This window comes from Alosa alosa, chromosome 8 (genome assembly GCF_017589495.1).
Source record: "Alosa alosa isolate M-15738 ecotype Scorff River chromosome 8, AALO_Geno_1.1, whole genome shotgun sequence".
Classification (NCBI taxonomy): Eukaryota; Metazoa; Chordata; class Actinopteri; order Clupeiformes; family Clupeidae; genus Alosa; species Alosa alosa.
Window position 1 is genome coordinate 6,528,492 of NC_063196.1, and position 62,231 is coordinate 6,590,722.

Sequence of the window (62,231 nt, forward strand, 5' to 3'; positions counted from 1 at the left end):
GCTGGGAGTTGAGTATCATCCGCAACAGTAACAGGCAAATCCATGAGAGTGTATGATCTCACCCAAGAAAGTGGTGTACATAGAGAAAAGAAGGGTTTTTTTGACACAGGAACGATCATATAAATGGCTTTATCTGTAAGAACGATGAGCAGGAGACATGCTTCTGCTGGGACTACAGAATTTGTTTCATCTGCATACTGTGGCATTGAGAGAAGTACACAAACCTGTAGAGAGTTGGGTATCACTCACAGATTGGGGCACAGTTCATCATTCAAACCAAATCTGTGTGTTCATCCAAGAGAAACTCTATTGTTTGTACATTGCCATGGCTCTGTAAATCGGGAAAAAAACAGCATTTTATAAAGGAGACGCAGCTCGTGCCAAATTGTGGTTTGACACCTTCATGCTGGCAGGCGACGCGTGCTACCGAGGTGCGCAAACATGCGCCAGAAGCGGGAGCGTGTTGAGGCGACAACTGCGCAAATGGTCGTAAACATTGCTTGCAACAAGAAGGGAAGCATTCTAAAGAATGAGTTCTTCTAGGCTACCTTACTTGGCAAGCGCTGCTTGCTTTGTAGAAATGTTGATAATAATTTTGCACCACAACCAGTAATAATCACCAACCAAATCATATCATGCGATCCACCGCTGCACCAGGAACTATAATAACAGTTTTAAAGCATCTGCAGGAACTATAATAACAGTTTTAAAGCATCTGGGTGCTTCAGAACTTTTCCATGTGGTGTAAAAAAACTTGAACTGTACCTTTAATCGTTTTAAAATAAGCTCTGAAACTGATAATGCCAGTCTGACAGAGCAACTAATTCTGAATAAGTCCTCAGATGTTACTGTTTTTGTACAGTAGAGTTCACTGCACTAGTGATTCTTTAATGCTGTTGTTTTACTGCTTATGTTTATAAATATGCATGCATGTTCATAAACTCACCACAGACATAATCCTTTTGCTGGATCATGTAAGCTATATTACATAGGCTGTTTAAGGACAGATAGAACTCTACAGAGAGGTCAGAGTTCAAGACACCGGTCACTAGTGTGTGAACATGAGAACCAGCAGCCACACACCTCAGCCTGGCCAGCCGCACCTTTGATTGTGTCAAAATCCCCACTATCTATTAACACGTCTCATTTTCTCTCTCTCTCTCTCTCTCTCTCTCTCACACACTTGCATGGGCAGCCGTGGCCTACTGTTGATGCAGGCAGCTCACTGCGCCGGGATTAGTGTGTGCTTCAACTCACTGTGTGTTCACTGTGTGCTGTGTGTGTTTCACCAATTCACGGATTGGGATAAATGCAGAGACCAAATTTCCCTCACGGGATCAAAAGATTATATATACTTATACTTATACATGCGCTCGCCCGCACACACACACACACTTCATGTAGACAGATGTTTTTATATTAACTAAACCTTACACAAAAAACATGCAAACCATTACTGTAAGATAATTCATTAATTCATTACATGTAAGCTGAACAGATGAGTCTTTAACCCCCTCTTGAAAGTCCCAAAACTATCACAAGAACACTAGGAAACTTATTCTACCAATGAGGAACCACAGAGTACAAGAGTCTTAAGTCTTGTGACCTGGTCAACACAGCAGACTCTAATCAGAGGACCACAGTGGGCGATTGGGGACGTAGAGCTGGATCATGGAATTCAAGTAGCAGGGAACAGATCCAGCTGCTAAAGGAAGCCAATTGAGAGTAACTTAGAGAGGAGTTACATGTGATTAAAGACCTGACATGCTGCAGCATTCTGAACATCTAGCCTGTACAAGAAATTGTGTGGCATATTGTGTCAGATACTGTAAGGTCTGATTTTCCCAATGTTGTAAGGATACTGACATGATTTTGCAGTTGAGGCTACATGCTCAGAGAAATGTAGTCAACCGTCAATGGTGATGCCCAGGTTATGTGCCAATTTTAGTTGGGGTCAGAGAAGATGAGGAAGGCTGGATGCCAATCTGTTGGTGAGTAGCTGTATTAGCTGGGAACACCAAAATATTACTTTTGGATAGATTAAACTGGAGGTACCAATTTTTCATCCAGACTGAAATATCCCTGAGGCATGTATAAAACCAATCAATAACAGTAGAATCATCAGGTGGGAAAGACATGTTAAGTTGAGTACCATCTGCTTGGCATGCTGAAATACAATCTGAAACACAATCTGAAATAATAGTCATCAGCTGGGAATTGAGTATCATCTACAAGAGTAACAGGCGAATCCATGAGAGTGTATGATCTCACCTAAGGAAGTGGTGTACATAGAGAAAAGAAGGGGCCATAATACTGATTCCTCGGGTACACCTGTGGTGAGGTCATGAGACTTACAGTAAATACACATTCAGTATTTACAGTATTTACATTCACACCTGTTCCAAATACTTACCCATAGGCTTGGGAAAACACACACAAACACAGACAAGGGTCTGACAACTACAGTAAGAAGAAGATTCCGCCAAGACTTTTCAGAACCAAAGGAGAAAACGAGGAGTAAACATTCCATTACTGTTTGGTGAGACGTTATATTGCAAATGAGGCAGAGTAACTAGTAACACACCTGAGAGTAGAAATGTGTCTTTACCATTTATCATCTCCCTACTCCAATAACATTTCCAGTGGGGACGAAAACTTAAGCTTCAAGCACATACAAGGCATGTATGAAGTGTGAGGCTGTTCAACATATTCATTCATGCCGTAAGTCAGGGTTAAGTGCCTTGCTCAGAAGTACAACGCTGGCAGGCAGGAATTGAATTCAAGCCTTTCCACTTCAAAGCCCAGTTCCCGAACCACAATAAAATCATTGCCCCATATCTTATCAACACATAACCACCCCATATCATATCAACATATCAAAACAAAAACACATAGGGATCTCAAGATTGTAAGTCTGCACTCTCAGAAAGGTTAGAGTTCAGGACAAGGGTCACAAGCGTGTGAACATGAGAACCAAGAGCCACACACACCTCTGTGTCTCACTGCTCACTTCTTTTAGTGTGTCAAAATCATCACTCTCTATTAGCATGTCACACACACACACACACACACAGTGTGTGAATCTAGGTTAGGGGCAACCAAGGGTGAATTATCCCATGCCAAATAATGGCTGAAATTCTCACAGATACTGTATATCAAAGTTCCCCTAATTTGATAAGCCAACTTTAAACTTAAATGCTAATTGATCATTGATTAATGTACATAGTTTGTACAGGTGTCATTATTAACAACAACTATCTCCCTAATAGTTCATGTTTCTTGATGTTAGTGTTGTAGTACTCGAGTCCGGTCTTGGTCTTGAGTCCGGTCTCGAGACCATTTTTTGCTTACTCGGTATCGTCTCGGAATTGAAAGCAAAAATACTCTGCCTTGACTCGGTCTCGACCTACATTGGAAGGAGGTGGACTCGTAATTATAGAGCGAGACCACGAGTCCCCCCCCCATTTTTTTGTAACTGTATATTACTGCTTTTGCTAATTCTTGCAGATTTTAATAATAATAATAATAATAATAATGATAATAGTATAATTATTTATTTATAAGTGCCTTTCAAGTCACCCAAGGACACTGTACAATTAAAAAGTTCATGGACATTATACATTACAGACAGAAATTCCAAACACATTTTGATAGCCAGTATTCAGCTCAAGCATCTCCTTAGCTAAAATGAGTTTCACACAACATTGTCTTATATGTGTGGTGAAGAGATGTGAGTCAGTAATGCTATATGTGTGTGTGTGTGAGAGAGAGAGAGAGAGAGGAAGACATGCTTATAGAGTGAGGATTTTGACACTGAAAGAGGTGAGCAGCGAGAAACACAGAGGTGTGTGTGGCTCTTGGTTCTCATGTTCACAAATTTGCCCTGACCTCAATGTGAAAATCTTATTTTCCATGCAATTGTTGTAATGGTTCATGTCACCAGTAACTCTTGTAAACTAAGTGTTGTTTCTGAATAAAGAAAACAAACCAAACAAATACAACTAGTTTAACTTTTGTATTTAGTCCAAAGGCACATAGCCTTTTATCAGAAAAGACATGATTGTACAGGCTATATGGATGTCATTTTGGATGATGGTTTTAGATCCCTTGTTTTGTGTAGGACGCTCATTTACAAGGCTTGGGATCAATGCACAATGCAAATGTAGTCTGATATTATCGGTGGTGTCGTAACAACACATAGAGCATAACGTGGCTCAGAGTTAACTTTTATTAAAACGGACTCAAACTATATAGCAGTAGCCAATAGCCACAACACGACTACCGCTAGACTAGGCCGATGCTACTCCTTTCCTGAGTGTATAAAATGGAATGCGACCATTTGCACAACATACGCAGCTGACACCTCAACACACCCGCTTGATGTCGCACCTTCGGAGCACGCGTCGCCTGCCAGTATGAAGGTGTCAAGCCACAATTTGGCACGAGTTGTTTTACATGTATAAAATGGCGAGCTGTTCCGGGGCTTGACACACTCCACCGCAGACTCTGAGGACTTCAGCACGCACATAGCCTACAGCTCGTAGAAACGATGGATCATTTTACCTGCCACTTCGGATCAACGGAGATAAGCAACTTCCACTCAGGACGTACTGGATATACTAATGAAAACACAGGACAAGAACGCACCTCTCTAAGCAACTTCCATTCAGCACGCATTGGATATACCCATGAAAACATAGGACAAGAGCGCGCCCCTCTGTGGAGACCATGGGCACAAGAGCAGTGTGGGCGAAGGACGTGCTCAATTTCGGTAATTAAAGTTCAAAATGTGAAAAGAAAAGAAAAAATAAGTTGCCGTGTACATTTGTATTTGCTTTACTGTCTGTCCGTCGAAACCTTATGTTTATTTCTATTTCAGGCACGTACCAACGCCTCTATTGCATTACCAGAAGCCAAGAAGAAACCCACCGGCGTCGTCCATCCTGTGAAGTAAGTGTTCTTGCAAATTAAGTCTTATAGTGTAAAGCCATCTCCCATGTCTGCGCTAGGCCTACCCATTTAATAAGGCCAGTAAGCATCATGGTTCATGCCGATGTGATGTCTAACTCGAGTTTCTTTTTCGGTAGGTTGTTCTGGCCGAAATCGCGATGCTTTGATTATTTGTACAATGATGCAGAGGTGCTGCTCCAAAACTATCCCGTCCAGGCGACCATCTGCCCTTATGCCGAATCCAGCGATGAAGAAGATGAGGACAGTGACGAGGAGGACGAGAAAGAAATGAACTGAAGTGTACCTATGATCTAAGAGGTTGTAAAACGAGTCTAGCCTAATATATTCTCTAATTTATATCTACAACTTGTAAATATCAATGTAAACTTATTTATTTTCATTAGACTTTTTTATTTTTGTATAATGTTCTGATGGAAGGTTATTATTTATTTGTAATTTTATCGTCAATAAATTATTTTTCATGTCACTTATTTTTGTATTTGCTCTTCTTTCTGAGATCTAAAATCTCGGCTATCATTTACCAATTTTTTCAGACACTTTCAGGAAACGCACCCCTGAAGTACGTTCCTGATGACAAAGGTCGTCTAGGAAATTATATTTGACAGAATTAATTAACTCAGGAACCAGTGCAAAGATGACGGGGGACTTTACACTCCTCAAGAGGATTAGGCCTATTGGACTTTCAAACACACACACACACACACTAACACATACACACACACATATATATACTGTATACAATTTAGGCTAGCCCAGTGTTTAATATATATATATGACCTAACTCTATGGCAAGTTTGAATATTGTATGATAACTTGACTGCATTAAATATCATACTGTAGTAGCAGTAGGCCTACAAAGACGATAGGTGCAGCTTCTCCATCCCCATCACTTCTCCAGATGGATATTCTGCAACATCCACAGAAATGTTTCTCTAGCCAATGATCGAAGCCAAGACCACTGGCACCACATCCTTTTTAAGTTCCTATGACATTTTAATTGGAGAGTCACTTTAAGTGCTTAACTGTTGCTCTAGAGTCTAATCTTTCAGATTTGGGTGTCTCCTTACGATAATAATGTGTGTAGTTTGTAAAATATGACATTCCAATTAGTGCACAGTTCACATATTGGTATGTCCAGATGGATGTACAATGTTGGCAGTATCAGTGTGCTGGGAAGGTTTGTTCCTACATCATGGTATACCCTGCAGTCATCGGTCGTACACAATTTCAAACCCATAACGTTTGTTGTCACATTCAGCAATCATTTCCTCACGACCCGCTAGCTGCCAATTCCATAAAAAAAAGCCCGCTCTGCAGGCAGCCCAGGTTCCGAAAACTGGAAACAAAGAAAGTGGGTGCAGCCTGTCCCCGAAACAAAACCAAAACCCTGGAGTTCCTCTGAGAATGCTGAAGGGAAGGGTGAGCTTGCCTCCCTGGTGTTTTGTTTGGTCCTTGGTTGTATGTTGTTTTTTGGGGGGCATTGGTTATTAAATTTACATAAACATAAATAAACACGACTTCTTGCGCAATCGATGACTGCACCACCAGAGTTGGAAGAAAGGTTACAACACACAGTACAATGTAAAAAAGGATATAAATTGTATATGTTTTTATAATGACAACATGGCGTGTATGTGTGTGTATCTCTGTCTGTGTGTTGTCAGTGTGTTTCTCTACTTAATTGTCTAATTGGATGTGTGTGTGAGTAATCCATCACAGAGGAAGGTGATAAAAGACAGTGTTACTGTCTCTGAACCCACATTCACACACTCTATTGACCTCCTCTCCTAAACTGACTTTGAACACACTTAGCTGTGCCAACACAGGTGGTATTGTGTGCATGTGTGTGTGTGTGTGTGTGTTTGTGTGTAAAAAAGGTGATAAAACAAAGAGCGTCTCAACGGAAAGCAGACTCACACATTCACACTCTTGCGCGACCTCCTCACCTAAATACACACTATGATTAGCTGTGTGATAGATACCACAGACATTTGTATAAATCAGACTTGTTTGCCTGATTTCACAGGCAACAAATACATTGTTATATACTCATACTGTACACTGTTACTGTAATATATAGCCTACTATAGCTTACTGCAAGTGCACACGTTAGGGAATGGCTGTGTGAATGAAGAAATGTGTGTCTATCTGCTAAATCATCATTTTTGTTTGGAATTAAATATCTTGTATATGCATAAATCTAAGTTAATCCTCCTTGTCACACATACTGTTGTTTACCTTACATGTTGTGTGTGTGTGTGTGTTTGTGTGTGTGTGTGCGTGTGTCTGTTTCTCTCTCTCTCTCTCTCTCTCTCTATGTGTGTGTGTGTGTGAGTGAGACGTGTGATGTGTTAATAGACAGTGAGGATTTTGACACACTGAGAGGTGCTTGGCTGGCCAGGCTGAGACATGCTGGTTCTCATGTTCACACACTAGTGACCTGTATCTTGAACTCAGACCTCTTTGTAGACTGTGAGTCCTTGTATAGCCTATGCAATAGAACGCTGACCTATGTAATCCAGTGAAAGGAATGGTGTTTCTGGTGAGTTTATGACAATAAACAGTAAAACAACAGCATTTAATCTAAGGCTGCAAGAATGAATCCATTAGTTGTAAACTATGAAATGAATTGGCAACTAGTTTGATAATTCAACTTAATGTAATGTTTCAGGAAAATTAAATTAAAAATCTCTGATTGCAACTCAAATTGAATATTTCTTGTTTTACTAAATCATTACTAAACACTGATAGAAAGATTTTCTCCATTTCCTGTCATTATATTGATTAAACAACTAATCAAGTGATCAAAATGATCAGTGGAGTATGACATAATCAATGGACTATGAAAATACATGTTGGTGCATTACACATTGTAGTGCTGAAGTGTTTAAACAGTGTTATACAATGTAGGCCTGAAACCCTTCATTTTGGAAAGATTGACCTTTTTAATTTTGGCAATTGTCCAGTGGATTGCAAGGGATTATTTAGCCATGGCTCTAACCCTGGCTTATTGCACCAAACCTCACTTGCAATACACTGACTATAACTGACCATGGTGCAAGAATTAGCTACAATAGAATTTATACAAAGCATGCCCAGACCCTGGTAAATGCAAGTTGATATCGTCTATAGATTTACCGATGCCAAAGTGGGGTCCGCGACCCATAGCCAAGGGGTCCACAAAAGTATTTGCTTTAAATTATAAAGTTGTGGTTTATCATTTTAGAAATTCATATCTACAGATGATGACCCTTTTCACATTCAGAATGTCACTGTGTGTGTCAAAAATATTACTCTTGCTTACGCTAGTTGTCTTACACTTGTTTTCTAAACTTTGGACAGTTTCTGGTTTTCTTACAGTGTCTGAAGATGCTAGATTTATGGTTTTTGGATATATGGACTGTCTAAGTTTTGTTAGGCCTCTGAATTCTTCTTCATGTTCTGAGTGGCTTTTTGCACTGTACCAACTCTTGACTACTGTTTTTGCAGTAAGTCTTTCAGATTTGATTAATAATAATGATAATAATAAAACAAATTATAGTCATCCAAGGACACTGTACAATTGAAAAGTTTGTGGATGTTATACATTACATACAGACAGAAATTACAAACACAGAGGACATCTTGATAGCCAGTATTCAGCTCCAGCATATCTGCTTGGCTTAGATGTGTTTTACACAACCAAGATGTGTTTCACACAACATCATCTTATATGTGTGGTGAAGAGATGTGGATCAGTAATGCTGTGTGTATGTATGTGTGTGTGTGTGTAGAGCTCCACTCTAAAATCTTTGGTTTGTACTCTGTGAGCGTCTGCATACAGTGCGCAAAACATAAACAAGAGATGTGCATTTTTGTCATTATGTTATTTGAGTGCTGAACAGACTGGTTGAACGTGACATCCCAACCAGAACTGGAGACTGGGAGACAACCAGCAGAAGTTCTGCTCCAAACACATGTGCCCCAACCCCACTGCCATCGAGGTGGCAAGTGTGGATGTCATCAGCCTGGCGGATACAGGCAATGTTTTACGCAACTATCATGTTTTAAAAATGAATTAATCAGGATACTTCACTCCAAATGTTATAGAATATTTGGGAGACAATATCAAGTGTGATGCATAGATGGACATTGGACTGAAATTGAAATTAAATTAGCCCATTGGGATACATCCAGTGGCGCAAAAAGTGGGCATGCGCTATATGCGGCGCATAGGGGCGCATCACCGTGGGGCGCCAAAGCAATGGTAAAAAAAAAAAAAAAAGGCTAATAATAATAATATATTTGGTATATCCTATATGTAGCTACTGTTGTAGGTTTCTAAATCATTTCTGAATTTTCTCAATGTTAAATAACATTTTAGAGGACTAACAGGCAAGAGTTGGCGCCCTATCTCATAAGATTCCGTCATAGAATTTTGACATAGAAAAGGGAGTGGGGGCGCTGTGAGCGCTGAGTGAGCAGGTAGCCTACGAGTATTGAGTTTTCGTCTATTGAAAAAGATGGATAACGCATAAAAGCTGTCGGGGGCTAAAAATAGAAAAATAAAGGGAAAATGAGATGGAATGTCAGGATGGGATGCGACAGCAGTTAAATAATTGGATGGTGAAAAGCAACAGGTAGGATTTAAAGTGTGACGTCTGTGCTTGGAGGCACATGTTTCATGTTCATGTTATTCATGTTACCAGACTAACTAGCGTTTGCTAAGCATATGCCGATTGAAATATAACCTATTCCATTAAGATAGCTAGGTGGCTACCATGCTCATACTGAACATTTAATGGCAAACTGCAAACAGAAATGTCACGCTAGCAACAACTCATTTCATGTTTCCATTTCCTAACAATCCTAATATTAATAGCTTAATATTGTGCTGTCAATGTGGCAAACAAAGGCTAGAGTTGGATCAGCCTTATCCTTTGTGAGCAACAGCTGGGAAAAGGACGTTATGAGAACCGTTTAGACTCGCTTAAAGTGACAACCGAAGTATTGTTAAATGGTGCATTACCCTGTTGGCATTTCAACATTGATACCAAGGGTGAATCAACGTTGAATTGTTGGATTTGCAAATCGAATCAACGTTGATATCACAACATTGTTTCAACATCTGCAGTTTCAACATAGTTGAACACATGTTGAAAGCCTCAACAGTGAATCACTGTTGAATATGATATATTGCAACATTGAAACAATGCAGTAAAATCCAACATGGTTAAAGCCTCAACTACAAATTACCGTTGAATAAACGTTGATATTGCAACATTGCTTCAACATTTTACCTTTATTAGCCTATGCAACTTGCAGTAGGCCTATCACACACAAAAATGATAAACACCTCCATCAAGAACCAGTCAACTTATATATTTTTTTACATTATTTTATTTTGTTTTATGTTTTACAACATAAATGATCTATCCAAACTCAGGTGTATGTGGTGCGAGAGGCTGTGCATATGTATACCGATGGCATCATTCAGCAACAGCAGGGAGTGTCTTCCGACGGCCACCGCCACCCACCCTCTCCGGTGCATACTTCATATATCTTCCCATGGTGTCCATTATTCGGGTCAGGGTGTTTCGCTAAAGACAGCATCTAAAGAGGAAACAACAAACCATTATTGTCAAAAACTAGTGAAAAAGCCTTTGGACATTCTCTGGGATTTGAATCAGGGATATTCCGATCACTGAACTTTCAAATAACGTCCATCAGTCACACTGTGTGAAGTAAGCGGCGCCAGAGAATGTCTAATAAGGGCTCTGGCGGCGCCCTAATTAGCAAGTTCATAGCTAGCTAATGTTACACGGTTTCTAAACTAAAACATTTTTTGTCACATACAGCAAACATCACCTCATCATCCGCTAGTTGCCTGTCCCCTGAATACCATGTAAAAAAAATGTGGTCTCTGTGGACAGCCCAGGCTCCAAAAACGGCCTGGTCTAGTCTGGACCATGAAACATAACAAACTGTTCCAGCCAGGGGAGGGAGGGGCGAGCTAGCTCTCGGTTTTGTTTGAACATCAACAGAAGTGACGTTACCCAACATCTCTTGGAGCACCTGCAAACTACAACTAGCACCTGTAATGCAAGCTTGTGTGACAAATAAAAGCAAACCTACACTAGCAGCCTCGAAGTCAGGTGCAATAGTTAGAAGTAAAGCAGTATGTATACACCACCATTATAAAGCTTGGGGTACACTTAGAAATGTCCGGTGCATTTCTTTTGATAAAGAGGACCTTTTTTAAAGGCCGTGTTGCAGGGTTCATTTTGGGCACAATTTGCTTGTTGGTAATAAACATTTAAACTGTTATCCACTCTATTTGATGTTGTTGAGTATCACAAAATGGAATATAATACGAAAAAGCAGGTACTATTTCACAGCGGTTTGAAGTGATTCTCCTTTCCCCCACAATGCATTGCATTACGTCACCTGAGACCCTTGAAAGTAATGAGAGGAGAAAAGAGAGACGAGTAAGAGAGTGTTCAGCAGTAGATAGCGCAGATTATAGATAAATAGATATAGATAGCCTAGATAGATATATAGACAGGTAGATAGATAGCTAGATAGATCATGTCATCTGCTGGTCGCGGGGTGAGCTCGACCAGCAGCCAAAATGCACTCGCTTCCCTAGTTACAGCAGCTCTAAATTGATATCAGTCAACGTTATTACCATTGGTAGATCATAGGGTAGCTGTGATATAAATGCTGTGATGAAATTCGAAGTGTAAATATACAAACTTTATGTTGAAAGTGTAACGCAATGTCCATTGGAATGCATTGAAATGACTGAAGCGCAGATCATGTAGCCCCCAACGTGATGTCATCACCGAATTGCTTAAAAAAAAACCCGCTAATGCTAAAAACAACAAAAACTGGCATTTAAAACCATTTGGAGACATTTTTAAAAATGATATACATATATTGAGTGCTTTATGTACCCATTAATCAACAGTGGTGGTTAACCTGCAACACAGGCTTTAAAGTGACCCAACACGTCTAAGCAGCAGTATGTGTGATGTGATATACCTAATTGCAACATTGCCTGCAGCAGCTCTTGCCTTCTTGCTTACACCACCTTTCCTCCCCCATCTGACTTGCAATAGCAGCTTCTGGCTCCAGGCTGGGACTGCTGGATAGCACCTAAAAAAATAAAACAGCAATTGCCATACATTTTGTTATTGTTGATAAAGGTCAAAATCATAGCATCAAAAAAATAAGGTAAGTCAATCAGGTGTACAAACAAAAATGATAATTACCTTCTGAAGGCACCCTTGCCACCATCACCATCTATGTTAAGTCTTGATATCAGTTTACTTGTGAGGGCTCTGCCAGTAAAAGATGAGTAAAAGATAAGATAAGATTAAACAAAACGATGCATCCTGTACAATAAATTGAATTGCAGTACAATTACAGAAATAATGATTATGATCAGTTTGGCAGATATTCACAACACTACTAACATTACCACCAACACAATGGTAAAGTGGCTAAATTGCAAAATTCAAGACTATTTTAAGTACACATGTGTGTATGTAGCACATATGTCAAGCAAATTAGAGCATGCCTAATAACATAACCCATAGCCCTCACCATGGAACAAAAAAAATACATTCAAAACACAAACACTTACACCACGTTGAAGGCAGCAGCCATGGCTATCAGACATCATCAAGTAGCAGGTAGTGCCATCCAGACGGACTGACATTGCCCTGGATAGTTGATGGAGCCCACTACACAGTCATAACAACAAACAGACACATGAAAAGAGGGGATAAACTAAACACAGTTACAGACACAAATACAATAATGCTATATGCGATTCTACGCGTGTGTGTGTGTTTGTGTGTGTGTCTACCTGGTGAGTGAACTCTCTTGCGGGCTTGGAACTTCTTCAGTATGGAAGTGGCACACATTTGGAATATTCCAGAATACACTCAGCGTTCTCAGGGCAGCAGTCCTCACAACACACCGACTGCAAACAGAGGGAACGCATGGAGACTAAGATGAATAAATTCCAAAACACACAGAACATGAAAAGACCATCACTGAAGCACTACTTCACTCTTTTTTTTTGGGGGGGGGCAATTTGTTGTTGCATACCCCTCAAAAAATGGGTAGCTGCGCCCCTGGATACATCTATGACATTAGCTAATGAAGTTATTCCCGTCAGTGAGAGAGTGCTGCTGTTAACCTATGAGGTTCCAGTCAGTGCCAATCAGTCAACCTGTGAACATCTGCACTGTAAACACTGGACTAAAACATGAACGTGAACTTATTTGCCCTCTGCCAGCTTCCAAAAGTGCCATTTGTTTGGGGATTAACCTACACAGTAAAGTTCAGATTGACAGAAACCAAAAAAAAAATCTTCAGGAACCAAGTATTTGTGTTCCATGAATAACAAACATTAACTCATGTTCAACCGTTACAGTAAAGGCGCGTCCGCACCCGCGGATCTGACATGGGTCCACTCAGCATCCGCTGTTTGACAGTAGAATTTACGGAACCGCCTGGAGGCGGAGCTGATCCTCTGTGCGGCACCAAAACGAATGCGACAGTCACACGGGTTTGGCGACTTGAAGGCGGATCCGCCTAGGAGTCTACTGCTCTTCATGTGAGTAGAAGCACAACACCAGTTGTCCTGACATAAAGGTTATCACCACGCAGTTTACATCACATTCCGTTATTACAAAAATATGTTAAGCCAGTTAAGCAAGTTGCGTATTGATCAGTTAGAGATTAAGCGCCCAAACATGTGACGTCACATGCAGCTGTAGTTCCTTATCACCGTGTTACGACAAAAACTCAAAACAATTCAACTGATCCTAAAAATAAGGTATGACCACTTGAAGCAATAGAGGTGACCCCAGTGCCTAACATATGGAAGGCATTAAATTAAGATCCCAATGCATAGGTGCCAACTCTCACGCATTGGCCGTGAGACACACGCATTTGATTGGTTTCACACACTCACACGCCACACCCCCGATTTCTCACGCTGAAGTGTCAACCCAGTCGGTCAGATGCCTGAAAAATGAGTTTAGCCTATCTATAGATCTACCTGTTGAGCCACGGTTATGCTTTCAGAGACGGTGAGAGGGTTCAAGAGCACCCCCTGTCTGTGGAATTTTATAAATTTTCTCATTTTGCGATGCTACTTCAGAAGCCGTCCCAGGCATTTCCCCACATTTCCCGGCTTCAGGTAGGCTATGCTTTGAGTATTATTGAGTATTCTTCACGCTGAAGTGTCAACCTGGTAGGTCAAATACCTGGCAGATGAGGTTCAACTAAACTAAACCTATACATATGATATCACACATCAGGTGAGCGTCATGGAATCTAAGCTATTATTAGCGCCAAGTTGCTGTGATATATGGTTCGCGAGAAAATTAACATTGAACCGATGTGCAATTTAGGCTAATCATATTTGCATTTTGCACACAGTGCACACCCATTACTCTCGGTTTAATATTTCACTAACCCTTCACACACCACGTGGCAAACCCAATATCACAATAAACAGCAAACCTTACCGAATACGAGGATATAAAGCATGCCTTTGTGCAATAAGTGGTTCCTGAGTAATCCGGTTTTGAAACACATTTCTACATAGCCTCATTGGGGCGAAATTATAGGCCTAATGTGTTCTAATGTAAACTATTTGTCAGTAGGCCTACATACATTTTTGTAAATTGCTCAGCCATAGATTATCCCACTATCATGGTTCTTATATTGTCAGGTTCCAGCCAATCCCATTACAGATAAATGAATATATTTATATTGCCATGCTTCCTAGTGACATTAATATGAAGATATTGAAGAAAATCAAATAACGAGACACAAATATTGATATAAAGCCTGACATAAGCCATATGCAAACATTCACATCATGCAGATATGGGTACATCCTGAAAAAGGAATAGCATGTAGGCTATAGGCTATGGCCATTACAATGACCAATATATTATCTTAAATAAACTAGCTGAATAACACAGGTGACCACTTCTGCATAATTTCATGGAGTGCTGAAATGTCAACACATTTTTTAACATTTCTGAACTGTGAAATGTAGCATATGTTTTTGTGGTTGTGAACTCATTGCAATATCACCATAACTATTCCACCTGTGTGTGCATGGTTATAATTCTGAAGTGCAAAATAGCTTAGGCTACAGCACAAATATTTCCATAAAAATAAGCAAGTCTGACCTCTGAATTTAATTTGAAAGTGCACCTGATTGATGCATTTAAAAGTTAAAATATACAAACATTTCTTAAATTCTTACAAAACACCCACCCACTTTTTAAAGTTGTTAGTTTGGACCCCCTCACTTTTGCCGTGCGAAATACCAGTGCTGTTTTCAGCATCTGTTTAGTGATTCATTGTCATTTTCATTGGATTCACGGTTTAGTTTGATATTTAATTTACTTTTGGACTGTTTGATTATATTGTTAAATGTTGGGACTGATGGGCACTGAAATCTGGGGAGGTATTTGATGATCACTATTACGTTCCATGTAGTTGAAAGAGTGTCAGGATTTCAAACAAACCATCCGCTTTCATCGTTCATTGAGCGTCTCGGTGCTGTAATGGAAACCTTATTGCGTAGCCAAGTAGCCTATTGAGTTATTTTTTAAATTATGCATGATTTACTTTTTTATTAATTTTCGTAGGCTGGCTTTATTTTGTTATATAGAAGTATCTAAATAACCTGTTAAAATGTACCAGAATTCAGGAAATTGCATCTAGTCCAAAAAACATTTTCTGGGGGAGGACCCCCATACCCCCCCTCTGAAATGTCCCACCCACTTTCACAATGCCTCCGACGCCCATGGTCCTAGTAGTAGGCTAGATCCCTTTGATCCCAATGTTCATTTAACTCTGGGACCCTGGCCCTGCACGGGCCTTCCGGGCCCAGACCCAGGGGCCCAAGGTGTCAGGGGGCCCTGAAGCCCAAACCCTTTGCATGGAATCATTGCCTCAATATCAACACATCAGGAAGAAGGCTATGAATCTGATTGAATTTAGTATTGGCCATCCCCAAAATGCTAGCCTGACGAGCCAGACCCACATTAAAATGTAGGGTCTGGGCAAACACCGTTCGCAGTGCTCAGTACGGGATAATCGGTTGTCTTTCAAATTCCCTCTGCACGCAATAGGACAGCACTGAGTCCCATGCGTTTTCCCACCAGTGGAGCTAGTTGGCTAGTTCAAACTTTTGCCATCTCAAAACAAGCTTAACTCGTGTCACACTGTTGGCCAACAGCAATGTCCATCTTCTTTGTTTTCAAGTAGCAGGGAATTCAAGCCAAACCGTTGCAACTCTGCCATCAATCATTATGTTATGCCCCCCTAACGACTCTTTACTGTACGGTATAATGCTGAATGAGCCAAACAAACATTTCCGCAGCAAAATTTTGGTTGGCCCCACCAAATCTCACTCCAAGGTTTTTTGAAAAGTTGGCAGCCCTGCCCAATGTGCACCGAGATATATGTTTTCTAAAAAAAAAAAACATCCACTCCGCTAAACTCTAGGAAGGCAACCACTAGATGGCGATGAGATTACTTTCCCTCCCTATGCTTGTACAATCTAGTGTGGCTGTGAATGAGCTAACGTCACTAGCGCGACTGATGGGTTTGTAGTCGTTGGAATTACGATCTTTCACAATGTTGTAATTCAATAGTTACGAAACAAACTGCAAATGTCTTTACATGAAAAATTGTCTTTTTTGACAAACATCATATGGGTATGCTAATTCAAGGCACAAGTCAACCGGGACCAGAAAAAATATTTCTTTTTCGCCATAGACTGGCGTTCAAAATTTTTTGAAAGATAGGTCCCATGGAGGCAAATGGAAGTGGCGTCACTGGGACACTCTATTGACCATATAGCCTAAGTTCGTTGATGGGGATGGAGTTAGCTAAATATTTTAGAAAGCATACGCGTAGGCACGGATGGGCCTGGACGGGCCTAGGCCCGTCTATTGTCAGTCTTCAACACTGTGTGAGAGCAGGTGGCTGTTTACTCGGCCGCTTCTCCGGTCGAATTCGCGTCAGGTCAATTTAGCTCCCTGTTCCCAAAGAACTAAGAGCAATAGCAATATATTTCACTCAGAACATTTATTTTAAAAGACTGCAACACTGATAGTGCAACAACAAACAAGCTTGGCAACGTTAACTAAAGGGATCAGTCGGGATTAATTGCCAAAAGAACGAAAATGACAAATCACGCAGTCGGCTAAACATTTTAAACTTGCGCCAAACGGATGAACCCAGTATCGGTGCATCGCTTCATAAATTGAAGCAACAACTTGATCATTGGACAACCCTACCACTAAACCTTTCCATAGGCCTGCAACGTTTATGACATAAAAAGTTTAAAATGAACGCATTTCATCACACCTGACAATTAAACGGAGCTGTGGCTGTTCGCGATTTGACTGATTCTTGAGAACGAGGAGCGAGATATTTGCACCGCTCACTAGCTCTGATTCGGAGGCAAATAACATATGTAAAGATTATAAAATCTGATTATTTTTCGATTCATGACACGTTTCTTCTTATTTTTTAATGCGTTCTGCGAAGAAGGGAGATTGGCGTTGGACACGGTTTGGAATGAAAGGGAGAAAACAGGACAAAGTAACACGTTTGTTTTTTTTTTGACGACGTAGTTAAGGCGGCAGGCTTGTTTTGCCAAGGCGGCCGCCTTGACTGCAAAGTGCTGCGGGAAACCTTGAATAACTTGCCACTTTAGATCCAACTGGCTTCAGCCCTTGTTATCTCATATGAGGAGTCCTTCTGGCTCTGTAGGACCAACGTCTCTGGCATGATTAGAATTTATGTTATCTTTAATTTGGACAAACCTGTAACCTTATATATATATATGAAGGGTTCAGATGCAAAAGCCTCTAAATGCCACCTATGTCAAAAATGAGATAAAGATGGTGAGGGGATGCTCTCCACACATAGTATACGCTAATCAAATAATTTAACTTCTAAACCCACTAAATACCACTCTCTTCCTGGTCTGAAATATCGATTTATAGGCAAAAACCTATAGGAGCCTGAATTTAAATGCTCATTTCAAAGAAAAGTGGTCAGACGGATTTAGAGGGTTTTGCATCTGAACTCTTCATATATAGACCGTAAACGTATGCATTTTCTGGTCTCTACAGTCCATCTGTCTTGCAAATAAAGTTACAAGCATAGACTATATAAAATAACGTTATGTTTGCTCACACCACGTTTTGCTCGAAAGGTGCAAAGAAAGGTGCAAAGATCCGCCCACTCCATTTCAAATTCAAACAGCCATGTTATTGGTCAACTGGACTGCCTATACATTTAACTGCGTTGCCTATAAATTTAACAAAATGCCACATTCATCCTCTCACAACCTCTACTACATCACAAACGTATAGGCTAATACCTTACTAAGACACAAAATCAACAAAAGAAAAAATATTATTTGATGACCAAAACTGATAGATCAGTGTGTCTAGGCTAGGTTATTGCACATTGCCATCCATGCGGCTGACATATCAGGCCTAAAGGCTACACACATTAGTATTTTATTAAAGGTGAGATGACTATGAAACTATACAAACAATGTATTAGGCCTACAAAAAAATACTTTCCATAAGTACACTATATAACTCTAAGTATTAGCAATTTAATACACTTAAACTAAATAAACTTCTTTACCATTTAAAATACACCAACAACAAAGTACACTTTTAAAAAGTACATTACAAAAACACTTTGAATATTGCACAATAAGTATATTTAATTTTAGTACACTGAAGTTGAACTTAATAACATCTACTTTGAAGTATACTTTCTAAAAGTACACATTAAACATACTTTACATTAAGTACAAAAGGTGTAAGCATACTTGCTTTATACTTCATATACTTTAATCATATTTCTAACACACTAAAGTATACTACTTTTTTACCTGCGAGGTCATGAACCAGCAAGCCCTGGATTCAAGTTGTTTGACTCCTGTAGGTTCAAGTAGGTTGTTCTCCTGTAAAACCTGTAGCTGTAGAGAGGCGAATTGGACACGGAAAACGTAAATTGCAAGACATTCACTCAGTTGCAAAAGCTAAAGTTGCGCTTGTGTTGGATGTACCCATCTCAAGTTTATCTGAATCAGAAACCAAGGAGTGTGATAGATGTAAAGAATGGGAGACACTCAAATTGCTGATTAAAGAAAAATGTGCGACTGCTACCCGACGAGAAAGAACAAAACTTGTTACATTAGCTCCTGAAAGTTGGAGTGTTTCCGGCGGGCTGCAGGGGAATTTGGTGTCACCAGGTTGCACAAGCTAAAAAAAATGAGGGAGGAAAAAGGAATCCTATCGGAAGCCCAAGTGAGAAAGGGCCATGAGCTTTCAAAAGAACTGGTTAACCATGTTCTTAACTTTTATCAATCTGATGACTATTCAAGTATGTGCCCTGGGAAAAAGGATTTTGTATCCATAAAGGTGAATGGAGAAAAAGTTCAAATGCAAAAGAAGCTTCTCCTCGTCAACCTTAGAGAACTCTACTTAGCTTTTAAGAAACATGCAAAGTTCTCTGAACTTCGGCCAAAATGGTGTCTGCCAGTGAGCAGTTCAGGGATCAAAGTCAAAGTCAAAGTCAGCTTTATTGTCAATTTCTTCACATGTTCCAGACACACAAAGAGATCGAAATTACGTTTCTCACTATCCCACGGTGAAGACAAGACATATTTTACCAATTTAGGTCCACAGACAAACATAACATTCAAGTAAACAAAAAAGTAAGTAAATAAGTAAATAAGAGGGCACATATAATAATGAAAAAATAAGAGCAGCAAAATTTGGTTGAAATTGTGCATAGACAGTCAATAAAATACTAGTGCAAAGTCAGGCCAATAAAAGGCTTGGGTAGTTCTGTTTGACCTAAGTAAGAAAGAAAGTGGCATAGTGGTGCAAGTTATGTAAGAGCAGCAGAAGTGTTGTGTTTTCAGGACAACAACACCAAGTTGTAAAATGTACAAGTGTGCAAGTGGAGTAGTGCAGGCGGCCATTGTGGGTCCAATGTCCAGGATGTTATGTAGCTGAGGGTGGAGGGGGGAGAGGAGGGAGAGAGTTCAGCATCCTTACAGCTTGGTGTATGAAGCTGTTGGTGAGTCTGGTAGTGTGGGGCTTGAGGCTTCTGTACCTCTTCCCAGAGGGCAGTAGATCAAACAGATTGTGAGCGGGGTGACTTGCATCACTCACAATTTTGGTCGCCTTGGCGGGTGAGGTGGGTGGTGTAAATGTCCTTCAGGGGGGGAGTGAAGCACCAATAATCCTTCCAGCTGTGTTCACTATGCTGCAGGGCTTTCCTGTTGTATTCAGTGCAGCTTCCGCCCCCACACAGCGATACAGCTGGAGAGGATGCTCTCAATGGTGCCTCGGTAGAATGTGGTCATGATGGCTGGTGGAGCACTTGCTCGCCGAGTTTCACTTAGGAAGTACAGGCGGCGCTGAGCTCTCTTCGCCAGTGATGCAGTGTTGGTGGTCCAGGAGAGGTCTTCACTGATGTGCACCCCCAGGAATTTGGTGCTGCTCACTCTCTACACCACAGCACCGTCGATGGTCAGTGGCAGGTGTTGGGTGTGACCTCTCCGGAAGTCAACAACAATCTCTTTAGTCTTGCTGACGTTCAGCAGGAGGTTGTTGTCCCTGCACCACGTGGTCAGATGGTCGACCTCCAACCTGTATTGAGTCTCGTCGCCTTTGGTGATGAGACCCACCAGAGTTGTGTCGTCAGCAAATTTCACTATGTGATTGTTGCTGTAGGTAGCAGTGCAGTCATGCGTCAGCAGGGTGAAGAGCAGCGGACTGAGCACGCAGCCTTGGGGGGCCCCTGTGCTCAGTGTGATGCTGCTTGAGGTATTGTTGCCAACACATACTACTTGGGGCCTCTGACAGAGGAAGTCCAGTAGCCAGTTGCAGAGGTAGGTACTGAGTCCCAGTTTGTCAAGTTTGCAGATGAGTTGTTGTGGTATTATGGTGTTGAATGCAGAACTGAAGTCTATAAACAGCAATCTCACATATGAGTCTCTTTTTTCCAGGTGGGTGAGGGCTGGGTGGAGGGCAGAGCAGATTGCATCCTCTGTAGACCGCTTGGCTCGGTATGCAAACTGGAAGGGGTCCAGGGTGGGGGGGAGAATGGCTTTGATATGTGACATGACAAGCCGCTCAAAGCACTTCATGATGATGGGTGTCAGTGCCACAGGGCGTAGTCATTGAAGCAGGATGGAGCAGTTTTCTTGGCACAGGTATGATGGTGGCAGCTTTGAAACATGATGGGACGATGGCTTGCTTCAGGGAAGTGTTAAAGATGTCTGTGAAGACATCCTTAAGCTCCCCCGCGCAGTCCTTCAGCGCACAACCTGGGATGTTGTCTGGACCTGTTGCCTTTACGGGTGTTGATAGCAGCAAGTGTCCCTTTCACGCTGTCGGCAGAGAGGCACAGGGGCTGCTCATGTAGAGGGGGATGGGTCTTCTGTGGGCAGGTGCTGTTTTGTGCTTCAAAGCGAGCAAAGAAGCGGTTCAGGTTGTTGAGCAGAGGGATGTTGCTCTCACAGCTCTGTGGCGCGGGCTTGTAGTCCGTGAGGGCCTGGATGCCCTGCCATAGGCTTTGTGCGTTCCTGCTGTCTTTGAAGTGGGTGGTTATCTTGTGAGTGTATTCCTTTTTTGCTTCCTTGATGCCACGGGACAGGTTGGCTCTCGCTGTTTTCATGCCAGCTTCATCCCCAGCTCTGTAGGCTTTGTCTCTGGCCCTCAGCAGCCTGAGGACATCCCCTGTCAGCCATGGCTTCCAGTTAGCCCAGTAATGATGTCTTTTTGTGTGGGTCACATCATCGATGCACTTGGTGATGTAAGAGGTTACAGTGTCTGTATACTCCTCTATGTCTGTCCGGTTGTTGTAAGTGGCTGCCTGCTTAAACATTTCCCAGTCTGTTGTGTCAAAGCAGTCTTGAAGAGCATCGGAGGCTCCCTCAGGCCACACTTTTACCTGCTTACGAACCGGTTTGTTCGCTTTTACCCTTTGTCTGTATTCGGGCGTTAGCATAACAGTGATATGGTCTGAAAGTCCAATGTGGGGGAGGGGGGTGGCTTTGTATGCTCCTTTGTGTGTAGTGTAGACCAGGTCCAGGATGTTATCTCCTCTTGTTGGAAAATCAACATGCTGGTGTAGCTTTGGAAGTACAGGGATGCATTCTGTTTGTGTATGCGAGTTGCATCAAAACGTTAAATTACTCGTCAATGCAATTCCAATTCAAGGAGATTATAAGGATTTATTACAGCAATTGGTCTGCCGTACAGATGACGGGGACTGCATGATCCATCTTTGTGATTCATGTCCAGGAAAGGAAGGGTTAGAAGCTTACTTGAATGACCTATTTCAGCAAAATGACTTCGATGTTGATGATGTTGTCTCCTACAAACAGTGGGTGGTGCACACTGATAGGACAACTTTAGTGTCTGTACAAAATTCAATCCAGGAATTTATAGAAGTAGTGTGTTCAGCATTTGATCATTTGCGACACCATCATTTTATTATGAAAGCACAAGCTTCTTTTCTGAGATCGTTGAAGGATGACCTTGCATCAGATACAGCAATTATTCTCTTGGATTTTGCAGAAAATTACAATTTTATTTACCAAGATGCGGTGCAAGGTCATCACTGGGATAACAGCCAGGCAACCCTTCATCCGTTCGCTGTCTACTATAAAGATGCAAAGGGATTGCAGTGTCTCAGCCTGTCTGTAATTTCGGACTGCCTCAAGCATGACACAACTGCTGTTCATTCTTTTCTCTCACGTTTGCTGCCTCATCTTAGACAGGTGATCCTGAATTTGCAAAAAGTGATTTATTTTAGCGATGGAGCAGCATCTCAATATAAAAATTTTAAGAACTTCTCCAACCTTTGCCATCACATGCAGGATTTTATAGGGCTGTAACGATACACCAACCTCATGATTCGGTTTGTATCACGATTTTTGAGCCACGGTTTGATACGAATCTCGATTTTTCTTTTTTTTGGGGGGGTAGACATTTTATTAAATAACATTTTAATAGCCTCCCTTAGATCACCAGAAGATTGCAATATAATATATCTTTTATTTTATATCCTTTATATTTTTCTGAATGACTGATATTTATGACAGCACACTTTATGCAGATTAGCCTATAGCCTAGGCCTACTATTTTTTATTACAATTGTACCTCTAATTCAGCTGTCTGGTTGAAGCCTGGAAATGTTGTAAACAAAGTAGCATAGTTGGCTAGCTTAGCCCATCATAGTCTACTGATTGGACAGTTTCCCCATGTGTGTTTAAGTTTCAAGATAATACTTGTTCTCCTTGGGATAGGCCCTTTTGGGAAACGTTGGTATTGAGATGATCAGTCAACTTCAATGCAAGAGTTTTAAACAAATATGTGCAGCAATGATAGCTAATGATGCTAAGCGGATTTAATAGTAATTTAGCTAGTCGTCTTCTATGCGTCCTTGCTTTCACGATTGTGAATGTTTTATTTAAGTCGCGCGTGTTCATTGAGCAGGAGAGGGAGGGAGTGCGAGAGAGAGTGCGGGGCAAGGAGAGGGGGTTTACTTCTATATTGTTTGGTAAAGTTGCACACATAGTCTACAATGAAAGCAAGGAGAGGTATGAAATTATTATTTATTTATTTGTTTTTGGACAACGTAGGCTACCGATAAGTAAAGCGGGAGATGTGGGTTGCTTTTGCGGCCGCGTAAGCTGCAAAGCAGTGCGTGAAACACTAGAAAGGGTGTGTCGCGATTCTGCCTTTTCACACCGCGACACAGTATCGTGGATATGAATGTTGCGATTTCGGGTTCGAATCGTATATCGTTACAGCCCTAGGATTTTAACATCCCTGTGGAATGTTATTTTTTTGCAACTTCACATTGGGAAAAGCCCATGTGATGGAATTGGCGGAACTGTCAAGCGACTTGCAGCACGAGCAAGTCTGCAGGCCACTGATGCAAACCATATTCTGACACCAATTGAGATGTTTCAATGGGCAAAAGAAAACATTAAGAACATTACATTCTTCTTTATTAGTGCAGAAGATACTACAAAACACGAGGAAACGTACGAATTGGAGAGACGTTACGCCTCGGCCAAAACGATCAGTGGAACACAATCGCATCATTGCTTTATACCAATTTCCAAGAATAAGATACGGATGAAAAGAATATCACAGGATAAAATATTCACAGATGTCGATGGACAACAATCGGATTCAGAACACTTCGATACAGAACACCCAGAGGCAGAACACTCGCAGTCAGATCAGCCACAAAACTCAATTTTCCAGCCAGGGAAATACATTGCCTGTATCTATGATGATTACTGGTTCATTGGAAACATTGTTGAACGTTCAGATGAACATGGTGATGTTTTTGTGAAATTCATGAAGCGTGTCAACAACAGCCTCACATGGCCATCGGACCAAAGACAGATCCCCTGTTGGGTGCCATTCCAACATATAATTTGTTGTGTCAGTGTGCCAGACATCTATGGACACAGTGCTCGCCAATACAAACTTCACCTAAAGGACTGTGACAAAATTATGTCACTGCTTCCACAATATCTTGGATACAAACTCCCTTCTATTTGTAGTGTAACATTCTTGTTATTTAGCTCTTTAAAAGTTTGATGGCGGGTGTCTTTCATGGGGGATAAGGGGTTAATCTTTAAGTCTTAGTCTTAAAGGCACAATGTGTCTTTATTGTGAACTTTTGAAGTGTAATGCATTCAAAAATCAACTATACATATCAATAGAATGGGAAGAAATAACACTACTGACATTTTCTAATCGAAGAATATGCATAGCATTGCAGAGATCTCCTCCAGAATTAGCGTGCTAGCCGACTAGCCCCGGGTCGTCCAGTCTTGCAATACCAGTTTATGTCTGAGGTGGCGACAGGGAGTAACATACCGGCCAAACCGTCTTCAGTGCAGCCCAGAGCAGTCGAGAAAGAGACAACGGAATTACGCACGCTCTGCTCCCACCCAAGGGGGCAGGCGAATTCCCGGAAGTAGAAGCATCGATGTAGCGGTGGTTATCAACTCTCTGCTAACCCCATAGAACTCCCATTCATTTAGGATTTTTTTGAACTCCCATAACTTCATATAACATATATCATGTGCCGATATTTTAGCTTCTGTGTTATCTACATAAACAATAAAAGGCAAAACAAGACTACCTCGTACGTAACGTTAGGTTCCCGTAAGAAGAATGTTTAGCATGTCCGGTTGAAGGGAAGCTAACGCACTGAAGGGAGATAACCGTATTGTTTGGATAAGAAGCGTAGTCCAGCCAGCACGGAAACTCGTGAACAAAGCTATGTGGCCTACAATAGCATTGTATGTTAAGGTAAAGCATAGAGGCAAGTAAACCTAATGAAAAACAGTTTTACCGTTAGGTAGTCTTACGATAATTATTTCAGAGGTTTTCGATGGATTGACCGTAGGTCAGAAAAGTGGAAAGAAGATTAGCTTCAAGGCTATAACTTTTTTGTTTTGTTTTACCATGACTGTTTTTGAAGATGATCATGTGTGGTAGTTTCAACATTAACACGACTTGATATCACTTGTGAGGATTATATTAATAATAATACATAAATAAATGTTTAACTTTGATGACTTTGAAGGCGAAGGAAGTGTGAGAAGAATTTCTGTGTATCTATCATATGAGTTACAAGATTCAGTTCGATGGCTGACGTCACAAAGTTAAGTGCGAGTCTGCGCAGTACTGGGGGGACCAACTGAAAAATGACTCTGTGCCCTCCCATTGAGAACGACGGAGTCTGTTCGTCCATTTCTTTTACTGTCTATGCTCCCACCCCCTCCTGCTCCTCCCCTCCCCCACAGAGTTCAAGTTCTACAGTGAAGTGTACTGCGAGAATGGCCGAAAGTTCTAGGAAGAGACCGAAGAGACCTCCATCGCCTCCAGCTAAAAAAAACTCAATCCGAGGCGAAAAGAATATCAGATGGGAAGCAAGCAAATACACGTTAATCTAGGGAACTTGCGACATTTCTTCTTGACTGGTAAGTAAACATCTGTTAAACATAATTCATAATTTTGATTAAGAAAAGGAGATATTGTAGAATTAGCTCTCGAGCCACTAGGTAATGTTTGTCAGCTGTAGATCGCGGTAAATTGACTTCGTTCGCCATTGCTAACGTTACCAACCTAGCGATAGCGTCCTTGCTGCATATGCTAAGCAGTTTGCCAAATACTATTATTTGTACGTGACCAAGTTTTGTGTCCTACACAATACATAGTGTAATGTTCCAATATGCAATAAATAAATTTTGATATTGGTGAATGTTCACTGGCTTGTGGTCTCGCTAACGAATGATGTTGGCAGCATAAGCTACTAAAATTACAACTAATGCTAGCTCTACACGATTAGGATAACTTTCAGATACATTAGAATACTATCCTCTATCTCCGGTAACGTTATAAGTTGCTTAGATTGTGTCGGGCCTGTTGCAAAATAGCATCACCATTTTCTTTTGAAGCTCTTCAAACATGTCTTTATCACAATATACCCATGTGTGTGTTTGTATCTGTTTTCACAGGATCAGATCACCTCTTCATTTCCTGTGGCTCATCAACATGAAGCCTGACTCGTTAGCCCAACTTCTTGCTGTTGAAGACTGCTAAGGACTATCCATGTGCCCAGCTGCTTCCCTCCTGCCTCATATAGTCCAAAAGTTACATTTCTATTCATGTTGTTGCACTTGGTAGATGTAAAGTTTATTCCTGTCTTGTAGTTTTATAATAAATACCAATAATCAGGATTGGTGAATTGGTTGTGCCTGAAAGTGTTCTTTGATCAAGATTGGTATACTAACATCATGCTTTTCTCTCCTGTTCCTGACTTCTTTATTTGTTGTTAAAGAGTTGTTTAAACTAATGTAATTTCAAGTGGTAGCTTTGGCTCTTGACATTTGTGCCCATAGTTTTAAATATGAACTCATAGCCTAAAGGTGTAAAGGAAAAGATGAACATACCACTTTAGTCATAATTCAGGTATTCTTTATGTTACATGAAATGTAGCCACTGTGCTCTTAGAAAGTTTTATTGTTAGTTGTAGAGGATGATTGTGTAAGGAATAACGTTCTGTAAGGCGGTCATTATCGTGGCATATCTCCCGACAGTGATGCAGCGCTGGCCGTGGCCTGCCGAGTTTCACTTTCCTTGACATTCTCTGGTTATACTTCGCAAAGGTCCGGTATTAAAAATTATCAGACCGTAGGACGTTGGGAAGTCCCATCAGAGTGAATGGAGCATTCTACAGCATTATAAAGAGCCGTGTAATAAATGGTAATAATAATGACCTCTAATAGTAAACAGAACGATTGGGTGTAACCACTGACTACATGGAGCATTTTAGTTACTGGCTACGTAGCAAGAACACCTGTGTTGCTGCCAGACTCTCACGGTGACTTCTCCAAACGCCTCTGCTGGTCAGCGCGCTCTCTGGCTGCTCTGACAGCTCGAGCCGTCCCTGTACTGTTCTCTCCAGGTCTGGGACTGACACTAGACACCCAGGCTTTTTCTTCTTTGCCTGGCCCTTACGTTTGCCCACTCTTGTCTGACTCGATGCAGGGGGGATGTAATCTTTGTCGTCAGTCTCCACCTGAAAAAAATACCTTTTTACTATTTTCAGTTTTATCCATCCATACAATCGCTACTACACGCAGGCTAGGCCTAGCCTTTGCTAAGACTCGCTTGCCAAATGCCGCTAGCAAATTTGTATTTATTTCTCAAATGTCTCATTACCAACAATACCAGTGTGAAAAGCAAAACGTTAATAAAAACTGTTATATGTAGTGATCGGGTAAGGGTGAGCCGCTTGAAGAAGACATTTTCCGGATTTAGGAGGTTTTTTTTCTAGGCGGCGACCATAGACACATAGACATTCTCTGATAGACACATAGGGATAGACAGTAGCGAAAACGGAGACGGGGGAGGGAGGAGGGCATGGGCAGTTTCGTCGTTTCTACCACTAGCAAATCATTGTGACATAATTGTTTTCCTACATGCTGCCCCCAACTGGATTGGTGTGTGGAGTGTGAATTAAATAAAACGAAATCCTGACAGATTGTGCCTTTAATATGTAATTGTTTGCCATCACTTAGCATAATACTAAGTTATTTCCACTGTTTTCATGCTTTATCATCACTAAATTCTCCCTGATCTACATTCCAGACTTCGGAAATTTTTTTATGGAGCTTCATAGTCAAAAGTTTTATTTCATTAAAAGAAAGAACAAATATGTATCTTTATCTGGTATAAATCCCATTAGGATCATCAAGTGCCCACGTGGTCATTTGGGGGTCCAAATATGGGGTTCCAAAAAAGTCACCTCTGCCGGAGGGGTTTTTTGGACCCCCATAAAACCCCCACCAGTGGTACCATAACCCTCAAATTCATTTGGGCAAGAGCAAAGTTCCCAAATATAACAAATAATCCTGTTTAGAATAAATATGATCATTAATCTTGGTGCTACGGCCACCCAAAAATCACACATGGCGTCAACATTTTTTAAGACTTTGGTGACCCACCTCTTAACCAAACAGAAAGGAATGTTGATTCTGCCTCCAGAATTGTGTAGGCTACAATGAACTACCACACCAGTTTTCAGCTTTCTACCACTATTACAATAGACGCTATGGCCTTCCAAAAATGCCAAAAGATAAAATGTGAAATTCCAATATGTCAATTAGGGCTGTGGCACCCGAAATTCAAATGGACGCCATGGGCAAACCGTTTCAGATATTGACCTGAAACTTCAGATTCATTTGTTTGGTAACATAAGGCTTATTTTCACCGCTTTTCAGCAAAATCTGAGAGGTGTCATGTACATGGGTGGCTGAGTTGGCGTGGAATGACCCTTATGCAGTGTTATTCAGTTATTGTTGCTCTTTCCAAGGACATTTATTGAATAATTTGCTAGAAACAATAATCTTGTGGACTGTTATGTATTTAATATACACATTCCTTTCCACCATTGCAGCCCATAACATCTAATATAACTTTAAACTTTTTGAAAGAGGAATTAATGCACATGTGTATGCATGTATGTATGTACACATATGCAATTGGAAAGAACACACCTCCATGATGCTCTAGAGTTTTTATTTATGCTTTGTAATGCAGGATGGGATGGGGTGAGATGAGGAAGTGGAGGATGGACTGAGAGGAGAGAGAGAGAGAGAGGCCATTTTATGCTATGGCCTAATAAAAAGAAACAAATATATATTTTTTTAAGTGCTCGATTAAGTAGTCAGGTACATAGTCTGGCAACTTCAATTTTCACTTATTTGTTTTATAAATACTCCGTTCCCGCAAATGTATCTGAAATCATATAAGATGATTTCAGCTCATATATGAATGAGCTTGGTGTGGATAGTCAAGAGTATCTTAAACATTTGGACTAAATATCAGAACTTTAAAATACTGTATATGTACTGTATATAAAAAGTTATGTAGAAAACATCTGTTTAATTGTCCACTGCATGCTTGAAACTGTACTTACATTTGGGTCTTGGGTAAAGCTCGAGTTCATCCTCGAGATGAAACTGAATATGCTTAGCTCCTTTCGGTTCAGTTGGAAATCCACACAATCGAAAGACCTTCCTGGTTACATACTCCTAGAAAAAGACACGACACTTCTAAAAAGTATTCACAAGACAAATAGATGATTTCAACACTATGACTTGGCTACCACTGTGTTGTCCTTCTTCAGCTAGTCACAGATATGTAGACTGATAGTTAATTCTATAAGCACTAAAGGTACACGTATTCATTCCGAACCGTTTAGGTACAGTACAGGACATTAGGCTCAGTACAGATGTGTACCGAAAGTACCAAATGCAGTCTTTAACAGTAAACAACAGTTGGCTTTTTTGCCTGTTTCAAATTTCGAGTTCCCACAAAAACATATTATGTGGCGAACCATATGTCAGTTTAGTTTAGTCAATTAACGTCAAAAACATTTGACACCTTTTCAAAATACTATTCCCGTTGCGCATCAAAATTCAGTGAATGTTAGGTTATCAGTACCTACAGGCTTACTGTACCAAAAATGACCTGAACTGGACCTCAAAACCGAGGTACACAACGAACAGTGATTTTTGTGTACTGTTACACCCCTAATATGCACACGTTAATAATTTAGTATGAAATGTAATGATTTGTGGAGGCATGCAATGCTGAAAAGGATAAATATGAACCATTTCTGATTTTTACCTTAACCTTGGAGAAGTCAACAGAGGAATTTATTGATTGAATATTGTCCTCAGGCCGTGGCTTATACCAGGCATATCCTGAATCATCCGGTTTAGGAAACAGGCCCAAAAGGATACCCCAGCAGAGTTCAAATATATGCTTCACACACAGGACAAAAAAATAATTAGTGTCAATCCTATTTTGTAAAACAAGAGACTTGTCTCTTAGCTGTGGCTTATGTCTAGTTTAAGATTAAACAAAGTTTTATTTGTTTCATAAGTATATTTCCATCCAGTACAGTGCATCCCATCGCCTAACCTTGCAGTAATTGTTCCTGACTGCCGTCTTGATATTGCGTGCACAAGTTAAGTTTCGCAGGAACTCTTCAGAGGGCTGTGGCTTGGCCATTTTAAATACAGCCGTTCTGCAGATACATCCAAGGTCGTACATGTCCCATATCTCCTTAACCACAGTGTGCACCAGCTTTTCCAGTTCAAGCTGAGGAATTGACACACCCTTTTCAGACTCATCTTGCTCTTGCTCTTTATTCTCAGGCTTTTGTGGCTTTGGCTTTGGATGCTGCACATTTTGCTGGCTTGGCACTGCAGAATGAGACATGTTTGCCTGCATTGGCTCTTTAAGATGAGGCACATTTTGCTGGCTTAGCACTGCCTGCATTGGCTCTTTAAGATGAGGCACATTTTGATAGCTTGGCACTGCAGGATATGGCACTTTCACAGCCTCTTTATGTCTGTGCCAGTGGCTGTCCAGTTTTTCCCTGATCCTCATGTTTACCATTCATCTAAGATGGGTTGAAATCAAAGTCTTTGTTATTCAGATGTAGGCTAATGTATTAATCATAATCAAAGCATCGTAACAAATTGAAATATAAACTTATGATCAAGTTAGCCATTTAGTCGCCCTCACCTGAGGTTTATTGGAGTCTCCAAAATTATGAGTCTCATACACCATTTCACAGTATTGTTCGTGGATCTGGGGAACAATAATAATAAAAAAAAAAACTACAGTCAATAGTTTAATAAAACACTGTGATAGCAAATGGTGTTATGAATGCATTAGAAAACACCATCAGTACATTAATAAGGGAGCAGTTGGCTATAATCAAAGTAAACTGCTTTTTTCGCCACTGAAAAGATGCCATTAAGTATCACCAAACATAGACAGGATCCCTATGGAGTCACACATGTGCCTGTTTAGTCATGTAGATGTAAACACACTGTATGAGTGTTTGTATGAGACATTAGTCTATGCCATGGGTTCCCAAACTCCATCAACGTGGGCCTCCCCTCTGAAAACAGTGACACCTCCACGCAACGCAATGCAATGATTTTTCATCATATTTTCAACGTTTGGCTTTGTTACCCAGATCAGGCTCGGGCCGTGCAGCGATAAAATGTGACCAATTTGTCCATTTTAAGTTAGCTATCGGAACGTCACATATTACCGTCACATATGTCCAACCTCTTTTTTTATTTTACCAGGCAGATCATTAAGAACAAGTTCTTATTTACAGTGATGGCCTGAACAATTGATTGAGAGGAGGGTTAGATGGAGGGGAGTGCAGGAATCTGTGAGAAGTGGTGATTGTGTATCTGTCACTTAATATTCATTTCTATACAAACCAAGGCGGCGGATTCCTAAAGAAACGCAAGCACCCACACCATAAGTTTATCTAAATTAGCTATGTACCAAAAAATACATTTTACCGTGACTCGAAGAGCTGTATACAGTGTTTGTTGTAAGGCTGCGTGTACAAATCCGCTTGGAGCTCAAGCTCCAAGCTGCAAGTTACCGTTCACTGGTAACTTGCAGCTAGCTCGGCTGGCGGCACTGTTGCTAAATTACGTTATGAAGTTTGGCACAATACATTCTCACTCAGGATAGGGATCAATAATACTTTCCACTATCCCAAAGATTTAGTATACATCTCTTCTATGATTTATTTCGATTTTATAATGTTGACAATGACATAATCATTGAAAAAACATAGATAGTTCTAATATGAAATAAACGTTTTTCCTTCTTTTTTGAATCAACCTTCCGCGCCTCCCCTCAAATTATTTGGAGCCCCCCAGGGGATGCGCGCTCCACAGTTTGGGAACCTCTGGTCTATGCTAAGATCAACTAATTTAGCTAGTTCTATATTGGACGGATTTTCATAATTTGTTTAGTCCCTAATGAAGGTATCTACAGACAGTGGGGCTCAGGTTAACAAATACTGGAATTTCCCTTTAACAAATCAAGTCAATTACTTTATCATTCTGGCCGACTGAGAGTAATACACACACATCCTTTTTAAAATTGTCAATTGCAGTTTACTATACTCCACCATGCCCATGGATAACTTTTGTTTTGTCAATTTATTCCTGTCCTATACCTTGGCTCAATGAACTATTTTCATATATTATGCTTGATGTATAAGCATTGATACATCTTGACGGGTAAACCTATAAATGACCAGTCAAGACGAGACCAGACATTTTAGTCATTGTGCCTCAATTGTGCCATTGGGACAGCATTCCTACCGGTACAGCTGATGGATGCCAAGAATCAGGTAGCAAGCCTTCCTCCATCATGTCACATTTGCTATCAGGTGTAGCAGTCTTGAACTCCTTGAGACGATCCTCAAACTCCTCCTGGCTTAAATACTTATTACTCTGTTTGAGGTTCCCATACAGCAGTTTTTGTGAGGCACTGTGTAGGAGTTGGCTGAGAGTTGACAGGGATAGGATAGCAGGGGCTTTTACTTCTGCACTTATTTTACTGCCTGAATGTGTGGCCTGATGAACAGAGAGTGAACAATAATCACTTACAGACAAACATAAGTGAGCTATTTTGGTGTTACCATGATCTCATAAGTCTTGTTGGAAAGATAAGATATTATAATGATGTTGCTCAAGCTCTGAGGCACTTCACTAACCTTTTTAGCAGCATCTTGGCTCTTCAGAATCTTGCCATCACGAATGCCTGTCTTATGCTGAGAGGAAGTGCCCTCCAATGAAGACACTTCTATAACCAGATATATAAAAGGCTTGAGTCATCCTACTTCATTCTACGATTCACCAAAATAAACAAAAAACAGAAAACCATAAGACATATTTTTATAAACGACTTGCCACAATCATACCTGAGGTCACAACCCTGCTGTTCTGTTGAGTACAGTCCTTAAGGCAACCAGACAGTGCATTTGTCTCCTTTGGTGTGTTATTCAAAGGAACATCCTCAGGAGCATCAAGGCCAGTGTCAGTATGGCGCATGTTATTCCCAATACATAACGGAGCAGCCTCTGTATTTAGCTGTAGACATTTCTTATGATCCTAGCAAAGAAGAAAGGATTCTTCACGTTATGCCAGTTTCTTAAATGTTTTTGATTTTAGCAGCTATATATTCTGCAGACCATAATGTGTCTATTTTGAGTGGTAATGTAACTAGAATCTCTGTAGGCTACCAAATAATTTCTCCAAATTTTTTTCCATCATTTAGTCAAGTAAAATAAGACATTTCACATCAGACATTCCTACCCGGAGGACTGGAGAGGACAGTCTTGCACCAAGTGACAGCAGTGTGGAGACCTCCGCCTCCAAAAGAGCAGATGCCTTGGCAGCGTCATTGGTCTCAGAGAGTTTAAGAACATCTTCAGTTTTGACCAAAGTGCAGTTAACTGCATGCTGCAAGTGCATCTCGGTGTTCTCCTGGTGAGACTCCAGTTGCTCTGTGGCGGGGGACGGCTCTGTGACCTCCAGTTTCATTGCATGGGCTTTCATCTCACTATGTATGTCAGCATCCTTTTTATAGATCAAACAGGGAAAAGGAAAGAAACAATGGACAATGAATGAAACACTGATATAGAAAGACACTATGGTATTATTAAACTATGGCACTATGAATTCTGTACTGACTGTAGAAACAAAATTACCAGTATGGCTTCTGAATATGGTTCAGCTTCATTTGAAAGCAGTCCAGATGTCTCCATAATCTCAACTTTGGTGCCAATGTCAGCTCTCTCAAGATGCTCAAGAGCATCTTTACTTTCATTAGAAGCGGCAATGTCTTCATGCTGATAGGTTGGCTATATAGAGAAATACCAATTGTTAATAAATCCCTGACTGACATAAACAATAACTGGAATTTAAGTTTCTCTTAGATATAAAAAAAAAGCACATAGGCCTACGCCTCAATGTTTATCCTGAGTTGATTCAACAATCCAATTCAATAATCTATCAACTCTGTTGGTTATTATACATGCCAAATGTGTGAATATATCAGTACTACATAGAGACAAACAAATGTCCAACATGTTCACTTATCCTTATCCACCGCTCTTATCTTTTATCCTCCCAAGATACACAAGTAAAACTAGATGAAAAGGTGTTGACAACAACAGTGTTTCCCATACACTGACTTATTGGTGGCGGCCCACCACAATATCAACACTGACCACCACACAATGATTTTCCAGGTTGTACTAAATTGTGCTTAAATCTGGTTAGCATCATAACCACGCTGTGCTAATTTGTTTAAAAACTGTTGCATCCAAGTTAATTCTGCAAACCAACCACCACAAATGGAATTGAATTCTTAGGGAAACACTGCAACAACTAAACCACGTGATAAGGTGAGCATATTCTTGCAGTTACAGTAGATGTGACTGCTTCAGGAGCAGGCAAAAGCTGTGGTGTATCCACTCTCTCTTGATCGCCCGGGTACTTCAGTAGCCCAGACATATCCACAGGGTCATGCATCAAACCCTTTGTCTCTATGTGGCTCCCTTCCTCTCCAGCTGCGCTCAGTGGAGGATTTGTCTCAGTGAGAATATCGTTGGACTGAATGAAGAGAAAACATGCCACATTGATAAGTACCATTTAGCTTTACCATGGGTGAGATTCATTTTCTTCTTCATTTATTATACAGGAACATTACAATTACAGTTAAACAGGTCTGACCGAGTTAAAACTGGGCCGAGTATGGCGCACTCCACTTTCAACATTCGATTATAATAATATTATAATTATGACCGCCGCGCAGCGAAGCGGCGGTCATATAGGTTTAGTCAGATTTTTCTTTTTTTTTTCTTTTTCGCATGCCCAAATTTCCGTCAATGATTCCCGGGACACTGAAAGACCGGGGTACACGAAACTTGGTGGACATGTAACCCCACATGGATAGCATGGAACCATCGTTTTTCGTTTTGATCTGTAGCCCCCCCGCTGAATTGGACCCCCCCGAAAGGAGGGTAGGGCAGATACAGTTTTCTGTGAATATCTCGAAAACCGTAGGGTTTAGGAGGACCATTATTTTTTTGTATGTTGATCTCAAGGGGCCATGTCAACCCATTCCATAACCACTCATTTCATGTATAACGCCACCTAGTTAAACACAAAAAAGTAAAAATGGGGTGGTGTAATTGAAGGTATCTGTGACCTAACATAGTCAAAACTGCACGAAATTGGAAGTGTAGGATCATTATGACACCCTCTGTATGCACGCCAAGTTTTGTGGAATTCCGTTCATGGGGGGCCACACAATAAATTAATTTATGTTACTATACACCAACTGGCCTGTAGGTGGCCGGAGACAGTTTTCTGTGAATATCTCGAGAACCGTAGGGCCTAGGAGGTCCACCTTTTTTTGTATGTTGGTCTTAAGGGGCATGTCAACCCATCCCATTACCACTTATTTCATGTATAGCGCCACCTAGTTAAAAATTAAAAAGCAAAAAATTAGGTGTTTTCATCACAATATCTCTGGCTGACAAGGTCAAAACTGCACGAAATTAAAAGTGTAGGATCATTATGACACCCTCGAATGCATGCCAAGTTTTGTGTACTTTCGGTCAATGGGGCCCTACAATAAAATAACTTATGTGTACATTTAGTGACGTACACCAACAAGGATTTCGGGACACTGAAAGACCGGGGTACACAAAACTTGGTGGGCATGTACCCCCCACATGGATAGCATGGAGCCGTCATTTTAAGCCCCAGCTGGACTGGACCCCGAAAAGGAGGGTAGGGCAGACACAGTTCTCTTTATGGTATGTTGGTCTCAAGGGCCCACATCAACCTGGCTCATAATCACTCATTTGTGATTTGCACCCCGGTAAAAAATGAAAATGCAATATTATTCTGCTTTAATCGCCCTATCTTCAGTTAAGATGTTCAGAACTGCACCACATTTTATGTGTATGATTGACCTGGCATTCTCTGGGGGTATGCCAAGTTTCGTAGAATTTCATCCATGGGGGTCTAAAAATTAGGTTATGTGTACATTTAGTGACTGTACACTCATTGGCCTGTAAATGGCGGTGCACACATATAAACATGCACACACACAGGCACCCACATACTATCGGTATTAGAGCGGCCGATACATAATTACAAATTCAGTAGGATCAAAAGAAAGCCAAAATAAATATTCATCATCATCATCATGGCTGCATTTTCAGTATTGGCGATAAGTAGTCGTTTGTCCACTAGATGGCGATCGTTGCAGTGAGGCGTAATTTTGTTGGAAGTTAAAAGTGGGTTGGGGAAAAACAATGGACACTTCCTACAAGGACTGTAATTTACCCAGCGAACATCTAATAAGGACAGGGCGATGTTCACATGAAGTGTAATTCCCATTTCTTCTTGAAGCGAAATAAATCTGAGGATGTTTATCGGACATGCTTGGTTTTTTACTGCAGATGCGTTAATCTTGTAATATCAATAAGGACCTAGGTAATGTTACCGTTAGCGTTGGTTGAGTGATGGAGGCCCATTTGATTGATTGCATTTGTAGAAAACTATAAATGCGGTTATACCAAGCAAATTGATAGCAGCACTGTTTGTATCTTTCGACTGTCATTTATTGCACGTGCTACAAAATCATTCTGCAATGGAAGATTTACCAACGTTACACCGGTCTGATTTGCCTATACATGCGTGAGACTGAGACGCCTGTTTATTTTGTTTTAAGTGCGTGCAGGGTGTGAGAGGGGAATCGATGTGCTTTGATTCCAGCTTGGTAGTTGTAGTCTGTGAAATTAAAAAGCACGTGTGTGTGAAGTATCCAAACAATGCCACCTTCATTTCATTATGCCTGCTTTTAGCAACACACCTTAAGATACTGTGTAGTGGGTCCCATTTAGAAGTGGCTACTTCATTCGCGCTTTCCTTGACTCATGGAGCTGCGTGAATGTTATTACAACTTTAAGCCCGCGATATGGCAGTTTATGTCCGCTTGATACTGTAAGTCGTAAGCCATTGGTTTCCAAAGGAGATTTTATTTGTGTAAGCCAGCATAGCCTATTGACAATTTATGTTGTACATAGGCCTACCTTATAATCCTACCTGTAGCTTAGGGAAGCTAACAGCTTTCTATTAGGATCTAGTTTGTTAGTTACAGTTTTGTCATAACTCCCTAATGCATTTTGCATTTAGAATAGCCAGAAGCGTGTATATCTCAATCTGAAAATTAAACAATATCGGGTGCCTATGGACTAGGCTGGGTGAAGCCAGCCTGATCTGCCCGCTATTTATTTTTTGATTTCTTAAAAGATTGAGCTTGGTTTGATGAAAGCCAGACTAGCCATGGACCTCAGTTACACAATGCAAGGGAACATGAATCAGCCTATATTGGCACGAACAATAACGGACAAAAGCTCTTCAACTTTGGCCCGTTAAAATGTGTATGAACAGTCTAGCGACGCATTTCATCAAGGCCCATTAGGACATGTCAGTTATTTGCACCACTGGTTAGATGTAAAACAGCATTTCGTTTCAGACTACTGTTTCTTAATTTGTGCATTAACAATAACGTTTCAGACTACTGTTACTTAATTTGTGCATTGACTATAAAGTATTACATGAACTAAAGATGACTAAAATCTTATGTAGAAGAAGAAACATTCACAAAAAATCCATCCATCCAAAAATGACCTTTGTTTTTGATAGCTGTTGAAAACGGCATGGAACTGACAGAGATGTTTTTGTTTATAAATACATAAAAAATAAATAAATAAATAAATAAATAAATAACATTATGCTGATACCTTTTGCTTTTCCCAAATACAATGTAGCCTACAGGTGTAAGTGACCTTTCATCAATCCAGTTGCAATGGATGAACTGTGATGAACTGCCCTACTTGTGATTGTTTAGAGATTTTAAAGGTTTTATAACAATGCTACATCTTCTTTGGCTATTCTACAATCTATTCACCTTTTCAGCACCAGTAGGCTACTTTCTGTGCAGCCCTTTTGCACACACTCAGGCATGCCAAACAAGCATACACAAAAGTTTCAAGAGTGGGGGATGGAGTAAAATATGGAGACAAATTGAAGTGTGATTTATTTTCGCGGAATGGATGTACAGGACTGAGCGGCGGTCATATTTTGTACCGCTATGCGGTACATCTAGTTAGTTTTTAATACAACCCCGTACACCAGCGTCAAACTTTGCCACCGCTGCCGGGTCGATTGCGATTCAGTTCTGTTTTTGTCGCCACCTCTCAAAAAAAACCCATTGTTTATCCAATGCTTGTCAGTCAAACATTTTGGCACTGATGTGCATTGCAAGTAAAAATTTGCAGTACAAGTAATACAATTTGACATAAGGCTGGACTCAAGATGATACTTCTTCACAAACCTGCTCAGCTGCCTCTCTGAATGTTTTGACATAATCATTATGGATTTTTGTGCACATCTCTGTGTCACAACCCTCAAATGAAAACAATCCTATGGGAAAAAAATTTGTATGAAAAGTTAACATTGCATAAGCCTATTTGCTGACTTCCAGAAAGAAAGGCTAATTTGATGAAAGATAATGTTGATTCACAATGTAAAAGCTGGAATCCTAAAAGTAACGGCATACCTGTTGATGTCTGGGCTGAGCTACTCCTCATAGATGATCTTCTCAATGTGCTGTCATGACAGAGCTGCACCTCCTTGCCCTTACTCAGGTCCATGGTTACCTTCTTAGGTTGACCAACAACTCTCTCCAGATGAGAGCCACTGGATTTAACCAGGTCCTTAAGACCATAGCTGGAGATAATAATGGTAATTTTACTAATGTTAAAAATGACTGATATTTAGCACACACTTTTATCCAAAGTGACACAGACTTGCAATGGCGGGAATCAAACCCGGGTCAACCGTTTGTCAGTCGGTGACATCACCGCTGCTTCACCAATGATTACATATGAGTAAACTATTTGATTGATGTCAACAAGCTTTTGAAAGATTATGCATAGTGAAAAACATGAACAGTACCTCTCATTATCAGCCTTAGTCACATCCAACTTTGAAGCCAGAATACATTCCTGAAGAGAGATGTTAGGTTCAAAAAGAGAAGTTGACTGCCTTTATCCAAAACGACACAAACTCGCAACTTGTGGGTTCAGGAATTGAGTTCGGGCAGATTGATGTCAGATGGTGACATTACTGTACGCGCCCACATAACCCTACAACGATTTCTCAGCTAATTGAAATTGCAGAGTTGGATTATTATTTTTTTTAAAAACAAATAAACAAAAAATGTCACCTTGCCAAGAGATTGCAATTTCTCCTGCAGGCGGGATGTAGTGGTCACAGTGGTCTCTATGTGTTGAACCATTTGGCAGAACAACTCTATCATGACTGGATGTGTTTTCCATAACTTCTGATTAAATCCTTCAGGTTAAAACAGAATAAACACTATCTAAATTAAACAATATTTAACGGTGAATGAATTTGTCTACCAACCTACAGAGATAGTCATTCTACAATATCAGTCATCAGTCATTCATTCATTAACAGTAATTGTGACAAATTACATTTTGTTTGACATTGATAAGGTGTACCTGTTTTTGCTCAAATTTGAGTCTGATATGATCCATTTGCATTTGGATAACTTCATTATTCAATCCATGTTCTTTAAGGTATCTGCCAGTGTAGGAATGAATAGTTAATACGTATAATTATATATTCCCTTGCGTACCATGTACTATTGATTAGAAAACCAAGAGAATGAGCAGGACTGAGCAGCGGCCATATTTTGTACCACTTTGCGGTACATCTAGTTATATATTTACTTGCATACCATGTACTATTGATTAGAAAACCACTAGCCTTTTCTGCCTGGCAAGCAGACAGAGTTGGGCCTCTGTCTTCTCCCTCTGAGATTGCTCTACTGTCTCGAGAACTCTGCTCCAGCAGTTAGCATCCGACTCTTTGTCAGCAACCATCTTCTGCAGCATAATGAGGTCCAGAAATAAGTCATTTTCATTCCTGGTAGGAGAGCCGATAGGCACTACCTTCCTCTGCGGAGAGAGGTTTGAGTAGTTAGGTTTACTGTTTTTTTCTAATTTGCCATATGCACGTGTATGAAGAAGATGTATCAGAGGGTTCTTTGAAACCTCATTAACTGGACAGTGCTGATCCAGAAGTCCTGGTCTCCGCTGCCCAAAGTCTATGTCATGAGCATCACTTTCCTGCTCAGATTTTGGCACCTGTGGTGTATAAAGAGACCAGAGGCTGATAAGGACAAAGTGTCTGCAAAATACCCATAACATAACCATAACAGTTTTTAAAGCCATCGAAGAACACCCAGTAGACACCCTACTTTGAAGAAATACTTTGGCCACCCACTGACAGCCATGTTTTCTTTAGATCAGGTCAGCAGTGTTTTTTTTTTTTTTTTTTTTGGGGTTTAATTTAGATTCAAATTGACTGAAGTAAAGAATAAAGGTAAGGGGTGGCACAAAATATCAAAACAGTAATTCTTGTTGTGATACACTGGTGCCAAATATCAATATTTTAACTAAACTGTAAAAATTGTACCGCCTTAAGACTCTCTAACAAAATAGAGCGCTGTGATTGGATGACGTCCACGGCATCAGCCAATAGAAATCCCTATGGTTTGATACTAGACGTACAGGCTGAGCAAATTAATTTGCTGCCGCTAGGGTGCGTCTAGATTATTTTAGCAACACCCTAGCAACCAACATGATTACCCTAGCAACCAGCCTAGCAACTACATTATTTATCATAGCAAACACCATGTCTACCCTAGCACATCCTAGCAACCATCTTAACCTGTCAATCTGTTTTATAGAACATAGTAACCACTACAATTACCATAGCAACACCCTAGCAACCACTACCATAATGGCAACCTAGCAACTACCATAGCAACCAACATGACTACCCTGCAACTTGTATAGCAACCACCATGTCTACCCTAGCAACACCCTTGCAAACATCTCAATTACCCTAGTAACAATCTAGCAACACCCTTAGCAACCAACACAATCTTGGTATCTACCTGGCAACCAGCATAGCAACCACTTACATTATTACCTATGTCAACTTAGCAACGGCCATATCATCTACAATGACTACCCTAGCAAAATCCTAGCAACAATTTTTTCATAACAGCATAGTGTATGAGGGCAATATTTTAGGTGAACTAAATTCCACTCCCCCTTTTCCCTCTTCTTATCCCAATCTCTGTGTTTTCATTATCTGTATTAACAGTATATGACATTTTACATTGTTTTGCATTTTGATGCATTGGTAATTCACATTTATAGTTATTAATAGTCTATCTCCTCACTCTAATTGTATCCACCCAAAAAAACAACTTACATAATAATGCGCCTGGTTTCATGTGTAAGCTTATGCATAACCCTGTCATTCATCAACATGGAGAGTACAGTAAGTGTGAACAGCTATTAGGTGATCTGAGTCTGTGAATTGATTTAAATATGGATAGCCTAGTGTTTCCTACCTGTTTCCTATCCTTGTCTGTCATTTTAGTGCCATGGGCTATAAAGGCCTGTGCCAGTCGGCATTATGTATCAGTCTCAGTGCCAGGTGGCAGTTTCACTCAGTATCAGTCTTGTGCCAAGTGTTAAATAATGTGTTTTAAAGAGCCAAACAAATACCAGTTGCCTAACTTGATATAGCAATACTATTATCTCATATCCCTTGTTTTAACACTATACAATCTATTATCATTGTTCTTACCTTTTGGTTCAGGGTACTGGCCCCATCTCCAATGCTTCCCTATAATGCTGGCTTAAATGGAAGTTTGCCAGGTGGCTCACCTGAGGGCAAAACTGGTCTTTACACAACTTGATAACATGCAGATATGGAAGATAATGGGTAACACACATCCAAATTCTGAGTTTCAATTTGATTTAAAATTATTTTTTTAAATATTCAACCTACTTCCAGCCAGTAATGGTTCCATCCTGAGTGAAAGACACTCTAGATGAGTTGAGCCGAAGGTGCAATCTGAATATTGGTATGGTGAATCACAATGGAAAAGTAAAAAATAAAACAAACTTTGAAAATGAAACGAGTTGACTGAACGGCAGTTTGCCACAGAGTAAACTAAACATTCTTACCAAAGATTCTAGAGCGCTCTGCTGACTTGGAAGTGATGAAACAATGCCAAGAATTCTATCATTACCTAGGTAACCACGTCATCTCTAATGACGTCATTTTGCTCTACCAGCGAATGTCCGTAGACGAGCTCTAGGCTATTCAGACGGCTTTGGCTCTATCTAGGCCTGCTTAGAACGTTCATAAAATGTTCAAATAAGTCTAGCAGAGCCGTCCAGAGTCTGATCTAGACTAGAGCTACAGTAGTTTAAACTACGCCAACAGCTAGCCTACTGGAAAGCTGTATTCTGAAATCTTTGGCATGGGGTGAGTCCAGCAGATGGTTAGATTCGCTCTGAACAACAAAATTAGCCCTTATTCTTCACCAATCTACATAACATTCGAAAGATGAAAACCAAGGCGAGAATTAGCAGACAATTTTAACAACCTAAAAGGCTTTTGCTCTGACGTTGATATCAGTCAGATGCCGTTAGCCTGTTCTAACGTTAGTTATTTGCATTCAAAGACAGCTAACGTTAGCTATCTGCATTCAAAAACAGCCAAACGTGTAAGTTATTCTTATTCTAGCTGGTTAATGTTGACAATATTGTAACTATGTTCATACAAAAACGATTCTGTCATTAGCAGCAAGTAGGAAGATTGAGCAAAGTAAGATGTAGAACTAGTTGCTAGTAAGGTAATTCCTTTAATTGTTGTCTCAGAGTGGGTAGGCTAGGCTCAATGTCACCATGCTGTTTGTTCAGTGTTAGTTTACTTCAAGGTATACTGGCTGATCTGCAATAATAATAATGTGCTAATAATCAAACCTGGAAACAATAAGCATAAATGTACATCATAAAAAATCGCCTTACTTATCTAAAGTGTGCGACAAAGACATATTCTACCCTCTTTGGTCTGTGTGCAATGGGTTTAAATGAATGCTTTCTTTACCAATACCAATATAAGCTAGCCTAGAAATCTAGACGCGCCCCTAGCGGCAGCAAATTACATTTGCTACATTTTAATGTGGGTCTGGCTCGTCAGGCTAAATATAAGCGAGATGATTTTGTTGTCAACTTTACAAAACCTTTGGATATCAGGAACTTGCTCCACCACTATGGGACGAAATAAGAAAATAATTGAGTGATCGGATGAATGCTTGAGGTATGTGTCTTATGTTTGTAGACTAGGATATCCTACTATGTTAGATGGAGGAGAGGGAAGGTCTATGGTAAGCTGTAGTATGTTTCAGCTTTGTGAAAGACCTCTCCCTTTTTGTAACTTAAAGGCGCAGTCTGTGATCTTCCACTTCTTGACAAATTCAGTGAATTGCTTGTGATGGTTCTCAAGTGGAAGCAGTAGTGGTTTGTGGACTGAACACTGTCAGACAATCATCATGTTGATACAGAAGTATGGAAGGGTCATAGACTGTATATAGAACTGGACAGTGTGCCGTCTGTTAAAAGTGATGCGAGCGTTAGTCCAGAGCCCCCTGGTGGCTGGCTGCAGTACAATGTGTAACTCCGCCCATCCCCATATATTTCAATGGCCAAGTAGCCAACTTTCCGTGTCACTTTTCTCACCTAAAACTATTTTTGTATCAACAACTTTTTATTCGAAAAAATCGTTTTCAAGATGCTTCAATACACACAATTTTTCTTTTCCCGCTGAATTTTTTTTTTAATGTTATGTTAACAAATCTAAAAAGGGCGTGTTTACACCTATGATTGACAGCTGGCTGGCTGCAGACACGACACTTTGTCCATTATGTTTTACCGTCTAGGCTGCAGACACTACCACGTCATCGCTCACTTATTTTAACGACACCTGATTTCGACACATAATCTAACCTAAATAAGTGTTGCTGTTATTATCATTAGGCTATATCTTATCACAGTCTGACTAAATACATATTGATGGTCATACATTGTGTAGTTGTTTGTAAGAGACATCGTTGTTAGTTGTGACCGATTCTTTGTGAAAAAAGATATGTGCTGTTCTTTCGTAGATGCTAAGTATATTAGCTCATAGCATGCTACATCATGCTAGCATTAGCCAGTTGATAGGTAAAGTAAAAGGGCTCTGCTATATTGATCCGAAGTGACGTTAGCCATAGTCACCATCATTCCTACTTGTTTCAAATGGTATAACGTAACCAGTGATTGCCGCCATCATCGTTGCAACTTGTTGAATACACTTTGTCACTGGAGAAGGCGATGTTAAGTTTCATTAACGTTAACTCTTGCTTAGTTTTGCGAATGGCAATAAACGCCACCTAGCCTGCTAGGTCGACAATCTCGGTATGCCCATTTATGAATCAGCCTGACAAATAACCTTACTTGTGTTTTAGTGAACACATTATTGGACCATAGCTTAACGTGAGGAGGGATTCAAAGTCACAAATGGCCAATTTGCTTAGTATGCTCAGAACAGCGGTATCTGAAAATGCGTTAAGGTATCGTTGTTACCTGCGATTGCACTGCTGGAGAAGCATTTTGCATTGGTATGATTTGATCAGGTCTTGCCAGTGATGTGTAAATCCTCCCGTAGACGAACATCATTTCAAAATAATACGTCTAAATTGAAAACTGACAACTCATTGATAGGCTCTCTCAATATAATTGTATGCCTCTACCACATGCTTGCTAGTCTTTCACCAGAGAGGGTGCTCCATTATGATCTCCAAAATCCAAAAATGTAATACTGCAGCCTTCATGTCAGCTGTAAAAATATGAGAACATGGACCTACTACATCAGGATACTCTGTAAACATTTTACACATAATACTTTGCTGTTCAGTGTGTGATGTGTTTAAAGTGGTACTACGTTTAAAGAAACATTTTTATTCTTTGTTTCAAGTGCATAAGAAAATACCACATTATGATGATGATGGTTATAGTTACCCTTAACAAGTACAAAACAATATAATACTTAAAACAGGGATCAATCAATAGCCCAATGAAAATGAGGGGGGAAAGCAATAATAAATGATAATGCCCATTCAATCAATAATATAATAACAAAAACATGGTAAGACTACATTAAGTAGAATATCAATAATAAACAATGTCAAATTAATCAACAGCCTATAATGAAAATAAAACAGTACTACTGCATACAAACAATAATGTATAAGAAGTGCTTAAAAGACCAAAAACTATCACAAGACCGAAGAGCACTGGGCAACTCATTCCACCAACATGGAACCACTGAGGAAAAGAGTCTTGAATTTGACCTAGCGTTTAAGACTGGTCGACACAACAGACGCTCATCAGAAGACCGCAATGGGCGGTTGGGGATGTATATCTTGATCATTGAATTAAAATAACAAGGAGCAGATCCAGTCAGTGTCCTATAGGCCAAAGTGAGAGATTTAAATTTAATTCTGGCTACTGTAGGGAGCCAATAGAGAGTAACTAGGAGAGGAGTTACGATGTGTCCTCTTTGGCTGATTGAAGACCAGTCATGTTGCAGCATTCTGAATGATATATCACACAAAAGAAATAAAAAAAAACATTCAATATTGATTTAGTATCAACCAATAATTATTCTGATGTTAATATTCTTGTAATGTCTACATCTTTGTGCAGGCTACAGTTAAATACTAAGCAATGGCCTCTGACTTAAATACCAAGGCAGTTAAATGACCATGGTATGGTATAGTCTACGTGATACACAGGACTACACAGTAAACCCATTTAAAAAGCATCATCATCTCAGTATACCCATTTAAAATAGGCAAGGATATGTATTTAATAACATTTGGGGTTGCTCATAGTATACCCACCACTACAACTAACTAACTAGACTACACCACTGGTTAAATGGCGCATTGCAATTTACAATTTGTGTGAGTTCAGGGGCATACAGAAAGTTGAAGTTTGGGTGACATCAATAAAGAAAATAGAAACAAAGGGATGTGTACAGCCTCAAGTATGAATGATGTCACATTAACAGAAGGTTCAGAGCAGCGGCAGACCTTTCTTGGTGCCACGCAAGTTATTGAAAGTCATGTGTTTTCAGAACGTAGTGGTGCTGTGCCATGTCCCATGTATAAGGGGCTTCAGGTTGATCCAGTGATGGTGTCAGGGAGATGGATGTCAGGGGACTTGGAGAAAGGGGGAGGACATGCCACCTCAGACCACCCCAGCCAAACCACTTCACGTAGGCATTCCCTTGCTTGCAGACTAATGTAGACCATGGAGACCACCTTGCCGCCACCTCCAGTACATTCAGCCATCACCCATATCTTACCTGCAAAAAGGAAAGTTACAATAAAGTTAGTCAGACAATTTTACAACATTACAAAGCATCTAATCAGGCACTCAACACCACTAGTAATACCAATTCATTAATAAATATATGTGTGCAATAAACTTCACAGCCTACCTAATGTTAACTACACATTTAAATATGCGGTGTGAATGTTAACTTGCGTCAGCTTGAAAAATAACGTTATCAGTATGACTGATCATGGACGTTAGATGACAAACTAAGGTCTTTCTCAAATGTTCACCGATATCCCTGGGAAGTGACTGGTTCTTGGCGTAGTGTTTAATGCAGGCGTTTCATTTATCGATCATTCACTTATGCGGTCTACAACTACCGACCTACCGATCTATTTTTTACAGTCTATCTATGCTACCGACCTACCATCACAGAAGTAGCTCTAACAGAGAGGTGTCTGTCGTTAACGTTAGAAAAAATGCAACGGTGGCAAACTGGCTAGTAGTTACATTAACATGATGAGGTCCAAGCTTCACATTACGTTAACTTGCGTTGCTTCATCACATCATACCGTTGCTTTATCACATCATATACTGTACTGACTGTCTAGTGTTATTCCCCATGTACAGTCAGTGGTTACTCCATGTTGAGATGGCATACATTGAGATATTTGAAAACAGCAACAACTAATAAAACCAAGTATATCATGCATCGACTGTTACGGGAGCTGTGTGCTAATCTTCACTTCAACGACTAACTTAGCCTCCCGTTAACGGTAATGTTAATGTAGCTGCTAACATTAGCATGTAATTCGCTGTCCGTATTTCTGTTGTTAGCTCATTAGTATTCACCATACTAAATTGTCACAGTCTATAATCAACATAATAAACTCTCTTAGACATATTTAAGAACACCAATAGACAAAAAAAACTTTTCAGTTGATACGGAACACTTACCAGACAAGAACAAACCGATTGTTGTTTGTACTGTTTAGCTAACTCACAGCCGCAAAATTCATCTAGCCAGCTAGCCTTCGGCACCGAGTCGACCTGCGTTGTGGAAAGGAGAAGGGGGCGGGTTTCACTTGACAAGGGGCGTGTTTAACTCGCTGAGTGGCAACTGAGTGGGCGTGTCTGACCGCGACTCCTCTTCACTCGCGCATGCTTCAACTTTTGCTTTCGCAGCCGCACTTCAAATTGGCTCCAAATTTTCCAAGATGGCGTCGCCTCGGCGGCTTCAATTCCATAGAACACTGCAGAATGCAGCCACACTGTCCAGTTCTATATATACAGTCTATGGGAAGGGTGCATGTAAAACAGACATGTCAAAGTCAAGGCCCGCGGGCTGGATCCGGCTCGTGAATGAATTATCTGCGGCCCCCTGGATGATATTTGATTAGTATTAGAACAGGCCCGCAGGCCACAGTCGCTGCTGTTTTGCACGCACCAATACTCCATTTCCCACAATGCAACGGTAGCCCACGAACTCACTGCGGCGCCGCAAGTGGGCCTCGGCTTCATTATTCATCAGTATTCAGTCAGGGCAGATGTCAACTTTCAGCTACCCCCCTCCCCAGTGTTGTGCCTGAACACGTTCATTGAGCTAAAGTTTATGAACTTCGTTCATATTTTGAGCGAACGTGAACTGAACGTACTGTATTAGCCTACTACTGCCTGATGAACGTTACTGTGAACTCGTTCATTCTGGTGTCTGTGAATGGCACGCTTTTTCAGTTTAACTTCGTTGAATAGGGTGTCAGATTTCTACAGAGCCTTCCACGCGAAAACCCTGCTAAAACACACCGTAAAAAGGCCTTAATATGGCAGCATGCAGGCACCATTTGTCAAACTATGGGTCGCGGTCCGCAATGTGGACAATGGTCTGCAGAGTGAAATTATTCCCGGGCCATCATCTGATAATTTTGATCAAGGAGCCGCGGACAGAAAAAGAAAACAAACATTTCTGCAATTAGTAGGAAATACTTGTTTGGTGTCATCAAACATAGAGGCATAGAATTAAGTCGTGGTATGGGCGTTTATTCAATGCATGCGTGTGCACGTTGGTAGCAAAGCTAAGCTTCAACCTATTGGAAGGCTATTTAATTATGAAACGACATTTAATAGAACAACGTGGATTTATGCAACTTCCATAAAAAACAGAGCACAGACTATATAAAACTTTGTTTGGCATGAAGTATTACAAGGATACAAGGAAGTTTATTGTCACATGCATAAAATTACTGGAAGTAAGAAATGCAGTGAAATTATGTCTGGTGTCAGCCTATTTGTGGAAAGTGGGGGGGTAAAAAGTGCAGTAGAAGAGGGGTTTAGTAGATTAAGTGGCAAGGGCTGCATAAGAAAGGTGGGGAGAATTGGGGTGCACCAAAAGGAGCAACAGGGGCAAGGAAAAACTCCCTTACCAAAGAAGAAACCTTGGGCAGATCCACGGCTCAAGGGGCTAACCCAACTGCCAGGGGTCTTGGTGTGTGTGTTGGGGGGATGACAGGGGAGATGTGAGAGTGTGCTGTGTATGTGGGGAGAGGGCAGTGTGCAATATGTGTGTTGGAGCTTCCTCATGAGACAATGTGCTGTGTATTGGGGGCAGTGTGCTGTAAGTATGTTGGGGATGTGTGTTGGAGAAGCTTCCTGATGAAATAATGTGCTGTGTATGTAGGGGAGAGGGGGGGGGCAGTGTACTACAAGTATGGTGAAGGGACTTACTATTGCAAGCAGATTACTGTATGTATGATGTATGTGAGTGATGAAGATGTGTGTGTGGGCGGGAGGGGAGTGTAGCAGTGAGTGTGTGTGTGGGTAGGTGGGGGCAGTGTGCTGTAAGTATGTAGAGGATGTGTGTTGGAGAAGATCCTGAAGACAATGTGCTGTGTATGTAGGGGGGGGGCAGTGTGCAGCAAGTAGAGGAGGCTTACTGTCGCAAGCAGTGTGCTGTATGTATGTGAGGTGATGACAGTGATGATGTAAGTGTGTGTGTTTTTTGTGTGTGTGTTGGGGATGGGGGGAGGGGGGCAGAAAGGCTAGGCAATCAAGGACATGGGTAGATGGAGGAGAAATCAAAAATAATAAATAAAAAGTTCTTTGGAGATGTGCAAAAGTTGGAGAAAGTCAGATATGTGTGTGTGTGTTTTGACGTGTGATGAAATAAGAAAATAAATAAAAGGTCTGTAGCATAGGGTGAGGGATGTAAAAGTGCTAAAAGTCTTGTAGGTGTGGGGGTCATGAGTGCTGAGGGGTGAATGAGTGCAAAGTCAGTATAGTGTGAGTTCAGAGTTGGGAAATGTTTGAGAGTGCTGAGGAGTGAATGTGTGCAAAGTCAGTATAGTGTGAGTTCAGAGTTCGGATGGCCTGGGGATAAAAACTTCTCCTGAGTCTCTCAGTTCTGGCTTTGTGACTACATAGGCGTCTTCTTGATTTCAGCGGTAGGAATAATCCATTGCTAGGATGAGAAGAGTCCTTCAGAATCTTTTGGGCTCTTAGGAGTACTCTTCTGGAATAGATATCTTGTAGAGCAGGGAGTTGAGTTCTTATAGTACGTTCAGCTGAGCGCACTACTCTCTGCAGAGTACTACAATATCTAACTGTGGAGTTCCCATACCAGGTGATAATGCTACCAGTTAGCCGAGTGTGAACGTATGTCTCATAGCTCATCTCGGCTTGTCCCCTGCACTCAGAAATCTGGCGCTAGTTAGCCGATGCTACCAACAGTTTTTCGATGGGGGTGCCTCGGGCATCGGCCTAGCCATGCAAATAAATCACTGTTTTACACCATTTACGAGGCTCAAAGTAGCTCCATACTTCATTGGTAGACTTCCGAGGGCCTTGACATTTAAAACGAGACATTGAGAACTTTGAAAAAGCACTGGTAGTTTATTTACAAGACAATTTACAGTATACAGACAGTACCTTGAGGAAGTTTACCGTTCGCCGCCATCTTAAATTTAGTCACCATAAGTCGAGAGAACGAGTACGAATGAACAGGTATGATAAGGGATCAGATTCCAAAAATAATTCTGTGGAAATGCAGGGATTCCAGTTGCTGCTCTAGTTGTCATGGTGAATCAGCGGGGCCTATTTGAGGGAGCCGTGAACACGCACTTATCCAGGATAGATTTCACCTGGCTTGATGAATCCGTGTCTGCTCATCCTGGCTTGGTCTTTGTGCAACCAATTAAGCCTGGACGCTCTTGTTTTGGATTCATTGAGCTCAGCTCAGTCCTGGATGTCTTGTTCCTACTTTTGTGCAACGGGCCTCAGGGCTTGACATCTTGTATCTTAGTCTAGAAAAAAATACAGTCCACATTATTTCTTCCCAATCCTGTACATTTTTTTATGTGTGTGCATATGCAACCTTCTACTCAACAGACTGAACTATCTTGCTTAAAGCAACACAATATGGACTATGTGAAGTTATTATTCCCAGCATATACATTACCCTTTTTTCAGTTTTAGCACTTGGTGAACCTCACACCTCCTCCGTGTTTTTTGGCACTTGTCACTTTGCCCCTACCCCCTTCCCTCCACAGGTACACACTAGAGTGCGGATCGGGCCGCAAATTTCTGTCCGAACCCGGCCCGCGTCCGACAGAGTTGCGTCCGAACCCGACAGGCATTTTCATTTTTATGTCCGAACCCGACCCGGAGCCCCGCGCGATATGATGCCTCAGTTATTCCTATGCTAGTGATTAAACGTTCACGTTAGCCCATTAAACGGAACACACAACAAATTGTCTACAGAATCAGATGAGCGTGCACGCACGCAGGTCACACACAGCGCACATTAACACAAGAGGCCCAAGCAAGCATAGCCTATTGAAATAGAATTCTTGTCTTACCATTGACGAAAAGTCTTGAAATGAACTGCAACAGTCTTTGAAACTACAGTGCCTCTGTCACTGATCCATATGCAGCATCGTTAATTGGGGCAACTCGAGGAAATCATCATCCAGTTGAACGAGACGACCTTATAGCCTACGTCTTTACCACAGTATGCGACGCAAATAATCTTAAAATCTCCTGATAGGCTAACAACTTTTTTTTAACGTCATGCACCCAAGACTGTGCGAAATGTGCGAAATGTGCATAAACATTTGTTTATGTAGTCGTGACAACGCGTGTGCATTTCAGGCGGCATATGCCTGAAATGCGTTGTCACGATAAACAAATCTTGCACACAGGAAGAAAGCTATTAAGTATTTTTTACATTTTACTTTATTCTCAAAAAACAAACGTTTGCTTTGTAAGCTTTGTAAAGCAGACCTGTTGGATACCCAACATAATAAGGACTTTTAAATGTAAAGCTTCCAATGCATATCGCCCCCATGTGTCCGAACCCGACTATTTTTTCTAAATATTTGTCCGAACCCGACCCGACCCGTCGGGTCCCGTTGGGCTCGGATCGGGTAGCCACACTCTAGTACACCCCCCTCACACACACATACCACCCACCCAATTATTATACCTTTTTAATTACTACTACGTAATTTATTCTTTTGAAGTTGAGCTGGCTCTTGAGCCTAATAAATTTAATTACTGATAAATCCTTTTATGAGTACACTTGAACTTGGTGCTAAATTGACACCCTGCAAGTTGAAAACATTATAAATAGTCTTCCATGTTGCTTTAAACTGATTATCAATAATGTTGTTTGTATGTGTTACGTACCTTTGGTGGTGCTGTTTCGTGTGTCTAACCTTTCCCCCTTTTGATGTGTGGCTGCCGGGCAGTATGTTTTGTTCTTTAATTGTGTACAGGTGAGACCTGTTGCAGGTGGTCGGAGCCGGTCCTTTAAAAGCACACCAGCCCTTGACTTCAGGGGAGACTTCAGTGTTCCAGCTACCACACCTGTTGTTGGTGTTCCTGCATTTGTCCTATTCTTTTGAAGTTTATCTCCCATTTTCTATTTTGTCATTTACCCTATTGTTTAATAACCCCCTAGACAAAACAAGCTCAAATGACTTTTTGGTCATTTCATGTTGTGGCCAGGGTGCCTGGTCATAACATTTGGGCCTTAGTCTGTAGGCTATTTGAATCTAGTAGGAAGCAGCAGGTATTTTGAGTATGATTTTTGGGTGAGTACCTTAATATTTGCTGGGAAGATGAGCGTACATCCCAATTAGTAAGCCGCCGAGGTAGACATGGAGTCTGCCATTTTATTATTTTAGTTTCATTATTTTTGGTGGTGATCCTTAGTCGGTACGTTTCGGAGGTTTGTGGTAGGCTGTGCAATCGGCCTGCTACGTCCTCACGAGTTAAACGTTTAAAGTACACCGGGTAGGGGATCCACTGAAGACTAGTAAGGCTAAGTTAGTTTAGTTTTTGTTTAATTGGTGAGTAGGATTGGGGTGTAGCAGCGAATCTACCAGTTCTCCGGTAATCTCTTTTTGTGTGTCGCTTTGTTGTGATTTTGTAGTGCACTGCGATATTGTAGTGCTTAAACAGACCGAGGTCGAGGTTAGATTTTAGTTGGCTGCAGTGATTTTCGGGGTTTTTGACCCATTCGTGTGTCGTTTGTTTTAGTGTTTTATTTTGAGTGTTGTGATAATTCTACAGTTCCAAACAACATTACACTTACGTGGTAGTGAGTAGAGGGTCCCTAAAGCCAAACCGAAGTATCCCGAGGTCTTGACTGACTTGACCCGAGTTTACGTGGAAGCCTGTGTTTGCATGATTCTCTACAACGTTTTACTGCATTGCCATGAACAAAGTAAAGGCAAAAAAGGTGTTTATTTGTCGAACAAATTGGGATGCAATGTGAGCCTTGAATCGAATGCCATGCAGGAATTTGCTAGGATCTCAAAACCGGATTATGAACATTCTTTGCCATAGAGAAACACACAATAGCGTTGGATTATAAACATGCTTTGCCACAAAAACAGAGAAAAAGGTGAGGTAAGTCGAGCTATATGAAGTTATTATTTTGCTGTCACTTCGTCTGTTTTATAACCCAGAAGGATGTAGGCTACTTGGTATCAAATGATAGCTCTGTGTCTCCTCTTTCATCCGACATGCGTGGCATATCTATCCAATGCAGGTCCGCGATTCAAACGAGAGTAATGGGTGTGCAGTTGGTTTTTGTACATGACGTTATTATTTTGCAGTCAGTTCGTCTGTTTTCATAAGCCAGAAGGATAGACATACTTGGTACCAATGGGTAGCCCTGTGTCTCCTCTTTCATCTGATATGCTTGCCATATCTATGCGTTCATGGGTTTGCAACTAATTCAAACGAGAGTAATGGGTGCGCAGGTAAACGCAGAGACTGTAAATATGATGCAATTTGATTTAATTTCATGATTTTTTTTAATCTTCATACTTTAACGTACAGACAAGTGCGTGATCTCGTTGGAAAGCTCCACTTCTGCTCTGTCACGCAATTAAGGCTTCTCGCTGCTAGGCACAGTTGCGGAGCAATGTAACAGAGAAGAAAGGGTGTGTTTTTTGACACACTTTGCATCAATCGGCTTCGAAATGGTTAAAATCTCACGTATCCCCTGAAGTGCCTTCACGTACCCCCATTTGGGAACCACTGAGCGATGCCATGTCGGTGTTGTGGGGTTTTTTACCCCCGAAAAGTGGGGGTGCGTTCGCACCCCCTGCACCGGTGCTTCCGGCGCGCTTGCGATGAGCGGTATATTTTTGCCACAAAAGAGGCAACAGTTTCACTATGAATGGCAGTTTGAACCAGAACATAGTCTGATATTTCCACACTTTTAGATGTCCCAGTCTCATATGCATCTGATAAACTGTGGTTATTAGGTTGAAATGACACATTGTCCATGAATGTTGTCGTGGGCTGGTAATCTCTATGAAGATGTTTGGAGAATTGAAGTTATGATAAGTTCTTGGGCAACCATCTTGGCTGCAGATAATGGTCATGGCCTGTCTATCTGATTAGGCATGCATTTCACAATGATGCCAAATGACTTCTATTGATATCAGTTTTCTGCACTTTGGACACATATACATTCTGTTATTAATGTGCAGCATGAAGCTTTGAAAGAAGTTCCTTGGCTCTTTTGGTTGAGATGGTCACATCATAGATGCATTCAAAAAAGGTGAAGACAGAGCTCAGTTTTGGTGGATATAAGGGGTGGCACAGTTCACAAAACCTACGGTTCAGTTATCTCTCATAAAGAAGAGACATTTTCAGAATTTCCCCTGGGGATCATTAAAGTATCTATATCTATCTAGAATATAAGTCAACAGTGTTACTAACAGTATCAGACCTTTTACAATGAGAAACCTTCCAAACTGGGCAAATCCAAGAAGCGTGCGTATTCATTGAAGATTCCAGTCACGTATTGACATGTATCAGAATAATTGCCGTTTTATCAGCAGCCTACTGTACGTACATGAACTTACACGTGCCCAACATGTGGCCAGAATTGGTGCAACATGTATTTATTTTGTGGGAACACGGTTGGATACATGAAGGGTTTTGTTGAAACGTGGGAGTGTTGAAACTTCATGAAAGACATCTATCCTAAACCATCATCCAACGTAATGGCACATCTTTGTTAAAAGGCAAAACAATTAGCTGTCCATCAACATTATGATGTTCACATCACTTGTGGGCAGGTCCCAAGAGTTAATGTGGCAGTACTGTTGATTAGTGTAGGAAATGTTGCCAACCATGGCTTGCCTAGATTAAACGGCTATCAGTATTTTAAGGCTATAGTAAGTGTTCTCTTCTGCTAAACAGGATTTTGCTACCCCATTTCACAAGATCTTGCTACCACCTCGTAAATTATATTTATTTCAAGGCTACCGTTACTCGCCAGCTGTTCACCATCAACATATTGGTTAGAAATGCAGCACTTTTTCATAACTTCTTTATTATTTGCTGATGTTTATATTCGAAGGTGTGAACAGACTCGTAGAAAATCGGGTAGAAACTAGACACTCTAGAGCATTGGTCCCCAAAACGTCCGTAATATTGCATCCTGCCTGCATAGGAATCGAAAACTCTAACCTCACCTTAATTTCCCCTTCATTCATTACGGCAATTCTTAACAGCCTACACGTTTGTATAATAAATTCTGGATGTTCCACTGCAGAAAACAAGGACATCCTCTGATTGAACATGGTCCATATCAGAGTCTCAACATAGTCATTTTTATCGTATAGGTAAAAAAGATGATACAGGAAAGTTCTAACAACCTCCAGTGGCCAATAGTCCAGTTCTCCAATCTCCTTCTGTTGCTGCCGACTGGAGACTGTCACTTTTATGAAAAAAAATCCCGTTGGATTTTTGAGACGTGTTCATTGAATCGATTGTCGATTGCAAAGTGCTTCCATATCGAAGTCCTCAAGTTCGTCTCTCTCATGTCACACAGGTTGATCACGTTGTCCTCCATTTTTTGGCAAAACAGCAGCCTATTGAAACCGCTGTTTCCGGTGCGTAAAATTGGTGGGAATTTTCTTTTTAGCTTTCGCAATGCCTACTGCACTTCCGGAATTCTTTATTTTCTTTTTCTGCTTGTTTGTGGGTTTTGTTACATCTATCTTTTTATTTGTTTAAATTGTTTAAAATTAAGTGTACATATTTGGTTAAAATCGATTCCCTGTTTTAGTTTTCGAAACTTGTGTTGGTTGGTCCGTAAAGTGACAGCCCTACTGGTGACAGTTTTGGGGTGAAGAGGTTGGCCAGGTCTGTGGCTGTCAGTGGGAGTGGAGGTTGTGTAAAGGTTCTTTGGAAGGCTCTTGGGTTGCACATCACCTCGTCAAGGAGCCCCAACGTCAAAAGGTCTCCCTTCAACCTATAACAAATGAAAAACAAGCACAAGTACTTCTGTGAAACACTCCCCAGAAGCATTACACTACAGGCAGCTATTTTTTCAATTTTCATATTATACAAACAGTTGCTAGGTTACGGGGACGCTGGCGAGACACGCCGCTCCGGCTGGCATCATGTTTTTGCTTGTTTTTATGTATTCGTAATTTTATGTAATGTTCAGTTATTTTTTTGTATTTATTTGTCTAGTTAAATGTATTCACTCTTTATTTACGTTATTTTCAATAGTTTTTTGTTATTCTTAGTCCTTTTTTCTGATTACAAGTCGGCTGATACCTAACGTTAACTAACATTAACGTTAGCTGCTACTCCACTGGGCTTGCCTTGACTGGCCGTCCCTCATCCATCTGTGAATGATGCTGTACCCTACATCCAATGTCTGGACGGAAAGACTGCGAGAGATTTGCAGCTGCCACGACCACAGAGCTGCGGCTGACCTGCGAGCTGCCATACATCTGTCGCTGGGTGCCTGGAGTCTGGATTGAGTGCTGAAGTGGGGAGCTCTGATGGCGACGTTGGGAGCCATGAAGCAACAAACTGTCACTGTCTAAAGCCACCGAGCTGCTGATCAGCAAGATCGACCATCATGTCTTCAGGCTGTTCTGTTCTTCCGGTGCTCTCCAGACTGCCAGTGAAATCTCCGGGTTGGTCAGTTGTAACTTTAAAGAAACTTTGTTGGCATTGTATCGGTTGTTAAGATGCAATATTATAGATATTTCCCCCAAATCATACAGCCTTAATAACCAACCACATTGTTGGACACTGGACATTGTTCCGAAATAACTATCCGAAACTGTAACCAAGAGAGTGGTGACTTTGATTATACTCACTGTGTAAAAGCCTGGGTGAGTCCGTCATCTAAATAAAACCGAAGGGCAATTTGGACAACAACAACGTGATTCAAGCATAAAAGCACACCTCCACTATTGATCTAATGTCGTCATCCACTACATCTTCTACTCCGTATTTTGGGGATGGTAGTACACTAATTTGACTGTAAAGTCAGTCAGAAAAAAAAATGGACAGGCAAACCCTCCTGGATGAAGGCCACAGCCAGCATGCTACCAATAGTTCTTCAAGGAAAAAGTTTTCTGTGGCTAGTGGCTAAGACCGCGTCCACTCTGCAATGGGTTAAGGGCTTTCTGGATATGTCAACGGGGTAATCTGAGGTGAGTGACTCCATGCAAAAACACAAAGTTTAATGTTTCACTACACTATTTGAGTTAAACAAGCATATGTCAGTTCATGTGTCAATTAACATCAAGAAACATTTGCCCCCATAAAATACTATTCTCACTGTGTATCAAAAATATCAAGCTTAGTGTACTGAAAATTAACCGAACTGTTATTTTTGTGTACCATTACACCCCTACAAGATATGGTTGGTAGCAAGGGTGGAAATAAAAAAAATGTATCTACTAGCCACCGGCAGATTTTTTGGTCAAATTTACCAGCCACACAATATTAAATTACCGACATCTATCAGTCATTCATATTTTACAAGCATTTGGGTGGAGCTCATTTTCATCTCTGGTAGGTAGGCATAACAAAAACATTAAGCCACTATATATAAACTGTACTTACCACCACCAACGAGCGCAAGTGATCTTGACTCCTCTGGCCCCTCAAAGATTGTGACTGTGTTGTATGTCTTTTATCAAAAATTCCCACCTTGGCCCACCCTGGTCTACAGCCTCCTCCACTGACCCATCATTATCGACAAACACAACATAAATGGGCACCTGCGGATTGAACCTTTGCCGTTTAAAGGCCATTTAAGCACAGTCAAATACACCATCCCTGACAACATTTGTTGTGTTGCTCCGTGGTGCTGGAGGTTCAGGCAACCTGTTCTGTAATGCTTTAATCAGGCTTTCAAGGCGATCTGGCGAATCTTCCAAATCTGCTCTTGAATGGGCAAGGCTTGCTTTATTAACGCCACCAAATGATGTCTATCGGAACTCCCCCTATTACCGTCGGTCCCATATTTCCACTGTCTTGCGTGTATGTGTCACTTAATATCCATTTCTATACAAACCAAGACTGCGGATTCCTAAAGAAACGCAAGCACCCACACCATAGGTGTATCTAAATTGGCTATGTACCAAAAATGACATTTTACCGTGACTCGAAGAGCTGTAAACAGTGTTGTAAGGCTGTGTGTACACATCCGCTTGGAGCTCCAGTGGAATTTTTATTTCATGACGGGAATTCTCGGTTCATGTGCTGTTGAAACGCCGTAAATAGGTAGCCTGGCTAGCGCCACCACTTCTCAATGAGACGTGGTCTGGGAACCAAACGTTCATTTTCTCGTATTTGAAAAAAATGCCCAGATCCGTTTATTGGGTGCCACGGGTGTCTATCAAATGCGTCTGTGCATAGCTCATCATCATCAACACCCAGGCTAGTAAATAGGCGACCCACCAGGCCAGCACTAACCTCCGATCGTGGTGAACAAAATATTTCAGGCAGTAAATGCTCCCGTTAAGAACGGGGTTCACTCTTTATTACGACATCCCGTTATTACGACAACCCGCTATTCCGACATTAGGCTACCAATCCTCATTTTCAATTTATCTCTGCAGCTCCTGTATCCTATCAAATTCCAACATCCTAGATGCATGGATGAGCTTTAGTCATGTCATCTGCACCTGCAGCTATATACATCAACAATCCACCCGCCATCCACTAAACAATGTTTTTCCCAATAATTGATATCGGCACACATTTCAGTCAAAACCTTAGGTGATTTTGAACTGGCCATGTGAATAAATGTTACACATTATGTAAAACACAGGTAGCTCTCCTCATTTTATTCTCTAAGCTCTCAGGGGAAAACGGTCGGAAACTCCATGCATCAAACAAACTCTGTGCGTGCAGACCACCTATATTAATTAATTAATGGCCGTCAATCAATGGCCAATTGCGCAAAGACGGGCGGAATTCTTACGCTCCAGTAGTCTAAACCACTTCAGTGAACGTTCAAATAACCCCCAGAGTTCAGTGTCCATCAGGGTATTCAAACTGGATGTGCAATATAGTTGCTTATATTGCATTTTAGAGGACAATGATAAAGCCATGTGCAACGCATTTTGGCTTGCCAGCAGGTTGGATAAACTCAATTTACTACACAATAATGTAGGCTAGGCCTATATCTTTTATATGCCAGGCGTGCAGTTGTTGAATTGCACATAACATGTCTGCATATTTATTTAAGCTTTCTCTCGACTTTAGGCTAGCGCATGCATTATCATGGCCCTATTATTGTGCAAAGACAAGCGGGATATCCGACACTCCTTTTACAGTGAACTACTTCACAACGAACGTTCAAATAACCCCCAGAGTTCAGTGTCCATCAGTCCCAACATTTAGAAACATAATCGTAAAGTCCAAGCGTGAATTGGGTGTGTTTTTGATTTTGAGAGAGACTGGAAAACAGCAACTGCGATAACCTTGTTTCTTGAAGGCTATCCTTACCTCCAAATATCCACATCTAATGAGGGTCGGGGACTATATCCAACACCCAATACTATTTGCAATACCCTCTATACATATTGTTGGAAAGCTTAGTTTATGGCCGTTCGTGTGAGTAGCCTACAATAACTTAATTTTGTAAATACCAAAACGACTGGTTCCGCCTTGCAGGGTCACATTTCATTTGTTGTCTTATCTTTTTTTATTCAAAACAATTCGTAGGTATCCATACTCAAGTCTAATTACCACGAGACACAAATAATCATCACCTAGGTTAAATCCTCTCTCTCTCCAAAATCTCTAACTCTGAGATGCACACGCTATAGGCTATATAATTTAGGCTACCCAACATTTCAAATGTGACTCTCTAATCAACTTTTTTAGCTCTTAAACACGAAAAATACACTGTTCAACGGAGCTGGTGTGTGTGAGGCGCACTCTTGGACTCCTTGAAACGCGACTAACCTTTCGGTTGAAGTTATTGTGCGTAGGCTATTATAATCCAATCCTGTTGCCCCTGTTATTTATCAATGTAGCCTTTTATTGTTTTTTTGCCATGAATCATCTGAGCTGTGATGAAATCGAGTGTTGTTTAAAGTTGGGATTACTGTAGGCCTAGGCTATACTGCCCATATTGGAATAAAAAAATAAAGGGCCACCCTAGGCCTACTTCGCAATAGTCCACTCCGTTGAAAAATCCTGATTACGCCACTCGTGTCGGAATGGCAGGACGTTTTAAAAAAGGTCAAGTGTCGCTACTCCGACAATGAAAAAAAAAATGTCGCAGTAGTGGGACGCTTGAAAATTAAATGTTAATGCCGCCACTTCGACAATTAGACGCCAATGTCTAAGTAGCGGCATGTCGGAATAGCAGCATGTAACCGTTAAGAACCAAAACAAATTTTGTTCAAATCTAGACACCTATGGCTACTGAAAAATGTAAGGTTAATTTATCAAATGTTAATTTGAAGTTTTGTAAAACATTGTTGTTTTAGAATTTTCGAACGAAAGTGGTGATGATTGGAGGCGTTACAATAAATATGTTTCATTTGGTGGAGACCATGTCATGAAAAAGGTGACCAGGCTGGAGTTGCAGCCTGGCAAGGTGGGGAGGCTGGGCTGTTTGGAGGCGGCGTGGTTCGCCAGCAAGGGAAGCAACCTAGGCTGATGTTTGGAGATGGCGTGGGTTGCTGGCAAGGTGGGGAGGCTGGGCTGATATTAGGAGATGTTTGCTGGCAAGGTGGGTAGGCTGGGCTGTTTGGAGGCGGCGTGGTTCGCCAGCAAGGGAAGCAACCTGGGCTGATGTTTGGAGATGGCTTGGGTTGCTGGCAAGGTGGGTAGGCTGGGCTGATGTAAAGAGATGGTGGGCTGGCTGTACTGTCAGGAGGCGGCGTGGTTTGCCGGCAAGGGGAGCAGGCTGAGCTGATGTCAAGAGATGGTGTGGTTTGCTGTAAAGGTGGGTAGGCTGGGCTGATGTAAAGAGATGGTGGGCTGGCTGTACTGTCAGGAGGCGGCGTGGTTTGCCGGCAAGGGGAGCAGGCTGAGCTGATGTCAAGAGATGGTGTGGTTTGCTGTAAAGGTGGGCAGGCTGGGCTGATGTTAGGAGATGGCGTGGTTTGCCGGCAAGGGGGCCAGGCTGAGCTGATGTTAAGAGATGTGGTTTGCTGAATGTGGGCAGGCTGGGTTCATAGAAGGTGGAGAGCCAGGAGGCAAAGGCCAGGCATGCGATACTTCAATTACGACACTGGGGTGGGCCAGTATAATGACAGGAGGAGTGGGAGACCCACTATCAGTAATTTTACTTCAAACACAAAAGCAAACAGTAAGTCTGTTAGTTATATAAATATTCAAAACTAAGGGCTCAGTCTTGTTGAAGGGGATGCGATGCTATTGCTATGTCGAGTATATCTGCAATATCAAATAAAATATATTTTACTGGTAGCATAGTTTAAAACCTTAGTGTAAAAACCTTATTCCAATTGCCATAACCTGATTAATCTTATATTCCAAAGACTAAAAACACAAATAAGACCCCTGGCATATGGCCATTTTTACCAGAATATTGTATATATAATATAATATAGAAGATGTCATAGAAA

At 41.0% G+C, this 62,231-nt stretch overlaps 1 protein-coding gene and 3 long non-coding RNA genes across 6 annotated transcripts; all 4 read right to left on the reverse strand.

Moving 5' to 3' along the window:
* Positions 1 to 10,438: 10,438 nt before the first annotated feature.
* Positions 10,439 to 12,921, reverse strand: LOC125299868. The gene is made up of 5 exons (XR_007194462.1): positions 12,824 to 12,921; positions 12,599 to 12,698; positions 12,225 to 12,293; positions 11,995 to 12,108; positions 10,439 to 10,563 (listed from the first exon to the last, which is right to left on the reverse strand). It is a non-coding gene; the product is annotated as an uncharacterized LOC125299868 (long non-coding RNA).
* A 14,138-nt stretch (positions 12,922 to 27,059) lies between these two features.
* LOC125298897 lies at positions 27,060 to 39,211 on the reverse strand. Of its 3 annotated transcripts, none has more exons than XM_048249806.1 (13): positions 39,129 to 39,211; positions 38,904 to 38,992; positions 34,916 to 35,101; positions 34,195 to 34,347; positions 33,800 to 34,063; positions 33,406 to 33,595; positions 33,199 to 33,287; positions 32,804 to 33,058; positions 31,185 to 31,250; positions 30,576 to 31,059; positions 30,279 to 30,416; positions 29,566 to 29,680; positions 27,060 to 27,663 (listed from the first exon to the last, which is right to left on the reverse strand). In XM_048249806.1, exons 1-10 carry the CDS (start codon positions 39,157 to 39,159, stop codon positions 31,003 to 31,005), a joined length of 1,380 nt encoding a protein of 459 aa, XP_048105763.1. In that variant the 5' UTR covers positions 39,160 to 39,211; the 3' UTR covers positions 27,060 to 27,663; positions 29,566 to 29,680; positions 30,279 to 30,416; positions 30,576 to 31,002. The 3 variants fall into 3 exon arrangements, with proteins under 3 accessions (XP_048105763.1, XP_048105764.1, XP_048105765.1); XM_048249807.1 differs by lacking the exon at positions 27,060 to 27,663 and adding an exon at positions 29,149 to 29,222; XM_048249808.1 differs by lacking the exon at positions 27,060 to 27,663 and adding an exon at positions 29,187 to 29,264.
* Positions 39,207 to 40,179, reverse strand: LOC125298898. Its single transcript, XR_007194282.1, has 4 exons — positions 40,096 to 40,179; positions 39,798 to 39,925; positions 39,527 to 39,576; positions 39,207 to 39,298 (listed from the first exon to the last, which is right to left on the reverse strand). It is a non-coding gene; the product is annotated as an uncharacterized LOC125298898 (long non-coding RNA).
* Positions 40,180 to 40,369: 190 nt separating this feature from the next.
* LOC125298899 lies at positions 40,370 to 42,651 on the reverse strand. The gene is made up of 4 exons (XR_007194283.1): positions 42,467 to 42,651; positions 42,263 to 42,342; positions 40,651 to 40,743; positions 40,370 to 40,554 (listed from the first exon to the last, which is right to left on the reverse strand). It is a non-coding gene; the product is annotated as an uncharacterized LOC125298899 (long non-coding RNA).
* Between the last annotated feature and the right edge of the window lie 19,580 nt (positions 42,652 to 62,231).

Coding starts and splice junctions, on each gene's coding strand:
- LOC125298897 (XM_048249806.1), bottom strand. CDS start 39,159: ATGAGGAGTAGCTCAGCCCAGACATCAACAG. Junction 34,348..34,915: donor CTGAAGCAGTCACATCTACT/GTAACTGCAAGA, acceptor TTCTCTATATAG/CCAACCTATCAGCATGAAGA. Junction 33,596..33,799: donor TGTCCTCTCCAGTCCTCCGG/GTAGGAATGTCT, acceptor CTTCTTTGCTAG/GATCATAAGAAATGTCTACA.